This window comes from Parasteatoda tepidariorum, chromosome 7 (genome assembly GCF_982258835.1).
Source record: "Parasteatoda tepidariorum strain Cologne lab strain chromosome 7, Ptep-v5.0, whole genome shotgun sequence".
Lineage (NCBI taxonomy): Eukaryota > Metazoa > Arthropoda > Arachnida > Araneae > Theridiidae > Parasteatoda > Parasteatoda tepidariorum.
Genome location: NC_141761.1, coordinates 16,536,514 through 16,608,602, shown reverse-complemented (window position 1 = coordinate 16,608,602; position 72,089 = coordinate 16,536,514). Strand labels below are relative to the sequence as shown.

At 28.4% G+C, this 72,089-nt stretch overlaps 1 protein-coding gene across 9 annotated transcripts; it reads left to right on the top strand.

Moving 5' to 3' along the window:
- Window positions 1-13,549: 13,549 nt before the first annotated feature.
- On the top strand, window positions 13,550-70,180 carry LOC147806917 (nuclear cap-binding protein subunit 1-like). Of its 9 annotated transcripts, none has more exons than XR_015435374.1 (13): window positions 13,550-13,689; window positions 18,272-18,407; window positions 22,203-22,304; window positions 26,039-26,179; window positions 33,182-33,245; window positions 43,670-43,733; window positions 47,809-47,909; window positions 48,786-48,868; window positions 49,205-49,342; window positions 51,769-51,874; window positions 63,056-63,142; window positions 67,806-67,876; window positions 69,980-70,180. XR_015435374.1 is itself a non-coding variant. In XM_087167397.1 (12 exons), the coding sequence occupies exons 3-5, from the start codon at window positions 26,106-26,108 to the stop codon at window positions 43,715-43,717; spliced, it is 186 nt and encodes a 61-aa protein (XP_087023523.1). In that variant the 5' UTR covers window positions 14,888-18,407; window positions 22,203-22,286; window positions 26,039-26,105; the 3' UTR covers window positions 43,718-43,733; window positions 47,809-47,909; window positions 48,786-48,868; window positions 49,205-49,342; window positions 51,769-51,874; window positions 63,056-63,142; window positions 67,806-67,876; window positions 69,980-70,180. The 9 variants fall into 9 exon arrangements, 7 of the variants coding, with proteins under 7 accessions (XP_087023523.1, XP_087023522.1, XP_087023527.1 ...); XR_015435375.1 differs by lacking the exon at window positions 13,550-13,689 and adding an exon at window positions 13,761-13,775; XM_087167397.1 differs by lacking the exon at window positions 13,550-13,689 and having other exon boundaries at window positions 14,888-18,407; window positions 22,203-22,286.
- Window positions 70,181-72,089: the final 1,909 nt, after the last annotated feature.

The following is a 72,089-nucleotide window of genomic DNA, read 5'->3' as shown; positions in this document are numbered from 1 at the left end:
CCTGAGGCGCAATACTAAGTACTGCAGCACCTATTGCTTTGCTGCATGGTTTCTGTTACCCACAATTTAAAAATCAGAAAATTCATAAAGCAGACAAGTTTTATAAATGCCCATTTTGTGTGTCTGCAAATAGTGATCTTATTGTAGTTTATTATATTGAAAATGAGACTAAAACTGAAATGTAACAAAATAAAAAAAAAGGTTGTAGATGCATAAAACAGCATTAGCAGAACTATATTAATTATATAAATAATAAAGAAGCAACAAAATTAATATCAAATCAATAGATATTTTTATTCCAATAACGGGAAACTTGAAAGGTCAGAAAAAAAAATCTCAAAAGTTATAGTCTATTATATATTTATTATCTACATTTTTGTGACAACAGTAAAACATGAAAATGGACAGATTAAGCAGAAGTATGCCGAGATGTTTCAAACTAGCGCATCTCCAATCAATGAAATCTAAGCTACATTAAAAGAGCTGGAAATACTCTTCCCATTCCGTCCTGTGACTAAGACTTTGACGAAGTCAACCAACTACAGAGAAGAGGTGTCTGGTAAAACTCTCTAAAGTTGCTACTCCTGTGGTAGTTCTATCAAAGAAGAATAAAGCTGTCAGCCAATTTTCTGCGATTTTAGATTTACTGCCAACAAAGTGAAGTAGTAGCCTCAAGATTTACTAATTATTGATACTCATCGAGATTTAATCATAAGTCAATTGTGTGTGGTTAAGTCAATTGCATAATAATCCATAAGTCAAGTAAATTAATTGCAAGTCCTCCGGTATACTTTCTAAAAGAGATTGTCAGACGAAGTCAAGCAACTACAGATAAGAGATGTCCGGTAGAACTCTCTAAATTTGATACCCCACTGGTAGTTCTACCAAGGAAGCATTCAGATGCCAGGGGCAATTGTATTGCACTAAAAATTGCAATCTCAGATAGTTCCAAGTTGGAAACACTTAATCCAGTGCTCAACAATGAGAAAAATTTCCCCAAATCGCCCATGCTAAATAAATGCTAAAATTGATACTCAACTAATCAAGATGGAATTTGATACTGCTGCCAATACCTTAATTGTATGAGAAACTTGGATAAACTCCAAATTACATTAGTCAAACATTTTTCCCACAACAATTAACCAAAAAAATTACAACCAAGATTTAATAGGTTCAATGTCTGCCACTAGAGGCGTCTTTGAAATATATCAACGTACGAACTGATAAATATATGCTAAGTAGTTTAAATAAAGACCAAAGCAGTTACGTTATTCAATAAATTTTGGAAAAACAAAAACATAACAAATTCAACAGAAATTAGAATTATAAAAACGAATGTTGAATCTGTATTATTATATGGATCTACGACATGGCACGGCAAGAAAAATAAATTGAAAAAATAAAGTATTTATTATCAACTGTTTAAGAAGAATAGAGTGCATCAAAGTAAAATTTCTCATGCAGAAATATTTAGATAAGAAAAACAAAATCTAATCTGGAAATTAAAAACTGTAAATGAAAACGGATTAATCATATTTCTGCATAACCCTGAAAATTTTAAAGTAAAAATTTTTTTTGTTTGGAGCTCTCAGGACTTTGAGAAAGAGGTAGAACTAAAATTACTTTGCGCAAGATGATTGCAAGCGGATTGAAAACAATAGGAAAGACATGAGTAAGATAAGCGATCCAGACACAAATAGAATGAGATGGAAAGCTGTGATAGAAGATCTATGCTGAAATTTAGAGTGAGATGGAAAGCTGATAGATGGTAGAAAGCACCAATTTAGAGTGAGATGGAAAGATGTGAAGTGGTAGAAAGCCCCAATTGAGAGTGAGATTGAAAACTGCAAGGTGGCTAAAAGCCCCAATTAAGAGTGAGACGGAATGTTGAACTGGTAGAAAGCCTGAATCTAGACATGGAAGGCTGTGAAGTGGTAGAAAGCCCCAATTGAGAGTGAGATTGAAAACTGCAAGGCGGTTAAAAGCCCCAATTAAGAGTGAGATGGAACGCTGAACTGGTAGAAAGCCCGAATCTAGACATGAAAAGCTGTGAAGTGGTAGAAAGCTACAATTGAGAGTGAGATTGAAAACTGCAAGGTGGTTAAAAGCCCCAATTAAGAGTGAGATGGAATGTTGAACTGGTAGAAAGCCTGAATCTAGACATGGAAAGCTGTGAAGTAGTAGAAAGCTACAATTGAGAGTGAAATTGAAAACCGCAAGGTGGTTAAAAGCCCCAATTAAGAGTGATATGGAATGTTGAACTGGTAGAAAGCCTGAATCTAGACATGGAAAGCTGTGAAGTGGAAGAAAGCCCCAATTGAGAGTGAGATTGAAAACTGCAAGGTGGTTAAAAGCCCCAATTAAGAGTGAGATGGAATGTTGAACTGGTAGAAAGCCTGAATCTAGACATGGAAAGCTGTAAAGTGGTAGAAAGCCCCAATTGAGAGTGAGATTGAAATCTGCAAGGTGGTTAAAAGCCCCAATTAAGAGCGAGATGGAATGTTGAACTGGTAGAAAGCCTGAATCTAGACATGGAAAGCTGTGAAGTGGTAGAAAGCCCCAATTGAGAGTGAGATTGAAAACTGCAAGGCGGTTAAAAGCCCCAATTAAGAGTGAGATGGAACGCTGAACTGGTAGAAAGCCCGAATCTAGACATGGAAAGCTGTGAAGTGGTAGAAAGCCACAATTGAGAGTGAGATTGAAATCTGCAAGGTGGTTAAAAGCCCCAATTAAGAGTGATATGGAATGTTGAACTGATAGAAAGCCTGAATCTAGACATGGAAAGCTGTGAAGTGGAAGAAAGCCCCAATTGAGAGTGAGATTGAAAACTGCAAGGCGGTTAAAAGCCCCAATTAAGAGTGAGATGGAATGTTGAACTGGTAGAAAGCCCGAATCTAGACATGGAAAGCTGTGAAGTGGTAGAAAGCCACAATTGAGAGTGAAATTGAAAACCGCAAGGTGGTTAAAAGCCCCAATTAAGAGTGAGATGGAATGTTGAACTGGTAGAAAGCCTGAATCTAGACATGGAAAGCTGTGAAGTGGAAGAAAGCCCCAATTGAGAGTGAGATTGAAATCTGCAAGGTGGTTAAAAGCCCCAATTAAGAGGGAGATGGAATGTTGCACTGGTAGAAAGCCTGAATCTAGACATGGAAAGCTGTGAAGTGGTAGAAAGCCCCAATTGAGAGTGAGATTGAAAACTGCAAGGGGGTTAAAAGCCCCAATTAAGAGTAATATGGAATGTTGAACTGGTAGAAAGCCTGAATCTAGACATGGAAAGCTGTGAAGTGGAAGAAAGCCCCAATTGAGAGTGAGATTGAAAACTGCAAGGCGGTTAAAAGCCCCAATTAAGAGTGAGATGGAACGCTGAACTGGTAGAAAGCCCGAATCTAGACATGAAAAGCTGTGAAGTGGTAGAAAGCTACAATTGAGAGTGAGATTGAAAACTGCAAGGTGGTTAAAAGCCCCAATTAAGAGTGAGATGGAATGTTGAACTGATAGAAAGCCTGAATCTAGACATGGAAAGCTGTGAAGTGGTAGAAAGCCCCAATTAAGAGTGAGATGGAATGTTGAACTGGTAGAAAGCCTGAATCTAGACATGGAAAGCTGTGAAGTGGTAGAAAGCCCCAATTGAGAGTGAGATTGAAAACTGCAAGGTGGCTAAAAGCCCCAATTAAGAGTGAGACGGAATGTTGAACTGGTAGAAAGCCTGAATCTAGACATGGAAGGCTGTGAAGTGGTAGAAAGCCCCAATTGAGAGTGAGATTGAAAACTGCAAGGCGGTTAAAAGCCCCAATTAAGAGTGAGATGGAACGCTGAACTGGTAGAAAGCCCGAACCTAGACATGGAAAGCTGTGAAGTGATAGAAAGCCACAATTGAGAGTGAGATTGAAAACTGCAAGGTGGTTAAAAGCCCCAATTAAGAGTGAGATGGAATGTTGAACTGGTAGAAAGCCTGAATCTAGACATGGAAAGCTGTGAAGTGGTAGAAAGCCCCAATTGAGAGTGAGATTGAAAACTGCAAGGCGGTTAAAAGCCCCAATTAAGAGTGAGATGGAACGCTGAACTGGTAGAAAGCCCGAATCTAGACATGGAAAGCTGTGAAGTGGTAGAAAGCCACAATTGAGAGTGAAATTGAAAACCGCAAGGTGGTTAAAAGCCCCAATTAAGAGTGAGATGGAATGTTGAACTGGTAGAAAGTCTGAATCTAGACATGGAAAGCTGTGAAGTGGTAGAAAGCCCAAATTGAGAGTGAGATTGAAAACTGCAAGGTGGTTAAAAGCCCCAATTAAGAGTGAGATGGAATGTTGAACTGGTAGAAAGCCTGAATCTAGACATGGAAAGCTGTAAAGTGGTAGAAAGCCCCAATTGAGAGTGAGATTGAAATTTGCAAGGTGGTTAAAAGCCCCAATTAAGAGCGAGATGGAATGTTGAACTGATAGAAAGCCTGAATCTAGACATGGAAAGCTGTGAAGTGGTAGAAAGCCCCAATTAAGAGTGAGATGGAATGTTGAACTGGTAGAAAGCCTGAATCTAGACATGGAAAGCTGTGAAGTGGTAGAAAGCCCAAATTTAGAGTGAGATTGAAAACTGCAAGGTGGTTAAAAGTCCCAATTAAGAGTGAGATGGAATGTTGAACTGGTAGAAAGCCTTAATCTAGACATGGAAAGCTGTGAAGTGGTAGAAAGCCCCAATTGAGAGTGAGATTGAAAACTGCAAGGTGGTTAAAAGCCCCAATTAAGAGTGAGATGGAATGTTGGACTGGTAGAAAGCCTGAATCTAGACATAGAAAGCTGTGAAGTGGTAGAAAGCCCCAATTGAGAGTGAGATTGAAAACTGCAAGGTGGTTAAAAGTCCCAATTAAGAGTGAGATGGAATGTTGAACTGGTAGAAAGCCTTAATCTAGACATGGAAAGCTGTGAAGTGGTAGAAAGCCACAATTGAGAGTGAAATTGAAAACCGCAAGGTGGTTAAAAGCCCCAATTAAGAGTGATATGGAATGTTGAACTGGTAGAAAGCCTGAATCTAGACATGGAAAGCTGTGAAGTGGAAGAAAGCCCCAATTGAGAGTGAGATTGAAAACTGCAAGGCGGTTAAAAGCCCCAATTAAGAGTGAGATGGAACGCTGAACTGGTAGAAAGCCCGAATCTAGACATGGAAAGCTGTGAAGTGGTAGAAAGCCCCAATTGAGAGTGAGATTAAAATCTGCAAGGTGGTTAAAAGCCCCAATTAAGAGCGAGATGGAATGTTGAACTGGTAGAAAGCCTGAATCTAGACATGGAAAGCTGTGAAGTGGTAGAAAGCCCCAATTGAGAGTGAGATTGAAAACTGCAAGGCGGTTAAAAGCCCCAATTAAGAGTGAGATGGAACGCTGAACTGGTAGAAAGCCCGAATCTAGACATGGAAAGCTGTGAAGTGGTAGAAAGCCCCAATTGAGAGTGAGATTGAAAACTGCAAGGTGGTTAAAAGCCCCAATTAAGAGTGAGATGGAATGTTGAACTGGTAGAAAGTCTGAATCTAGACATGGAAAGCTGTGAAGTGGTAGAAAGCCCCAATTAAGAGTGAGATGGAATGTTGAACTGGTAGAAAGCCTGAATCTAGACATGGAAAGCTGTGAAGTGGTAGAAAGCCCCAATTGAGAGTGAGATTGAAAACTACAAGGTGGTTAAAAGCCCCAATTAAGAGTGAGATGGAATGTTGGACTGGTAGAAAGCCTGAATCTAGACATGGAAAGCTGTGAAGTGGTAGAAAGCCCCAATTGAGAGTGAGATTGGAAACTGCAAGGTGGTTAAAAGCCCCAATTAAGCGTGAGATGGAATGTTGAACTGGTAGAAAGCCTGAATCTAGACATGGAAAGCTGTGAAGTGGTAGAAAGCCCCAATTGTGAGTGAGATTAAAAACTGCAAGGTGGTTAAAATCCTCAATTAAGAGTGAGATGGAATGTTGAACTGGTAGAAAGCCTGAATCTAGACATGGAAAGCTGTGAAGTGGTAGAAAGCCCCAATGTCGAGTGAGATGTTAAGATGTGAAGTGTTAGAAAGCCACAAGGTGTGTGCTTAAGTCAAGTATATTAATTGCAAGTCTTCCAAAATACTTTCTAAAAAAGACTGTGTCTGACGAAGTCAAGCAACTACAGAGAAGAGGTGTCTGGTAGAACTCTCCATAGTTGCTACTCCGTTGGTAGTTCTACCAAAGAAGAATAAAGCTGTCTGCCAATTTTCGGCGATTTTAGATTTACTGCCAACAAAGTGAACGAATAGTGGTTGAAAGCTCCAATTTGTAGTGAGATGGAAAGCTGTGATAGAAGCCCCTATGCTAAAATTTAGAGTGAGAATGAAAGCTGAAAAAGAATTTTAAAAGATGAAATGAACACTTTGATATCCTAATAATCTTTGTAAAGAAAAACACGATACATTAAAAAATATAGTTGTATATTGATAACAAAGAAGTGCTTGAAACACCATCATTTGAAGAAATTTAGAAATAGATAAAAGCTTAAGGAAGAATTTAAAAGATGGAATTAGCAGAAAAATGAAACTCTATAACTTAGCAGATCTTAAGTTAGGAAAAAAATGTCCCTCAGAAATGACTGTATGAAGCAACAACAATATTAAGTCTGCATAATAATAAGTTACAAGTCAAGGTGAGACATTCAAAAATTAATTTTAAAAAATTTCTTCAAATTTTTAAAAATTCAATCCTAGTCCTGCCTTATTAACACTTTTCAATAACAATACTTTAAGTTAGGAAAAAGTTTTATGTGTCTACAAACTTGTCAGTAATGCTTTTTAATTTGTTAAAAAATGACTACCAAATGTATGTACAAATCGTGCGTCCTTATTTATGCACGATATAATATGTTTCTTTATTGTTGAAGAAATTTTCAATGTTTGTATATATCTGAAATATTTTTTCTCTTAAGCAAATTTCTGAAATAAGCATTTCTTTTTAATGACTTTAGGTTAGAAATTGCTGAACTATCATTATAATTCATTTACAGTAAGAATTTTCCTTCAAAGGAATTTTAATGTGATAAATCATTACACTTACTATGAGACAAACTTAAGCTTTAATATTTGGTTTTAAAGATGCAGAGAATTTCATTTAATGCTTGAGAATAAGATTACGTTCATAATACTGGCCGACTTCTTTCATTAAATATTCTAAATATCTTCTCAATGTAATGTAAAAGTAATTTCTTAGAATTAAAGGTGACTGTGCATTTTATTAATAATCCTGGCGTTCTTCCTTTTTAATACAAATTCTTTGCAATCTAATATGTAAGTCTTTACTTAGAAATTGTTATCTGATGTGAGGCAATTAAAGATTGCTGTTTTTTAACAGTACTTCTCCATAAGTATTCTAAATATTTTCTCAATGTAATATAAAAGTAATTTTTTAGACTTAAAGGTGACTGTGCATTTTTTTATAATCCTGGCGTTCTTCCTTTTTAATACAAATTCTTTGCAATCTAATATGTAAGTCTTTACTTAGAAATTGTTATCTGAAATGGGGCAATTAAAGATTGCTGTTTTTTTAACAGTACTTCTCCATAAATATTCTAAATATTTTCTCAATGTAATATAAAAGTAATTTTTTAGACTTAAAGGTGACTGTGCATTTTTTTATAATCCTGGAGTTCTTCCTTTTTAATACAAATTTTTTGCAATCTAATATGTAAGTCTTTACTTAGAAATTGTTATCTGAAATGGGGCAATTAAAGATTGCTGTTTTTTTAACAGTACTTCTCCATAAATATTCTAAATATTTTCTCAATGTAATATAAAAGTAATTTTTTAGACTTAAAGGTGACTGTGCATTTTTTTATAATCCTGGCGTTCTTCCTTTTTAATACAAATTCTTTGCAATCTAATATGTAAGTCTTTACTTAGAAATTGTTATCTGAAATGGGGCAATTAAAGATTGCTGTTTTTTTAACAGTACTTCTCCATAAATATTCTAAATATTTTCTCAATGTAATATAAAAGTAATTTTTTAGACTTAAAGGTGACTGTGCATTTTTTTATAATCCTGGAGTTCTTCCTTTTTAATACAAATTTTTTGCAATCTAATATGTAAGTCTTTAGTTAGAAATTGTTATCTGAAATGGGGCAATTAAAGATTGCTGTTTTTTTAACAGTACTTCTCCATAAGTATTCTAAATATTTTCTCAATCTAATATAAAAGTAATTTTTTAGACTTAAAGGTGACTGTGCATTTTTTTATAATCCTGGCGTTCTTCCTTTTTAATACAAATTCTTTGCAATCTAATATGTAAGTCTTTAGTTAGAAATTGTTATCTGAAATGGGGCAATTAAAGATTGCTGTTTTTTTAACAGTACTTCTCCATAAATATTCTAAATATTTTCTCAATCTAATATAAAAGTAATTTTTTAGACTTAAAGGTGACTGTGCATTTTTTTATAATCCTGGCGTTCTTCCTTTTTAATACAAATTCTTTGCAATCTAATATGTAAGTCTTTAGTTAGAAATTGTTATCTGAAATGGGGCAATTAAAGATTGCTGTTTTTTTAACAGTACTTCTCCATAAATATTCTAAATATTTTCTCAATCTAATATAAAAGTAATTTTTTAGACTTAAAGGTGACTGTGCATTTTTTTATAATCCTGGCGTTCTTCCTTTTTAATACAAATTCTTTGCAATCTAATATGTAAGTCTTTAGTTAGAAATTGTTATCTGAAATGGGGCAATTAAAGATTGCTGTTTTTTTAACAGTACTTCTCCATAAATATTCTAAATATTTTTTCAATCTAATATAAAAGTAATTTTTTAGACTTAAAGGTGACTGTGCATTTTTTTATAATCCTGGCGTTCTTCCTTTTTAATACAAATTCTTTGCAATCTAATATGTAAGTCTTTAGTTAGAAATTGTTATCTGAAATGGGGCAATTAAAGATTGCTGTTTTTTTAACAGTACTTCTCCATAAATATTCTAAATATTTTCTCAATCTAATATAAAAGTAATTTTTTAGACTTAAAGGTGACTGTGCATTTTTTTATAATCCTGGCGTTCTTCCTTTTTAATACAAATTCTTTGCAATCTAATATGTAAGTCTTTAGTTAGAAATTGTTATCTGAAATGGGGCAATTAAAGATTGCTGTTTTTTTAACAGTACTTCTCCATAAATATTCTAAATATTTTCTCAATCTAATATAAAAGTAATTTTTTAGACTTAAAGGTGACTGTGCATTTTTTTATAATCCTGGCGTTCTTCCTTTTTAATACAAATTCTTTGCTATCTAATATGTAAGTCTTTATAATTGTTGAGGTAAAAGGTGGCTATAATTTCTTTAGAAATTAGCTATATTTAATATCTAGTAAGCGTTGGTTGATTTCTAATAGTAGTATATCAATTACATTACGAGGGCTTTACTGCAATGGGGCATGTGAAATTTATTCAGGCACTTATATTTTTTAATAACATTTTGTAGTGCCAACTTTTCAGTCTAATGTGACTAATGAATGACTAATGAATAAGGGTTAGGTTTTGAGACATATATTTAATCTTCAAATTTGCGTAGAGGCATCGATTTTTTAAAAGCTGGAGACTGATATTTCTTTTTTATAAGACATAAATCTTATCTTTAAATTTCAAAAGAGACTGTCGATTTTTTAAAAGCTGGAGACTGATATTTCTTTCTTATAAGACATAAATCTATCTTTAAATTTCAAAAGAGACTGTCGATTTTTTAAAAGCTGGTGACTGATATTTCTTTTTTATAAAACATAAATATTATCTTTAAATTTCAAAAGAGACTGTCGATTTTTTGAAAGCTGGAGACTGATATTTCTTTTTTATAAGACATAAATCTTATCTTTAAATTTCAAAAGAGACTGTTGATTTTTTAAAAGCTGGAGACTGATATTTCTTTCTTATAAGACATAAATCTATCTTTAAATTTCAAAAGAGACTGTCGATTTTTTAAAGGCTGTCGACTGATATTTCTTTTTTATAAGACATAAATCTATCTTTAAATTTCAAAAGAGACTGTTGATTTTTTAAATGCTGGAGACTGATATTTCTTTTTTATAAGACATAAATCTATCTTTAAATTTCAAAAGAGACTGTTGATTTTTTAAATGCTGGAGACTGATATTTCTTTTTTATAAGACATAAATCTTATCTTTAAATTTCAAAAGAGACTGTTGATTTTTTAAATGCTGGAGACTGATATTTCTTTCTTATAAGACATAAATCTATCTTTAAATTTCAAAAGAGACTGTCGATTTTTTAAAAGCTGGAGACTGATATTTCTTTTTCATAAAATATAAATCTTATCTTTAAATTTCAAAAGAGACTGTCGATTTTTTTAAAGCTGGAGACTGATATTTCTTTTTTATAAGACATAAATCTTACCTTTAAATTTCAAAAGAGACTGTTGATTTTTTAAAAGCTGGAGACTGATATTTCTTTCTTATAAGACATAAATCTATCTTTAAATTTCAAAAGAGACTGTCGATTTTTTAAAGGCTGGAGACTGATATTTCTTTTTTATAAGACATAAATCTTATCTTTAAATTTCAAAAGAGACTGTTGATTTTTTAAAAGCTGGAGACTGATATTTCTTTTTTATAAGACATAAATCTTATCTTTAAATTTCAAAAGAGACTGTCGATTTTTTAAAAGCTGGAGACTGATATTTCTTTTTTATAAGACATAAATCTTATCTTTAAATTTCAAAAGAGACTGTTGATTTTTTAAAAGCTGGAGACTGATATTTCTTTCTTATAAGACATAAATCTATCTTTAAATTTCAAAAGAGACTGTCGAAGCTCGAGACTGATATTTCTTTTTTATAAGACATAAATCTTATCTTTAAATTTCAAAAGAGACTGTTGATTTTTTAAAAGCTGGAGACTGATATTTCTTTCTTATAAGACATAAATCTATCTTTAAATTTCAAAAGAGACTGTCGATTTTTTAAAAGCTGGAGACTGATATTTCTTTTTTATAAAACATAAATCTTATCTTTAAATTTCAAAAGAGACTGTCGATTTTTTAAAAGCTGGAGACTGATATTTCTTTTTTATAAGACATAAATCTTATCTTTAAATTTCAAGAGACTGTCGATTTTTTAAAAGCTGGAGAATCCTTTTTTATTAAATTTTTCAAACTTCCTTTAGGTAATGGGATAAAATATAAAGACTATGAGACATATAAATTTTTTAATTTTCCGTAATCCTAAAAATTCTTTGCTACAGCGGACGCTGATCCAATTCTAAAAATCCTCAATGGTACGTTTAGTGCAATATTTTTTTTAACTGAGTAAGTTAGTCATTTTTGGATTAAATCATGTTTGGTTGGATGCAATTATGTTACTTGCTTCCATTTTATGGTTGAAAACAAATGTAGGTATTTTTACGTTTAAGTACTTTTAAGTTACTTTAGTTACTTTTGATTATTAGGTAATCAAAATTAACATTATTCTAAATTTACTTCTTGAAAAATTGATACGAAGTAATTTATTATTGTTTAACGAGCATGTTTTTTGTATGCTTTTTGATATTTTTTAAGAAAATGTTTTTATTTGGAAAACGAAAGTTTGTTTATACAAATTATTTATATATTTTGTGAGCACTTCAAAGAAGCACGTTTGTTTTTTAGTTTTAAAAAAGTATTGTTTTTTATTTCTTATTTGTGTTTGGTTTATTTTATGACAACAAAGTGTTGTGTTTGTTTAATTTTGACAATTTTTAATATATTTAAGTATTTATTTTGAAAACAGAATTTTGTTCAAATTGTTTAATTATATTTCGTATGTACTCTAAGGAAGTACGTTTGTTGTGTTTTTCTTTCAGTTTAGAAATGTTTTGTATTACTTATTTGGTATATTTTGTTACGACAATAAATTTTTGTCACGTTTACATTGTTTGTTTAATTTTGACTATCATTGATATTTTTAAGATATTCTTAAGTATAATTTTCAAGTTATTTCATTGAAAAATTTCAACCAGCAACAGTTGAACTAAAGTAAAGTCATGGTATAAAAACATTGATGTGCATTTAATGTTTTTATATATTTGGACTCAAACTTTAAAAATTGCATCGCTACCAGCTTATCTGTTATATCCTGAAGTGTTTTCTGAGTTGTAGTAGAATATAGAAATCTAAACTGTGTAGTTTTCATAAATCAGAATTAAAAACTTTTTGTCCAGTACGACGCAATACTGCTTACAAAACTGACAGGGGAAAAAAGCAAACATTTCGTATTCATTACTTCTTTTATTCTTTCAGAAAACTTTTGATATGTAACGCTAAGTTATGTTAATTGATTAAAATGTAAGTTCATTCTTGAAATTTTTTAAAGTAGTACCTATTATCGTGTTTGTTTAAAAGCATGCTCAATTAACAAAGGACTCTAGTAATTTAGCAAGCATTTTGACGGTAAAATACGTCATTAAAATTGCTGCTATAACTTGGACTCGTTAAAACTATAGTGTCTAGTGTTAGTAATACGATTCAATTCTAAAATAAACAAGAATATATAGCTAAATTAAAATGGGCTCATGGAGTAGTTTCGTTGTTGTCAGAAGAGGATGTTTTCAGTTAAAGAACCTAATACGTTCTTTTTATTACCAAACGGAACTATAAAATCTTATTTACAGGAAATTTCGTTTTTTAGAAAAAAAGCAAGTTTCGCTAATTATCTTTTTATAGGAAACTAGTAATGATAATGGAAAACTATTTTAAGTTAAAGAGGATTAACTCAAAAGTAGCTAGGTTTTACTACACTTGGTTACTAATTCAGTTTTTTTTTTCATCTTGTAATATGGTGTCATTTTTACAATGCATAAAATTTGTTTACTTTAAATAATGTTTGTATAATTTAAGAGGGAAAAAATCCATATAATATTTTTTTATAATCAAAGTATAAAATAAATATTGGTATTCTAATATTAATGGTGATATTCTCAATAATTTTAATGAGAATTCTTTAACGGATTTTCCGTAGTTTCGAAAACTATTTTTCCAGCTGTAGCAAAGATAGTGCACTAATATTTTGATGAATAACAATTAAAATTTTCCCTCCACATTTATAAATATTTTGAACAATAAATTAAAGATCGGATAGAGAAATGGTCGTGTTCCAAAGTCCTTATCGTGTTCTTAAAAGAATTCTGTTGGCTGCCTCTGATAAACGTAATTTCCTCAAAACTCAAATGTTGTCTTCTTTCTGTTTTCTTGGTTAATCTGCTTCGTTCTTGTTTTCTTGGTTAAGGCGGCACAGTACTTAATTTTCGATTTTTATATTTTTTTTTTTTTTTTTTTTTTTTTTTGCATTTTTTGAAAGATTGAACATTTTTAAGTATGTGTACAAAATTTCAGAGCGATACTTTGATTTTAAAAGAAGTTATGACATTTTTTAATAGTTGTTGTCACTTCACAGATGTCAAAGGGGGCGTGGCTCAATGTAAACAAACATTCAATGCATGCGTTTTTAGCAACAAAAATATGCCATAAATTAATTTTGAATTTAGTAGATAAAAGCTGTAAGCTAAAGCAAGTTACTAAGTGATATTTTTCATATGCAGTGTACACATCTAAATGATTATTTTGTTTCTCAGAGTGCTTCTAGCTGGTTATCAACGTTTTTTTACAACAACGCTCTCTTTCAATGCCATATTTGAATACTTTTTTGTTATCGCATCGTTATTTTTTTGTTAAATAGTTAGTTACATTTTTATTTGTTGCTTTTTGTTTTATATTTTTTAAAATGCCACACAGAAAACGAGCATGCACTGCACATCAACAAAGTATAACACACTTTAATTGTTGACAAATCTTAAGATATTTCTTAATAATTAGATTCTATAAAATTTTCCTTGCTAGTTCATATTTTTTTCTGGATAAAGCTAAGAAGATATTTATGTGAATTGTGTGAATATCTGATTTTATTTTAGTATTATTTTTCAGACACATTAAACTTATTTAAAAATTCAAATTTTCAGTTTTATTATATTTGATTTAAAACATTGAATTTTTGTCAACAACTGATATCAAGTATAATCTATAAAAATTTGAGTAAATATGTTAAATAGTTTTCTTGCTTGTTATGAAGTAATATAATTTTTTCGACTCTTAATTTTATGGTACTATATTGTATGCAAAAACTACTTAAACTTTGTTATAAATAGACTCTAAGCTTTCAAATTTGTTTTTTGTACTTATAAATATATGGTAAATAATTATTTGCATACAAGTTGTACATGCAATTTCTCTAAATAAATTTTTTTCTTGTTTCAAAACTTTAAATGCCTTTTTCTCAGCTTTCTATTTTGGGGTATTTCAATGCATTCAAAATGCTAAGGCTTTTTTAAAAAATGATTCAGAGCTCTAAAATTTTTTATGAGTGTTTTGAGATATATGTTCTTTAAAAATTTGCATGGAATAAGCTTTGTGATTAAAAGAATTTTTTTAAATGATTCTTAAAGTAAGTTTTCCAGGTTCTAGTGCTCTTGGTTAATTTTCCTGGTTCTGGTGTTCTGCGATTATTTTTTTCTTGTGCTCTAGCATTTTTTTCTTCTTTTTTTTTTGTTCCAGTGTTGCATTTTCCTGGTTTTTTTCTTTCTTTCGACATTTTCTTGTTGTCTTTTTCTTGTACCGGCATATTCTTCGTTTTCTGACATTTTTATTCTAGGTGCTTTGTTTTCCTTCTTTTCATTGTGTTTGCCTTTTATTTGTAATGTTTTTTTCTCTCCTTTTCATTGTGTTGGTTTTTCGTTTGTTGAGTTAGTTTTGTTTTCCATTTATTCATAAATTTTTTTCGTTTGCTCACCTTGTTTTGTTTTGCGTCTTTTGAAAAGTTTATTTTCGTTTATTCAGAGTGTTTCCTTTTTGTTTATTTTTTTTTGTCGTGGTAAGAATATTTTGTTCTTCGTTTTTTAATTATATTTTTCTCTCGGGGGAGCCTGTAACCCCTAGAGAGCGCGTCCCCAAGGTGGCGGATAGGGGAATGCCTCCACTGTCTTTCCAGTGGGTGGTAGAAGGGAAATAAAATACCTTCCGCGGACCAACAGGTAGAAGTCCAACCCCTCTATGACAAGTGCAATAAGGCTGTGCTCCATGCCTTCGGTCCCATTTGACTCGTACTTTGACTTTTCTGCACTTGTCAAACGACAACAACAATTATATTTTTCTTTTTTTTCAATATATTTGTTTTTCTTTCCCCCCCCCCCCCCGTTTTTTTACAGGAGTTTGTATTTTGTCTTTTTAATGTGTTTTTGCCTTCCGTTTTTTCGCGGTTTGTTTTTTGCCTTTTCACTGTTTTTTATCTCTCGTGTTTTTATTGACATGTTTCTTTTTTTGATTATGTTTCTTTGTTGCTAATTTTCTTTACGGTATGTTTTTAATTTTCGTACGGTTTATTCCATATATTCTTGTTAATTTGTTTTTCGTCTTTACAGTATGTTTATCTTCCACTGTGATGTTTTGTTTTTCGCTTTTTCAACTTGCCGTTTGTTCAGAGTGTTTTATGTTTATTTAATACAGTATATATTTATTTTATTTGTTCTCGGTTCTTTGTTTTATCCTATTCATTCTGGGTTTTTTTCCTGCTCTTTTATTTATTTTTTTCGTTTTTTAATGGGCTTTGCTATTTTACTTATGGTTTTTTTTCGCTCGTTTTGGATTCTTTGTCATTGTGTTTGTCTTCTATTAGTTTCTAGTGTTTAGTTTTTCGTTTGTTCATTGTTTTTCTTTTTTCTTCTCATTGCTTTGTTTTCCGTCTTGTATTATTTATTCAGTTTTTCATTTTTTGCTTTCAGTTTTTTTTTTTCATTCTGGTTTGGTTTTCTTTGAAAGGTGTTCAAGGTTATGTCTGTTTTCCGTTTGCTCATGCTATTTTTTTCGTTCTTTCTTGTTTCTAAAGTTTGCGGTGCTTTGTTTTTTATTTTTTCGTTACCTCCTATTTGTTCCTTGAATTTTTTCAATTTTTTAATATGTTCGTTTCTGTTTTTCTCTACATTTTTCTCGTTTTTTCATTCTTTTTTTCTGATGGTTTTTCTTTTTTATTATAGTTATTTTCAGTATTCTTATTATGTTTGTTTTTTGTTTGTTCCCAATACTTTTTTCCGTCTTTTTATTGTTTTCCATTTATTTATTCACTTTTTTACAGTGATTGTTTAGTTTTCTTTTCTTTTTTTTCGTTATTTCTCTCCTTTTCTCACATTATTACAATGTTTTGTGAATTTTTTTTTCTTTTTTTCGTTTGATCACTGCGCTTTATTTTTCGACTTTTTATCTTATTTTTGGTTATTGTTCGTAGTTTTTTTTTATTTCGCCTGATCAGTGCATTTGTTTTTCATTTGCTTATTGCGCTTTCTTTTAATTTGATCTTTGTGTTTTCTCATGTTTAATTTTATCTTTTTTTTTATCTTTTATTTATTTCCTAAATCTTTTTATTGTGTTTTTTTTAATATCTTTGTTGAGCTTGTTTTGCATTGCTAAATTTATTATTCTAATTTTCTCTGAATTGTTTCTTTTGTTTTCCTTCAATCTCTCTCTCTCTCTCTGTATACACACACACGCACACACATATATATATATATACAGGCAGTCAGTCAGACATATACAGATAGATAGCTCCAACAACTTATTTTGATGTCCTAATCAAGGTCTTCAAAGTAATTCTATTTGTTATTAAAATATCGGCTTTTCTACTAGTGCTAAATATATTTCAAATGAAACTCAAATGCTGAAGGGTTGTGGAATAAGCACTAAATATACTAATATAAAGTATATTTTATATATTTGGTAATTATTAAAACCTCACCAATACTAAAATGTTTTAATACTGCAGAAACCCGTTCCCTTGAAAGGGGAGAAAATTGCGATAAATTATGACTCATAAGTGTGATCCTCACACCAAGTGATGCAGTTTATTCTAATGGAATAAAACACATGTTTTGTTTAATATAATAACGTAGAGTCAACAAGAAGGGCAAATATTTGAGATAAGTGAATGATAAAAGATAATTTATGTTAATTTGTATTAATTGGAGATTTTAGTGGAGAAACCAAGTAAGTGACATTTTCAGAGGGGCTATAATCGTAAATCTATTACTATTAAGCTATTATTATATGCTCACCCTGTTTATAATTATATATTAGTCCTCTAAAATAAGTTTGTGATATTTCTTTTCTTAAATAGAAAGCTTCTAGAAAATTTGATTGTTGGCTTAGGATGCAGATTAGGAGTTCATTATTACTAATAGACAAATAAAATCGGATTAGACTGTTGCCCTAATCGTAAAACCCACCACTCCTCCTGAAACTATCTTCCCCTAAAAACTTACTTCCCCCCCTTGATCACATTAAATCAATCTAAACTGATTCTTGAAAGAATTAATTATAAGAATGATTTAATGGTTTTCAGTTAGTTTGGCGAAAATGCTAAAAAAACATAGTTTTATGTAAGTCACACAGTTTTATGTAGTATAAAAATATGGAAAAGTCAAATGTACATAAAAACAGAAAAGATTGTCAGCTATTTTTCACAATTTAAAGATTTTATTATGCTTTTATAATTTTTTCTGCGTCACTAGCCAATTTATAAAGTTTTTTGATAAATTGAGTTATGACAGAGTTGAATGAACTTCCTGGGTGGCGCGTGAAATTATATAGTTTTTAATTGAGTTATGACAGAGTTGAGACACAACGTCAAGTTTAATTAAGCTAAAATTCTGAAATTTTCTTTGAGAAAAATAAAGAGTTGTGAATAAGGTAAAGAAAATTTTCGCAGACGAAATATAATTTACTCAATCGAAAAACAAATATACAACTTCGAAGAGTTTGTCCTAAGTGTAGTTTTTTTTCTCTAATGAATAATTCATTTACTACTTTATTTACAAGATTCTTAGTAGCTGCCGATTGGCAATCATAGATGAGCAGTCTACGTATGTTATTAGTCTATGAAAGAACTCTTCTGTATGTGTAGCTAACTTTGCTTGTTCCGTTTTGTGCCATACATGAAACAGAAGGTAAAATTTTAAGTGAATATGGATAATGAAATTTTTTTAGCTTATTCTGAGTTCATGGTTCAAAAAAAGAGAGAGTGAGAGAAATAATAGAATGCCCAGTAGCAAAGCTGATTACATCTAAAAGATTCAAATTTACACATAAAATTTACGTCGGTACTCATATGTCTACTTTTTACTTTTTAAAAAATGCTGTGCAATGTTTACTTTTTAACGATTTCATTTTTGATTTTCATAAAAAGATTTTTTTTCAGGGAAACTAATCAATATTTTAGATTTCTTTTAGTTCATAGAAGTCGTTGTTCTCTTGAGTTCTCTGATTTGATTCGTATGGATGAATGACTTTTTTGTATGCTTACACACAGATGAAGAGAGGAGGAAATATTTAAAAAATTCAGCATCGTACTTCAGGTAATCTTAAAAATTAATTCTAAATATTAAAAGTTTTGTGATTCATAATGTTTTGAAACCTATTTCTGTAAATGTTGTTCATAACTAAAGTGATTTTTTTTGTTTCGGTGAGTAAAATCCCGGAATTAAGTACTCTCGGGGTGAACTCTGGATGAAGTGAAATACAATGCGTAAAGATCTCTATGAATAACTTTTGATCTAATGATCAGATTTTTACGTACTATGATTCAATCTTAATGATTCAAGAGCCAAAATTTAAAATGTGCTTATTGCAGACGATAGTTTTAGTTACGAACGTACTTTTAGTTACATTTAGCACCTACTTTTAGTTATAAACGTATGAGAAACTTACTCTCTCTTGAGAAATATGCTTTTGTTCCCCTGCAAATTGGGATTCCTGACTCTCAAAATTTGGAAGAGGGGTTGTTGGAATCTAGGAAATAGTACCCTAAATCATAAGAGAGCGTTCGGAAGTTAGGTTTTAGTCAGAAGAGCGGTTTAAATCATATCGGATCAGAAGAGCGATACTTGGGTTTCTTTAACGTTAAATTTGCTTTTTAAGCTACTTGAAAAATTTTTGCACTCAATTACAAAATGCGATTATCGAAAGATAATTTCATGCGAAAAAAATTTAATAATTAGATATCATTTTTAATTGATTTATTTTATAATAGTCGAAAAATTTTGAACAATGAGGTACACAAATGTTTGCCTCATTTTTAATAAAGTAATTCAAAGGGAAAAAAATACAAAATTTGAAATTTTAAATATACGATTTTTTACGCTCACTGTGTGTACAAATTCGTATTTTGTAAGCGCATCACAATTTTTCGGATTCTCTATCTTCAAATAAAACAAAAGAATTAAAACCGTTGTTTCAACTCAAGCAAAATTGCTGATGATGATGATGATTACATAGCTGCTAACTTGTTACGGTCATCGGAAAATATTTTAAACAGTGATACTATAATAAAACTTAAATTTCACTACTTCGCCAGCACTTTGTGTCACTGAGGGTTTCCCAATTGTTTTTACCTAAATAGTCGATTTTTCTTTCGCTGTGGTTTTTTAAATAAATTGCATAAACTGTGAGCTAAATGTTAAAAAAATGACTAAATGTTAATCCGTTATCAATCATTAATTAATTTATTAATTTTGATATTATAATTAACTATTTTGAAAATAAAGAAAGTTAAGAATAAACTTTCCTTACTTTTTGAATCTTAACCGTTTGAGTCCCGTATTGAAAAAACGCTGTCGAAGAATCCTAAACAGCTCTCTATATGAGTACGAAAAGGTTTATTTTACATCGCTGAATCTCGATAGCGTTTCTTGTATTTGTTAGGTAACTCGGCTTTTTCTCATCTTTCTGTCACATTTATTGCAGTTTGCAAGGCGATCAGACGTATTCTAGCGTTTGTTAATTATTGTGTGTTTCAAAAAGGTAGTTGTAGTCCCAAAAAGGTAGTTGTAATCCATGTGATCATATTATTGACGACTACAAAAGACAACGCAACGTCCTGCAAAAGACAACGCATTCTCAGTACTTCAAAGGATAGTGATAACAATGAAATTAAAAAATTATTTTGCAACGTATTATGCTTCGAATTGGGTCAATAAAATGAGTACCAAGCATGCTTAGGAAAAAAAACACAGGGGGTTTTGCTTTCGGCTGACCACCTAACCGGAACATCTGCACCCCAGAGCCCAAAATCAGGAAAACTGAGATGGGCACAGTATTACCCTCTATGGGCTGTCGCACCACTGAATTTAGTTTAGTATTTACATTAAAAGGAGCTGTGTGATGAACATGCTACAGTAAATCTGAGCGCAAGACTTCAACAATCTGTAACGCACCGTCAGTTGTCCACAATGTTCGAAATGTACTGGGTTTTCTCGACGTGAAATCTCAGCTGCGCTTGGCAAAACGTGCTGCTTGGGACTTAAACTGTAAAATATTTTCACTTCGGGAATTTTTTTCTTAGTTTCTATATATATTTTTTATATGAAGTTGAGTAATGGTTTTCATTGCTATAATCGTTAGCATGATGACAGTATTATTTGACATTGCTCGAATCATCAAAGTATACCATAATTAATAAATTTCCTCCCTCATTTATCACTTTCTAAGGGCCGCAAAAATGTATTAACCCAGTACCTATATTAGGGTACCTTGGTAACTATATTAAACACCTTATACTTGGTTAGTATTAAAACAGAACCTATAACCATAATACCTGTAGTAACTGATACCGAAACATCGACGTCAATAATATGCAGGGTACTCCTGATATTTCTAGTAAATTTTTTAACCTTGCTTGCTCTGATATTTATAATTTTGTCCTGCCATTCCTGATTTTTGCATGTTCAGAAAAATCCTTTATTTCCAAGAATACAAATCCAAAATACTTTAATTTTAGTTAATGAAGCTAGTAAAAATAGCTAGATAAGTAATTTAAACTTAGGGAGTGTCTATTAATTTTATATACAGTATACTTGAGATATCTCGAAAACCTTGTTATGTCAAAAAAATATTTTTCCCATTACATATCCGCCTAATGTTAGTTTGAATTCCTATGTCGAAAGGTTTTTTCTCAAAACCTTGCTTTGTTCAATTTTTTTCGAAATCGAAAATAAATTTTTTTTGCAAAAATCGCATTGTAAGTTCATTGTAAGTCAATTCTTTTCTATTTAATGCTTAAATTGTTCTCGTCTTACTTTTAAAAATAAAAATTATTGTTATATCTAAATTTATAGTCAACTATCATTAGATGCATATTCATACTTGCCAACTCTTCCAGTTATTTAATGTGGTGGCAAAATTTATAGTCACATTTTATTCCTCATTAAATAAATAAAATTTAAAATAATTTTGACTACCGATGTATGCATGTAATTTAAACACCTATGATATAGGCTTGAAAGTTCTCTGATAGATTTTTTAATTGTCAGTTACATTGTTACGAAACACCGACATTCAATTTCATTAACCCTACCACTAGGAAAACACCTTTCCGAAAAGCGTAAAAGTTTCAGGTATGCATTTTTAGTATTCGATATTCTTATGCTTCCTGATTCTACTTTTTAGAGTAATATTTTGGAAATATTTTTTTTTATAGTTTTATAGCATATTTAGTTGTGAACTTGGTATCTCGAAAATTTGCGATATCTAAATTTTTTTTGAGATATTAACTTTGAGATATCGAGAGTATACTGTATATGGGTCGGCCACTGAATGTAGATTTCTACACTCAGTGTCCATACCGTTGTTATGTCCGAAATATTTGTTATATTCGATTTGATATTGATTTATTCGTTGATATTATTATATTTATTCGATATTTCAATATCTGCTGAGGGTAGATTAGGAGAAACGTGAGTGTTTGGAGTACCAGTTAAATGCATACTGGGCAGTGGCACTTTATCTTAGAAAAACAGTGCTATAGGGCATACCGGGCAAATGTATACCTGGCACTGAACCTTAGAAAAACAGTGCTATAGGGCATACCGGGCAAATGTATACCTGGCACTGAACCTTAGAAAAACATCAGTGTAGGGTATACCGGGCACTTAATTAGACATGGTATATGTTTCGGACTTTTACCAAAGCGAGATTGTCTACATTCACCGGTGGAAGTCACCAATTTCGATCATTCACAGTAACATATGCACAAAAAACAAACTATTTTGTTTTAAAAAAGAAAAAAATATGAGTAACTATATTAATACATAGAACCCAATCATTCAATCGCTCATTATGAATCCAGTTTAATTTTCTTCATTTTTCCTTCCTAGATTCTGAAGAAAAAAAAAAACTTCTAAGAAGCTTAAAACTCCAGTAAGTGCTTGCTTGACATTCATGAGTGTAATCAGATTCAAGTAAGTGAATAGTTAGAGGTAAGTTTTGATTAATTTTAAAAAAAATTTTACGTGACCATCACAAAATGGTTGTGCATTTTTCTGCGTTAAAAGGTAAGTTCGTGCTGGTAATGTATTTATTTATCTTAAGTTTTGTATAATTAAATGGTCATTTATTACTTTAATGAAATTAATTCGGGTTCTATTTTATTGCCGGCGTGAGGGGACCGACGCGTCGGTTCTCGCATTTTTATTCAGGTGCACCGCTCTCTGCATGCGCTCGAGAATTGCAAGCTCTTAAATTACGTGCGACGAATTTCGTGTCTTTCGTTTTCCATATTGTATCTACGCATTCTATATTATTCTAACTTTTTCATCCTGTTTTCTCTTACTTCATTTTCCTATTTTATTCTCTTTTTTTTAATTTTTTTTTTATTTCTCCGAATGACTAGCAACGAATTTCATTGGTACCATATCATTGTATTTGCGTTTTCCAATTTTATGTTTTGTTTCAAATGTTAATACATATCGGTGTGTTTTCTTTCCCTCCTTGTTTATAAGTGAATCTTTATGTTTTTCGCATTCAGTATTTTTTTTTTCCAGATTTTTTTTCCGAATTTTTAAAGACTTCTATTTATTTTTTTTTCTTTCAATTTTCGTTTTTAATTTCGCCAGCTCTTAACGTATTATTTTTTTATGTGCTTTCCAATTTTATGCATTGTGTTTCTGCTTTTCGAATGCTTTGCCTATGTATGTGTCTTTATATATGTTTTTTTTTATTTGCAACGTTTGTTCTGTTTTAGTTTTTATCGCTTCTATTTCAATTTCCAATGTACCTTCCTTTTTTTTCAATTGTTCGTTCTGTTTTTATCTCAAATATGTGTTGATTTTTTACTTCAAATGTGTTTCTTTTTGAATGAATGTTTTGTTCCCAATAAGTGTTTTGTTCCTATTCATTTTTTTTTTCATTAAGTGCTTTGTTTTTTCAAGTGGTACTATTTCTGTAACTTTTAAAGATGTTTTACGATTGTTAATATTTTCTTAAAATTCAAATCCGCTCATGTTTTATTTTAAATTTCTTTTAGTTTATATGTGAATCGGTTTTTCCCCGTATTCCGTATTTTTCACTTTTGAGTAATTTCCAAATTTTTGTATTCTGTTTATTTTTATTTTTTATTTTTCCCGCTGCTTGTTTATTTATTTCTACAGTTTCTTTCTCAGTGTTTCTTAATGTTTTTTCCAGTTTTATTCATTATGGTTCAACTTTCCACTTATTTTTCTAATGTTTTGTCCTATTCTCCTGTGTTTGGGCTATTTTAAGTTTGCTCTGTTTTAATTTCCTATGTTTATTCTTCTTAAATTTCCAATGTCCATTCTTCATTGTGCGTTCTGTTTTTATTTTAATTGTTCGACCTCAAATTTTTATTCAAATGTTCTTTTTTTTTAAAAAACTTCAAACGAGTTTTTCTTATTAGTTTTTGTTTCCAGAGAGTATTTCATACTTCCAATTGTTGTGTTAATTTAATAATTTATTTCGTTTTTTTCTAGTAAGTGTTTTTTTTTTCGAGTGATGTACCATTTTTGACATTTTTGAATGTTTTTGTTTATTATAGTGTTTTTTCAATTTGTTATTTTATTTATTTATTTTACAATATTTTTCCAATATTTTTTCTGCTTAAATTTCAAAGTGAGTACTGTCTTTATCTCTATTGTGCATTCTTTTTTTTACTTAATAAATTTTGTTGTTTTTCTTTTTAATTATATTTTTGTTCCCAGTGGGGTTTTTTTGCTTATATGTTTTTTCAAATAGCGCACTATTTCTTTTTTTCATGTTTTCCTGCAGTTTTTTTTTCAGGATGTTTTTTGATAGATTTGATCAAATCCACTAATGCTCTATTTTCCCTATTCCCTTTTTTTTGTAATTTTCCTCTTACTTTATATGTAAATGGTTTTTTTTCCCCAGAATTCCGTATTTTTCGCTTTTTAGTTTTGTGAGTGATTTTAAAATCTTTGTAGTCTTTTCCATTTTTCCCGTTTTTTGTTTTAGATTTCTTCTGTTTTTCATTATTCTTAATGATTTTCAGTTTTATTCATTGTGCTTTAGCTTTCCTCTTTTCTTTTAGTGCCTTGTTTTATTCATATGTATGTGCTTTTTTTTTTTTTTTTTTTTTAAATTTTCGATGTGCTTTCTGTTTTTACGTCAATTGTGCTTTCCTTTTTTGTTTTCATTGTACATTTTGTTTTTATCTTAAATGTGCATGATTTTTTTTAACTTCAAATGTGTATGTGTTTTTTTTTCTCAGTGAGTATTTTGTTTTTCCAATTGCTTTTATTTTTTCCAACATTTTTCTTTTTTCAAGTAGTCAACTATTTCTTACATTTTTTCAAAGTTTTACTGTAGTTTTTCAGAACGTGTTTTGATTGTTTTTCATTCAATTTACGTTGATCAAATCCACTCATGTTTTATTTTCCCTATTTCGTTTTTCCCTCTTAGTTTCCATGTGAATAATTTTTTTCCAGAATTACGCTTTTTTTCTCTTCAATTATTTGAGTATGGTTTAAATTTTTATATTCAGTGTTTTTTAATTTTAGATTTTGATTTCTCCATTTTTTTTCAATGTTTTTCCAGTTTTATTCGTTGTTTTCTAGTTTCTAATGCGTGTTTGTTCCATTTTCCTAATGTTCGTTGCTTCATTATTTATTATTTTTTTGTTGTTGAATTTTTTCCTTTTTTTCTTTAGTTTTTTCAGGAGGTTTTTCAATTGGTAACACTTTGGTACAAATAAAGTTGAGGAAATCCTCTTCGTCTTATTGCCTTATTTCGTTTGTCGTACCTTCCCTCTTTATTTATATATGAATCTTTGTTTTCCATTTGCAGTTTTTAATAGTAATTTCAAGTTTTTGTATTAATTTCCTCTTGTTTCACTTCTTAAGTTTTATTTTGAATTTCTCTAGTTTCTTTCTCTATGTTTAGTAAACATTTTCCAATTTTATTTATCGTGCTTCAGCTTTTCACTTTTTTTCGAATGTTTTTCTTATTGCTATTTTGTTTGTTTCTTATTGTATTTTTTTTGCCGGCCAGGTGACCGAGCGGTTAGCGTGCGTGACTGCGAAGCCATGGGCTGCGGATTCGAATCCCGCTCTGAGCATGGATGTTTCTCTCTCTCTTTGTGCTGTCCTCTGTTGTGTGTGTGAATGGGGCCCACCCTATAAACGGGTTTGTGGCAGTGTGGCGTGGGCAAATGTTGCTCGCCTCCGTGACTTTGGCTCACAGGTGCCCACTGGGTAACGCGAAATGAGCAACAATTCTGGCATAGTATAGGCAAAGATTCAAATTCAGTGCCTGCCATTGGAAAAAAAATTTTTTTTTAATTTTATATTATTAATTTAAATAATTATATTTCGTATCATGATTTAATTCATGTATTTTAATATAGATATTTTAATTTATATAATTATATTTTATGTTATTAATTTAATTTTTTATAATTTTTTTGTTAGATTTCTTTAAATTTTTTTTTTCCTAAGTTTATTTTTTCTGATTTTTATCTGTTTTGTTTTATTGTTTTATAACCTTTTTTTTTAGCTCTTTTCATCAAAAGTTCGGGTAAGTTCAGTGATTTTTTTTCAGTCATTTTTATTATGACGTGTTTCAGTTGTTACCAATGTCTTTAAATATTTCCAATTTTAGTTTTTTTTTCTATGACCTGTACAATTTTTGATACAAACCATGTCTCTAATTTATCATAAACCAATGTAATTTAACTTTATAGGATATATTTTTGCTGAATACTCAGACAGACAGGGAAGAATCTGACAAAACTGCTGGAACCTTCCAGAATGATTTTCTTTAGACTGCCTAATGTAGACCTTACAACGCAAGAAAAGGATTTTCGAATATTGCCATTCTATTTGTAAGTAAAATTTAATTTTTTAATCTATTTTATCGACTATTTAAAATCTTGCTATTAATTAACTAAATAGCCATTGAACGGGCTGTGCCCCCACACACTTTCATACTCTCTCTGTCTAAAATACTTGCTTCATTTGAATACTTTTATGCTGATATTGATGATTACATTTGAAATTTTTTCTAAAATTTCAGAATGTTACGCTATCAATCAACAAAAATTACTTGCCAAACATTCTCTCCTTAAAAGACCCAAGTCAAAAATTTTTATGGTTTTCCAGCAAAATATTGATGGTAGACAACATAAGTAACCATCACCTTAATATAGGAATTCGGACTGATTTATGAGGCCGTCAGACTAACCGTGGAAGGATTTAGTGGTTTTTCTCTCTATGTAACGCAAATATGTGTTACTGCTTCCATCAAAAAAATGCTCCACGAAGGTTAATTTCTTCCAATACTTGATCCAGGAGTTCCCTCGTTTTCAGGATTGGAATCAGAATTACAAGAATACGGAGTTGAACATTAGTAATCGTAAACCCCCCCCCCCCCCCAAAAAAAGCTTCTTTTTTTTTTTGAATCAGTGTTCAACGATGGCTATGAAAAAATAAATACAAGAACTACATTATCTAGATTGCGTTTTTGTTTCCAATAAAGTTATATTTGTGTTAAAAAAATTTTAAAAAAATATATACTTTTTTAACTGAACATGTAATATTTTTTATTCTAATATTATGGGTGATATTCTCACATTTTGTTGGTGGCGAACGGAAAAATTATTTCCTTCTTCACATTTTGTAAATAATCATCGCAATAAAAATACTGAAATCCATAGTGGTAATTGCCATAGAAAAGATCAAAGACGAAATCACACAAATCAGACTACTCAAATGCATGTTTCGTTTCCAGATTAGGTTGTAATAAATAATATTGTATAAAAAGTATCAGGTTTAAAAACTATGGGGAAATCAATAGCAATAACTGCTAAAAATTAGATGGAATCAGTGCTTTGAAAAGTAAATACTCAAATGCATGATTCTAATACTTTTATTGTTTGAAATAATTGGGAAATCTTTCTGCAAGAAGAAAAATCTTTCTGCAAGAACTCTGTAACAATCTGCGACAATGTCGCTGCGATTCTGCCACAGGGGATCAGTTATTGTTATAGATTTATATTTAGTTCTTAAAAATCATTATTGGAAAGAAGTAACTTGTTTTTTCCCAAAGTATGTAGGCCCTCGATATATCAATATGTATCTCTACAACAATATATTAATTTAGTCCCCAAAATATTGTTGTTACGAGGTTTTACTGTGTTAAATAAATGAATAAACTTTGAATTTTTACATTTGTTTGGATTTAGTGAGGATGACCTGAGAAAGAAAAAGATAAAGATTGCTTCAAATAATAAATTTTTCAATGAGTAGTTTTATTTCATATATATTTGTTTTACTTATTGACTTCAACAACTTAGTACTAAAGGTAGCTTGTTTAAAGAATAAATCATGGTTTAAAAGTTTTTAAAATGTAATAATTTGAAATCACAAACCAAAAGAATTGTTCTTATTTATTTCATTTAAGATCAGATTAGAAATAAAATTGGGGAGTTTATATATATGTTTATTTTTTAAAGTTTCAACTTAATTATGTAATCCTTTGGAGTTTAATTTCTAAAAATTTTTTTCTAGATAACTACTAAATATTCTATTTCTATTTAGTTTTTGTCCAAATCAAATCTAATTTGGCTAAATGAATTTGATATTCAGCTAAAAGTAAGCGTGTGCGTCTGCATCTTTTTGTTTCGGTGAAATTCAGAATTTCATTCGGCAAATTTAAATTCCTCTAGGGTCTAAAGTGTATGTTCCTGGTACCCTTATTTAATGACACCCACCTGTTCCAAATTTCAATAGTGTCGACTAAAATCAGAATTATTACTTCATAAATGGGCTTGCTGCTCACCTCCATAGACTCGAGATCTTTCCCGATCCAAACAGTGTAGTGCACGGGGAGGACTCCCCAACCAAATGCTTTGGTGAGATTCTTGCACTCTCTTATGCAACTCTTCTCCCTTTTGTGAGATATTCTCAATTACAGGTTTCATTTTCCACCCTGGGAAATCGAACCTTAAAATCTCTCGATCTATGATGGCTATTATAATCAAAAAAAGAGTTCTTTGTCAGAAACTAGTTATTTTGTCATGATCATGCAAAGTCTTTGAAAATTATTTTGCATTTTGTTAATACATATGGTGCTTGAAATATTTTTAGTGCTTAAAAAGTCTTTAAAAGGTGCTTATTTTTTGTTGAAAGATTTGGCTACTCACCCTGAAAAAAATTATGTCAAATACCAATCTTGTATGGTATATAAATTTTTATAGATTTTTAGCACTCAAAAGTTTTAGGATTTTTCACTTAGTGTCACAGTTACCCCTGCTTAGTACATTAATTACCAAAAATTTTGGTGAATACTTAATATTGAATAATGGATTTTATACTTGTGTTGTTTCAAGTTTATCTACTTATGAAAAAATTACAATGAAAAATAATTTCAGAGGAATTTAAAGAATTTTTAAATTACTAAGCTTTTATTTTCAGCAAAGGATAAGAATTTGAAAACGTTTTGCCTTTCATTTTTGCTTGTGCAAAAATTCTATGCTGTTTTTTATAATTATCAAAACTATTTCATCATTTAAACTTTAGATTTTATATAATGCTAACAATGTCTCGATGAATATTTTTGGATTATTTTTTATCAAGACATGTAAAAACATGACAATGTAAAAACAATGACAATGTAAAAACATAAAAGTTTGTAAATTTTCAAATTCTTGGGCTATTTTTTCTATTATATTATAGCAGTAACATATAAATTGTTAGAGACTGTTTTTCAAATAAATTTTTATTTTATGAGAATAACTATGATTTTAACAACTTTAATTTTCATTGTTATGTGTTAACTTATTTAGTAGGCAATAATAAACAAAACATTTTTAAAAAACATTGCACTTACAAAATGGAACCTCACCATTTGGAAACACACCGTAGACTGGCTAATTTTGACAATTAGATAGAAATGTTGTCTAAATATCACCAATACAGTCATATATCATTAAGAAAATTACATCAAACTCATTTTTAAGCTATTCTGGTTTGAAAATAATTGTTAGTTTAAACTGTTTCAGATTTGAACGAACTTGCTAATGTCTAATTATTTGCTTTTTAATGTATGAATAATTTAGGAGATTAGTATTTAGTTTTAATATTTTTCAAATGTGAGTTTTGAGAAACAAAAGGAAAACTAAAACAAAATATATCTATTAGCTTTTATTATTAATATAATGACTTGCATTTTTTGTGTATGTTATGTTCAAACTTGTATTTGTTCCCCCCTCCCTTTAAGTAATAGAGGAATATCAAATTCTAGCTATATAGTATATTATTTATAGTCTGTGATATCCCTGTGTTATATTAGCATCAGTATCAATTCAATGAAAATATCGATGTTTTCTAAAAAAAAATTTATAGAAAGCAGTAACGTTTTTTTAAATTCACAATTGTACTAAAAATTAAACCGATCTGTAATAAACAGGGTTTGAAAAATCCCAGCCTGTAATCCCGAAAAATCCCGTTTGTAATGGGTTTTTATTCATGAGATTTTTTATATAATTTCAATTTGTATTTATTTTTAACATATCACATTACAATGTTAACCAAATGATACAGAACTGTAAACGAATGCAAACCAGTTTCATCCGAGTGAAAACAATACAGCTGCATAGTATCACCTAATTATTATAATTTTACATAGAATCTTATAGTGCATCTAATAATATAGCCAGGGACTATTTTATATTCTATTATTAAATTAGTTTGTTTGCCATGAAGTAGTGTGAATAAGCCTCTTTTTTCTTTTATACTTTTGAAACATATGATTTATTTTTATAACTAGACAAAGTTTGCTATTGTTCCTCGTGGATTTATTTTGCACATGGAATTTTTTTTTATCTTTAAAAAGTTATCGACAGTAAAATTTTCAATTTCAAAATTTAGATTTTACCATTAAATGCTATGAAAGTATATATCCTTCTGTGTGTGATCTATTAAAATAAATTAAGTTATTCTTTGCATGTTTCTAGAATAGATTAAAAAAAGACTATAGAGAAAAAAACAAAAACATTTTTCTCTTTATTCTTAATTTTTCTTTTTTCTTTCCAATGTAAGTCTAAATTGCCAAGCACTGAAACATAACTGGAAAGAATGGTAACGACATCAACCTAAAATTGTTTTGTTTATTCCACTCATTTTTTTAAGAAATATTAAATTAATACTTCTACAGTTCATATTATAACATAATAAGTGTTATAAGATTAATATCATGTATTTAAATGACAAAATACTTTGATAAAAAGACACCCATCTCTCTTCAAATTTATTCCTTAAAACTTTAAGAGAAATGAAATTACTCTGTAAAATCTATTGGATTATAAGAAAAAAACCTTTCAATTTTTAACTACATTTATTGAAATATTTGATATTATTCAAAATTTTCCTTTAAAGTTTCTTTCATATTATTGTTATGTATGACTTAGAATTATTGTTTTGTGATTAATGTTATTGTTGTAATAATATATTTATCAGTAGTTAATACCTGATACGGTGCACTGTTGTATCACTGTTGATCATTTATTGTTAATCTTAATTATGCATAATTTAAATTTCTTAAAGTATTAATGTTAAAAGTTACAGCTGGGAAAAGTTTTCTTGTATAGTTAATGATTACATTTATTAGAAATGATTATTTTTTTTTTTTTTAATATTATGATAATTTTTACATAATAAAATTAACTTAAATGATAATATGTTTGTTTGATATTAAAGCATGGATCTCTTTAGAGTATTTAAAAAATGTAGGCATTATATTAGTTTATTAAAACTGTAGCATGTAATAAGTTGTTGAATATACTGGTATGTTGTTATTTGTTTTAATTACTTTTTGTAATACTTTTTTTTATAATAAAATTTAATGTTAATTTAATCTAAAGTGAATTTTTTTCTCTCAAATATAAAATTATGCTAAAGCTAATTAAAGTTATTTCATGTATTATATTTAGCTAAAAACAAATAATGAACTGAAATATCCGCAACTTTCATATTTTTTTTCCAGAAATTATGGCTTTTAATGTTACTGAGATTTTTGTAAAGTAAAATGTTTCAGTTGTTTAAGTTAGTAGTAGAAAACAATTACGGTGTAACTTACAGTAAGGCAATTTTTTTATAAAAAGTTTAACTTAGTTTATTTGAAAAGTGGGTCAACTAATTAAACTTCTACTAACTTGCAACTAAGTTTTATTGTGCTTATTTATTAAATATTGAGAACAGATTTAGAAATAGGAGGTAAAAATAGAAAATCACCTCAAAAAAGATAAATAATGTACATTCATATTAGTATAATTTTCAATTTAATTTAAAATTTGCATTATCATTCAATATTTAACATAAAAATAAAGAACATTCTTTATTATAAAAATTAATTTTAACATTTGGATGGTTTAACATAACATTAACATTTGGATGGTTTGTTCAGTGTCTAATGTCAAAACATATCTAAATTATTTTAAAAAGCTTAAATTGTATGAAGCAGTGAGACATAAATGCATAAATTACATGTAAAAAAGATCTAAATCTCTTTTTTTTAATTCAAACTGTGTTCTTGTTTTAGTAATTTCTAATAATCAGGTTTTTTTATACATCATTTACTTTATATGAGTGATGCTTGATAAAAATTTATAAGAAACAATTTTTTTTAAATTTAATTTTAATTGAAATGTAAGAAGCAAGTTAAAACCATTTTTTAAATAAGCTTCATAGCTTGTTATAAAGATTGTATCAATGCTAAGAGCAAGTATATGTATATTATAAATAATTTAGCATACTAATTTCATTATAATATACATGTGCTTTACAGAAATAATATTCTAAAAAAGTAAAAGTTATTTTCTAGCTAAGGCCAGACGGCATTGGAACTGTGACTGCTAAAGAGAAAGATATTTTTGCCAATATTGAGGAGCATTTAAGAATACTTCTGGAAAACCAAATTACTCATTTTGGATAATTATACTATTCTTTTCTTTATAATTTAGACTAAATTAGCTTATTATTCAAAATCCACTTGCTAATTTGTTTTCTTAAGTTTTGGTTATCCTCTTAGAGGTTGTCTCTTTTTTTGCTCTAGACTTAGGTAATAGCAAACTTGTTTGTTGTTTAAAGTATTGTTTAAATCTTTTTATTTCATAATTTAGTGTGTGTAAGAGGGGTGATTGTATTCAGGGGATATCCCGGATTTTCGGTACTATCTTTAAGGATCTTAAAATTAGGAGCAGGGTATGTAATTTTTCTGGGAATATCACATAATTCCGCCTTTCTCAATACAATTGGCTCTCTAACTTTCACTAATCAAAAACTTATAATCAGACAAAATTTTCACAGTCTTTTGGTTTAGAGGATTTTCGCCATTTTGAATATAACTGCCCTGGAAATTTTAGAGGTCCAACATTGAGATTCTTGCAAGAACTAAGATTTTTCGTTAGTTAGCATTAAGATGTGATATTCATCATTGATAGGTAATTATAAATCTTATTTTTAAAGAAAATTATGTTAAATGTGGAACATGCTGGGTATATAAAATGCTATCTCAATAGCGATTTTTTGCACATAAAATTGTCATTGTTTTTCACATTGGATAGAAGATATGCTTGTTGATCTTCTAATAGAGTGCTTTGAGAAAAATATTAGTTTTCATATTTTGCCTTGTTATTTTCTGAAACTGATTAAAAAAAAAAGGAAATTCTTAACATAGTAGAGCATCTTCCAATGGTTTTACCGACTTTGAATTATGATGTAAATATAGTTATGTACCATTCATTTGTCTTTTGAATCAAAATACATTTTGCTATATAACATATGTTTTTCTATCTTTTGGCCAATTAACTTTTTTTCTTCCTGTTTAGGTTTTGCTTCCCTTTTGGTCGACCAGAAGGTGTGATTAAAGCTACACTTTCTTTGTTGGAGAGGGTATGTTAATTTTTTTTAATTCTTATATAGTATTCTTATCTTAATTTGAAATATATATATTACTTATATATACATATTTCTCGGAAAATGCTTATATTGAAAATGAAAGCAAAACCTACTTTTGTTGCTTTAAAAATAGATTTCACTTTTTTTTCTTATCGAAAAATAGAATGTTTTGCTTATAAAAATTGAACATCAAAACTTCAATGGCACTATTTGTAGATTTACTTCTTTTTCTTCACTGGCCCTGGGTGGGCCCTGGTCTTCTCCAAGCATCTCTTTTGATGATTGTTTTCCAGATTTTTGCCTTAAAAGTACTTATGCATCTCATCGGTAATCTGTCTTAAAATAGAGTACTTTTGGAGTTAGCCAGAAATTCTTTTTTAAAGCACCAATCTTTTTTCGTGCTGGTCTGGCAACCTGCTTATTTAAATCTCTAATATTTGGAAAATTTTACTGCATGTTGCTATAGATCTTATAAAGTTATAGATTATATTTATATAGATATATATCTGTTTTAAAGTTATAGATATATAACTTTAGGTGGAGAAACTCTTGTAAGTTTCTCCATCACTATGTATTCGTTACGTAATTTCAGAACATGTAAAAAATGTCAGTTTGGCAAAAATGCCTTGCTTTCAAGTTATTATATTTCATAAAAATTTTATTTTTAAAAAAAACAAATCCTGCTTTAGTTCACTATGATTGGAAAAACATTTTGCAAAGGCTTCAACTTTTATAAGCTATGTATGATGTAATATTAAATTCAATACTTAAACCACAAAGAAAGTCACCTGATAAATAAATTTTATGTTCTGAAAAAGGTTTCCTTAACTGCTTTTCAAGCACAATTTTTTTAATAATCTTATGCCTTCCTTACTCTTACTTTTTATGATTCTAAGTTATATATAGGCAATTTAGTTACGTTGGGCTTAGTATATTTTTTTGAATATTTATATCAGCTACATAATTCATCAAAAAGTAAGCTAAATCTCTAAATGTAAGCGATATAATTGCTTGATTCTCTTTGATCATCCTTTGTTGCATTATGCATTAAATTTAGGACTGCTTAAATTTTTTTGTCCTTCTTACTCCTATCAATCCTAGTTGCGTTTAAAATCATTCAAAATTAACCTCTCCTTGGAAGATATTTCCATAATTGCTAAAAATAATTGTTTAAAATATGTATTTGAGATCGCACTTTAAATTTGTTGGAAAAGTATTTCCTGTTGCGAGAGAGGAAAAGTACTTACTTTCATTCAATTTGTTTTATCACTGAAGTATTATGCAGCATTAAAAAAGCTTAATTTCTGACTTTGTTTCCAGGGCAAAAAAAAGAAACTAGTGTCCTACACGGTCCTTAAAAGTGCTTTTAAACTGCTTACCTTTATTTTGAAAAATAAAGACCCTTAAAAGTACTTAATTTTGGTGCAAGGTTTCAAAAAGTCCTTAATTTTTCACCATCACTATACTTGATAGGAACAATTTTTCAATTCAATTTTTAAAACAAAGAGTCGTTCTTTTATCAACTAGAATTAGACCATGCACGGAGGGTAGAACATTTTAGAAAGACAAGAACAGATGTGTATGAGGGAGCAACTGGCAAGGAGAACTTCTCCTTTCTTTTATATATTGGTCCATTAGTATATGCATTAATATATGTAGATTTATAGATGGCTCTTTTTAATTCAGATCTTACTATTCACGAATAATATAAAAAAAGGAAGAAAAAACTTGTCCTCTTTTTCCCCCCAGTTAGATTGAATTTCAGCACCTTATTTGCAATTTTAATGTTGTATGATTATAACCTCAATTTTCCTCCTTAACTCTTTCATTCCGGTAGGGTCTGAGATTTTGAGTTCCCCTGTTACGGCAGTTTTCAGAAGGAAGGTATTTCACTTGAACTCGACCACGGTTCCCACCCAGTGAGATAAGTAAAAGGGGTGTAAATGATTCTCCTTTCTCTTCATTGAAACTCAGTCAAGTGGGGGGAAAATGCATGCAGCAACAAATTGTTGGATAAGTTTAAAACACCCCATTTACCAAAACGTTAGTTCAGCACTTTTTTGGCGACGAATAACTAGAAATGTAAAAGTTTCCTTCCTTCTTTTTTTGTTTTCTTTTTACATCTTTTCTATTGTTTTTTTTTTACTTGATTTTTCTACAAAATCATGAAATGTAAAAAGTTTAGATAAAAATTGCTCTTCAATAAATTTTTTATTACATTGCATTATTTCAAATAATTCTTGAATAATTAATTTAGCATTAGATAATATGTATACCATACCTCACAAATTTCTCTGTTTTACCACTTCCGACATCGAATCTCGAGACTTCTTTACTCAAATTTTATTTAACTTAAAAATAATTTGAATAATCTATTATTTTTTATTAAATGGAGATTTTTTATTAAATAGTTTTTTAACAGTATACTGCATTAAATTTTTCAGAATCTTAAAGATTAAGATTGAGCAAAATTTTATAATTTAAAGATTAATATTTTGCAGAATCGGAACGATTTAGTTATCTTAGTTTTATAAATGACGATACCCATGGCTCGAAATGATCAGTTGAACAGTCCCTAAAAAATACTAGATTTTATTTTTTAACCGTTTGACAAAGATGAGACACCGGTGTTCCTTTTATATATACTTTTTCTTGCACTCAAATTACCATCTATAACTTATTTCAGTACTTTTTAATTCTAAAAAACAGTATGATAGTTTCTAAAAAACTCTGTTAGATTATCAGAATTATATTTATACTAAAATATGAAATATGAATATAATAATTTGAACAAAAATTTTATTTTCATACATGTAAAAAAGTTATCCGAAATTGATTTTCAAAATTAAAGAAATTGTAAAAATTGAAAATTAAAGAAAATTGTTTCTTTTAGATCAAAATAAGTGTGTGTGAAAATAAAGGCAAACTTTAAAAAAATATATATATAATGTTTGGAAGTGATCTGTGTTTGGAAGATTTTATCTAACTCAGAAAGAGATACGGGTGTTTCATGCTCTATTTCATAACCATAAATTATTAAAATGCTAAATATAATATTTTTCACTTATTTTCAACCAAATTGTCTTAGTGTAAACACATTTTATACTATTTGAGTAATACTTTTTGATCCCCATAATTAGATTCAGAGAGAGTAATAGAAAGGCATAATAGTTAAAGGTATAAGTTTCAATCTTTCTCTTTACTGATCTATGAAGGCCATATATTCCAAATTATCTTTTCCTTTCTGACAACAATATTTTGAAAAATATTTATTTTCATTCTGAGGAATCACCTGTGTATTGAATTTTTCATAGAAATCAATAGTTATATGAAATAATATGCATATTCTAAGTGGACCTCTTAAGACAAAAATATTATTTCTTTTCATTAAATAGAATCATCACTCAAAATTATTAAATTTTGAGTGATAATATTTAGCGCAGCATTTTATTGCAGAGCACATCTTATATTGTTCAATAAATTAGTAATAAAACTGAATGATATCAAGACCTGCGTTTTCATCTTTAAGAACTAAGCCTTTACATAACATGCTCGCTATCTTGTAGGCAAGAACATTCGGATAGTGTCATCGGCTTCATTAACTTTAAATTAAATTATAACAAAAACTATTCCCGCATCTGGTGGCCACAAGTTATCACATTTTATTTGTGTGTATTATTATAGATATATGGTTAGTTTATGATTGAAGAATCAGAAAGATGGATTAGTCTGTTTAGTATCTTTTTCTTTTCAGTGAAAAGAAATCTGTGAAAAAATAGAATACTATCATCTTAGCTAATTTGTATATAATTATCAGACATAATTTACTTTTAACGGTATAAGTGTAATAAGCAATTTGTTGACATTAATATTTGATAATGGAGAATTTCAAAGTTGTTAGAATTCCTTAAATTCATTTTTTAATGAAAATAAAAGAATTTTCTTTTGTAGTTTGAAAGTATATTATTTTGTCTAAGTTTTAAAATACAAGTCTAGTTACAGATTCTTTTTTTTTCTCCCAATAACCACTTTTGACGTCGAATCGGAATTTGTTTGCGTAAACGTTCAACAATAAATTAAAGAATGTGGTTAGTTCTTCATGGTTAAATGAAGCCCAACTGTTATTTTTCTAAGAAAATGTTTCTTGCTGGTTGCAATCCTTTTCAGCAAAAATGGCCAAAGTAAAATAAATTTTAGCTTTTACTATCTTATGTCAAGAAGTGTTTTGTATAGTATATTATTATATTCTCATCACGCAGCAGGTATTCGTCTTACACGCCTCAACACAGTACCCTTTCCAACCGTCATTCACAACACACATCGGGAATTCTCAACATTCGTCAATCATTCACAACACACATCGGGAATTCTTTCCCTTTTGTATAGCGATTGACACCACTATATTCTTCGATCAAGGTGTGCTGGCCTCCTTCTCCGACAAAAAATAAATAAATGAAGCGGAAACTGTATGTGAATCCTTCTTGCTTGTATATTTTTAGAAACATTTCGCCCTAGATAATTTTTAAAAAAAATAATTGCTGTCGTAATTTTACAAATGTTATTAATTTATCTATTTAATTATCTTTTTCTTATTTATTTCTTACGTTAGAATGCTTTAATAAGTCACATAGGTGCTAAGCATTGTTTATTGTTGCAAAAACAAAAGTTTATATAAAAAAGAACTAAAGTAATTCAGTTGTTTTTAAATTTTCTCTATAGAAAAAAAGTATAAACGATGAAGAAATTAATACAATTAAAGATACTATCTGATTAATTTTAATATTTTGGAAGGCTTTTTCTAAATTTTAAAATTATTTTTTATTACACTCAGTTTTTTAAAAAATTAAATAAATGAATAAAGTAAACAGCACATTGGAGCAGGAAGCGGGAAGGTGATAATATCCATTCCGTTATATTAACATTTTAAATAAAACCTGTTGATACTTGAGTTTTTTTAAAAGTAAAATGTTTCATTTATGTTCTTTTTTTCAATATTAACGTGAATAATTTTAATAAATAGAAATAGTAGTATGTTGCATGGTTAATAGCATTAAAATAACTTAAATCTTGAAAGAAAATAATAATAATAAATAAACACACTGAATAATTTTTTTTAAAATTTAATTAATGAGGTAAAAACATTTCTAATTTCTTAAAACAAAATAAGAAGAGATACATGCAATGTCAGAAAAATCAGTGCAAGATTAAATTTGCTACAACCGCAAAGAAACATCAAGTTAAGCCATATTTTCTATTCAACTCTAGCCAAAGTATTGTGCGATTCAAAATTTGATTGACGCAAAATGAAATTCATTTATACGTTGCAAAAAAAAATTACAAATTTTTTATAGAAATATATCACTTTTTAGTCTTAGACTTACTTTGAATAATTATTGCTAAATTATTTGAAACGTGTACCATTGTTTTTTTTCGCAATAAAATTTAAAGCATAATATTTACTTCACTGATAATTTGAATATAAATTATTATATTATACTCGATATGATTGTTTTAATGCAGACATGTTTGTATATAATAATATTTTTTTTTTTTATATTTTGCTATATTGGAGACAATAGTTACAGACAGAAATCATACGTTTTGGGGCGAAAAAAAAATAAGGCACAAATCGTTAGTCTAGAAAACTTCTAGAAGTTTTTATTTTATACTTTGGTTGATTCCAGGCGAAAATCGTTTAATATTTGAACGCGTAGTTAGTGATTCTAATCAATGACATAGCAAGGTTTTTGATTTTCATTCACAGATAAGTAGCGTCTTAGGTACAAATTGTGGATTTTTATTAGATAGCTCAGTTCTTGTAAGTATTGCGGCAAAACTTTTCGTGAACATTGCATACAAATTCAAGAAAATTCAGTTGGGAGCAAAAAATAATACACTGAACTCAGCAACCACCAAAAAATAAAATTATTGGTAGAACAAACTGGAGGATATTTGGGGAAATGATAAAGCGTCTATTGGTGATGAAGGAAAATGCCCAAATATCATTTTAATTACTCACAAAAGGTAGATAAGGACAGAATAAGATAGATAGAGGAAGCTACGAATAAGAAAGGGATGAAAAGGTTTCTTTCCTAGTTTTTCAGGAATACGAACTTATAGAATGCATGGTGTCATAAAATTATCCCCGCTCGTTCTTCCAAGCTAACAGTAAATACTTTTATACGTCGTCTAGAACAATCAAACTTTCAAAATATTTTTGAAATAAAAACGATTTTTTAGAAATTTTATCCATTCCTCATATAAGAAGAAAAATTATTGCACTTTCTCCTAAATTAGAACACATAGAAAAACGGCAGACCACATTCATTCATAACGAAAATTACTAGACTTAGTCCCCCTCGTTTCCTCCCTCGTGAAACAGTTGATTTTTATTTATTTTTTAATTTAAGCATTACAAAGAGGTTATTCAAAAGAAAATAAAAGGATAATTATGACTGACTAGGACTAAAGTCTTTTTCAAATTGTATTCAAATGATTAATTTATTGACAAAATTTGAAATTTATTAAAATTGCTAAAATCAAAACAGAACAAAAAACTTAGGTAACTGTTTCCAATTGCGTTATTAGAAAAAAAAGAAAATTTAAAAAGGAGAAAAAAAAGCTGAAAAGACAGCAAAACAACTATTGTTTTCTTTTTAAGAATTTTCTTTAAGAAAAAAAAAGAAGATTTGATTACATAAAATATGATAGAGTTTTCTTATGTCTGTCTTATGTCATCAGATTTCGAATAAATTGTTTTGAATTAATTTCAATTGAATGGTACCATTGAAATAAATTTATTTTATGAATATTCTTACATTTATTTAATGGTTGATTTTGTGAAATGATTTAAAATTTAAATATCACTATACAATATAATTTCTTATATCATTGAAATCTTTAAAATTTTAAATTATAATTTCTGCGCAATTAGATTTTTTTGAACAAGTATTTTAAATTCCTTAAAAGTTCTGTTTTCAAAATCTTTATTAAATATTCTAAATATTGTTAAATCTGTTTTAAGATTGGCTGCCAGCAAAAAAAAAAAAAAAAAAAAAAAAAAAAAAAAAAAAAAGTGCCCACAATATTTAAAATCTTTTAATTTTTAAGTATTAGTTTTTAGACATTAAATTTCATTATTTCTAATAAAAATCACATTTCTTATTTTGAAAAAAAAAAATTTAAGAAGAGAGAAAAATAACTAAGTAGAGGAAGTTTATTTCTTATAATTTTCTGTTTCTACTTTGCATTAGTAACAATATATGTCTCTGCTTAATTATTTACTTACTTAATTATATTTTTTTTTATGTGTGGATAAAAATTTTTTCTATTTTTTTCCTTAAATCTATGGGAAACACCCTAAACTAGGGTACGTAGTCGATCAGAGAAGGTATATATGAAATTGAAAATGCGTGAAAAATTTGCACTTAATAAATTGAAGTATATATTATTTTCCCCTAATTAAAACAATTAAAATTTAATTAACTCATGTTATTGTTTAAAGAGAGAGAGACTAACAGTTGAATTATTAGACATTATTTACTAAAAGAAACTAATTAAATACAATAGAAAAAGTGTAATAGAAAAAAGACTAGATATCTTTAATTTTATCACCATAGAAAAACCAACAGTACTTAGTTAATATTATATTTATAAATCTGATGAAAATTGCACGACCTTTTGGTGTGACAATGTTTGAATATGAATTTCTCTAACTTTTTTCCCTCCAATATCAGTTTTATCTATATCTTTTTCTTAAGGTGTTCCGTGTTTTTTCCTTATTTTTTACGATGATCGCTAATCTCTCTCTCCCAGAAAAAAAAAATATAGTATAATTTTTTCTTGAATTTAAAAAAAAAACAACAGAAAATGAACTGGTTGAATTTTGTGTATTTTTCTTTGGTGACGTTTACTGTGTGCAATACCTTACAATGCCTTTCCGCAGCTATTGTAATTCCACGAGTAACAATGAAGAAGGAATAGACAAGTATTGAAAGAATTTCTGCCTCTGGTAACTGTGGGTTAGTAGGATAGTTTAGATGCCCTGTGGTGAAGAGGAGTCAAAAAGCTTTGTGAAATTTCTCTATGTAAAGCAAATAGTGGACAACCGTATTGTGTAAATCATTACTCAGAATACTTACAAACATTAGTCTTTCCCTTGCCGCGAAAAAAAAAAAAAGAGAAGAAATATTCCTAAGGGAGTACTACCACAGTAATGTAAATTTGAAATAGAACACTGAATGATTTTTATGAAAAAAAAAATGATTACGCATAATTAAGAAAAAGAAAAAAAAAGAAAATATTTATTATTTAAAGTTAGTAAAATATTAACACTAATCATTAGCATTTTGAATAACATTAAAACGAATTGATATCAATGAGGTTGAGAATCAATGAGAAATTAAAGTAGTATTTTGATCGATAAAAACTTGATTTTTGTATGACAAATGAAAGGCTTTCAAACATTTTCGAAAATTTGTTAGGTCGTCTATTTCTAAACATTTTCTGAACAAAAATAAACGAAAAAGATATTGAAAAAAGTAGAAATACTGAAAATTCTTTAGAATAAATTCGTATCTTGAATACATTCGTACATTGAAATAAATTTGTAGACATTAATGTATTGTATTTTCAATATTTTTATGCACCATAAAATATTAAAAGATAATGTCTAAGTTTCTTTATTCTCGATCAATATCGAGTAACATAACGACGCATATCATAATGAAAAATATAAGTTTTAATGTTGTTATACATTTTTAAATTTAAAAAAGTAACTAAAACAAGAAATCAGTCCTTTTTCAATTTCAATCCTTTTTTTTTTCATTTATCGATTTATGCGGCGTATTATTATTTAACAATAAAGCATTGATCTTTATCATTCGAAGACTATTCGAAAGTTTTATGTAAGTGTTCCTGAGGTTTCCTTGTGTACCTGCTCAAAAGCACATTAATTCGTATATGTACGTATAAAACACTACATTTCCTCTGTGTACTAGATATATTGTTTTGAAAAAAAATTCCGCGAAAAACTATGTAATTAAAATTTGATTCCACTTTTTAATAAGAAAAATTAAGTATAAGGTAATTGCTCAAGCATCATAACCTCCAAAGACTTGAGAATAAGAATTGTATTAGGTAATTAAGTTGAAATATCAAACAAATTTCTGTATGCGCTAATTACAAAACGCTTTTTTTTTCTATTACAAAAGTGTTTTTTTTTCCTTCTTTCTTTTATTTATTCATTTTTATTTATTCATTTTTTTTAACCACGGATGTATTTTAACAAGTGTAAAATAAATGTTGATCAATGTTTGACAGAATTAATTGAACAACTTTCTTATTCCTATGAATAGCGAATATTTAATGTGGTTAGAGTGAAGTACAGTTTCGTCAGTTTAGGCTATTTTGTCAGTAAACTCGACATGGAAATCCAATATGGCAACAGTTTATTTTACGTTTCAGTTAAAAGAAAAAATTTTAAATTCATATATACTTATATTTAGCACGATTTTAACAAGTCAAATTGCCACAAATGAACATAGCCGTTGATTAAATGGTTCTTTTTTTTTTTTTTTGCTTCAAAAATAAAATTTCATAATGTGATATGAAAAAAATTATAATTTCGTTTTGAAATTTATAGTGTTAATGCAAAGAAAAATTATTAAACCAAAGAAATTAATATATGTTCCATAATTATTCGAAGTTTGCTTAACGGTTGCACTATGACAAACTCTTGTGGCTAAGAGAAGAGAATTATTAAAGTATAGCAGCTCTTAGGAATTCCCGCGAAGAATAAAAAAACGCTATGTTTTAGTTATAATTGTAATTTGACACAATTATAAATTCTTATTGATTAAATAATTGTAAATACTTTAACATCAATTCTGAAAAACATTTATTTATTTATTTATTTTTTATAAAAAAGGGCTGTGAAACATTTCGTTATAGCACAGGATACGTCCATTTGTTGATTTAAAACAGTGTCTTTCCGTGAAGTTTGCATTAGAAGATAAAATTTGGTGTTTGGCGCTTTCTCTAAGAGCCATGCCTGCAATTTTTAAAGTTAAGAATAGCAACCTTAGGAGAAAACTTTTCAACAATGCATAGGGAGGGAACTAATTGATGTTAACTGACAATCCTATTTTCTCCCCTCCCCCAATGAACCCCAACAACCGCGAAGCTACCTTCCCCACCTTATATACCTGGAGAGTCACGAAACAACACCTATCCGGAGTTTGCATGTAGATGTTTTTTCGTGACGCTTCGGAAATAAGGGGTTAATGTGTGACAGACTCAGAAAATGAGAAATAGAGGAATGATATTTCACTGGACAATGGACTATATTAATAATTTTTTTAGCCCTAACATATTTAAGACTTTAATTGTGTTTAATTTCTCTTATCTTTATTTTTTAGTGCTGGTATTCTCTTAAGTTATCCTGGAAAACGCAAGATTCCTCTTGAATATGTCATTGTTAAGGTAAAGTTATTTCATACAATAGCTTTAATTAATGTATTTGAGATAAAGAATCCTAAGAAGCGGTTGCGGAAATATTTATTTGATAATGTAAAAATTTTAGTTTTTCTCATTCATGTCTTGTGAGTCTTTAGAATTTGTGCATATATTTCAGTGCTTGATACATGACGACTTTTTCCCTCTTTATAATTTGGAAAGTAAAATAAAGTTTTAACATTTTTAAGTAATATTGCTGTGCTTAAAGGTTTTTTTTTTTAATAAAAAATTTGCTTTGGTTTATACATTTTAAATATCTGTTAGAATAGGGGTGCACAACCTTTTTAAGTGAAGGGCCACTTGCACAGCAGGTTGGCTAACGAAGGGCCGCACATGTATTAATAACAAATGAAGTAATGTTTATTTAAACATTAGCGTTCTATTTTTTTATCAATAAACTTAGTAATATAAATAACTTAGTAGTGTTCCATTATTAGAATTCATTCAAAACTTAAAAAAAACTTGCTATTTTTATCATATGAACAATAGATTTATCAAAATAAATAAACATTGAAGAAAAGAAATATTTTTTTTATCATATCATGCAATACAAAAACTCATTTTAGAATTAAATTCTAATAAATAAAAAAACTCCAATGCCCACAGAATGAAAGTAGGAAAACGTTTAGTCGTAATTAAGTAATATAAATTCAAATTAAATATTTTAATTGAAGAAAATCTATAGGTTTTAAACAAAAGCTTAAAATAAGAACAAAACTGCGATAGTTCAAAATAAAATTCAATGTTTGTTTTGTAATGTACTTTATTATTTTATTTTATTAATTATTATATTTTTTATATCGTAAACATTTTCCTTTTTTTTATCGAAAAAGATCACTTAAGCAACAAAAAATTGAAATCTAAACTACTAACAGTGAGCAGTTTAAAAATTCACGTTTTCTGCCATTTTATGAATTTCTCAAGTTGCAATAACATTGCATTTAATTTAGGAAGGGATGTAACGAGTATTTGGCCCTTCTGGGAAATATTCAGTTGGTTGAATGATCAGTCAAATATTCGGCAGAATATTTTTTAGAAATGTATTTTTCTAAGTTTTTTTATTTTTGAATTTTTAGTGATATTACTTTTTTTTAAAAAAAAAATTATAATCAGGCAATACAATTTTGTCATTTTTTCGATACTTTGAGAATTGAGAACGATTTTTTCCCATTTTTTGCTGTTTTTATTATAACCCAGCATTTTAACAGAACGTCTCATACTATTAATTTATTATCACTCTTTCCATGTACTGTAATATAAATAACCAGTAACATAGAAAAGTGTGATTTTTAGTATTAAAGTTTTGTTTCAGGAACTAAGAAAAATTTATTTTTTCTGTTTTCCTTTTTTCAGGCATTTTTATTATGACTCAGCATTTTTTTTAAAAATAAAGTTACAAATAAAAAAAAATTTTTATCAATTTTTTTTCTTCTAAAATTATGGCAATGAGAAAAATTGAAATTGAGATTTTCGGCATAAGATTTTCATTTAAAAAAATTAAGAACGTTTTTTCTATCTTTTTATTTTCTTTAAATAAAAATAAAACTTTTTTTAGACCTTTTCATTTTAACACAGTAATTTTTAATAGCATTTCTGTTGACTTAATTATTTTTTCTTCGCTTTTTCTGGTAATTGAAAAACTGAGATGTTCTTCTTTAAAAAATTTTTTCAAAAACTAAGATTGATTTTTATGTTCTCTATTTCGCTTTTCGACATTTTCAAAACCGTTCTTGATTGGTCTTTTTTTTAGAGTTAATTTATGAATGCGTTTTTCCAGGAAATATTATTCTGAGCATTGAAATTTTAGTTTCAGTGTTGCTATGCTGCTAAAAGATCTTGCTATTTGGCCCCAAGTGTACGTCAGTACGTTTATTCGATTTTTTTTCTTCTTTTTTTTGCCGAATATTTGGTTTTTGATCAACTCACAATTCATTACCACATTCAAACAAATCATATTCGTTGCGGAAATAAAAACGAAGGAAAAATAACTAGGACTTACGATAAAACTGTACCGAAATATCGTATCAAAAAGTGATTATTTAATTGCGCGATTAACAATCACGTGTCGTAATAACATCATAGTTAAATAACGGGATCGTCAAAATCATGTGGAAAAGTATAGGAATAATTGGGAAAAAATATATTTATGCTGAACTCAGCATGAATAAAGCGTGTCAAATGCATGATTTAAAATTTGCATGTCATAATAGAATAATTGGAATTTTTTATAATACGTGGGAACGCATAGGGAAAACTGCCGAGAAAAATTGTTGAAAAAAAAGAAAATTGCAAAAAAAAGATAAAAAATCACTTAGATTTAAGATGAAATCGTCACAAATAAAGTGCGCAATAAGTGATTACTTAAATTTGCGATCTGAAATTCGCGTCGTAATAAAAATTCGGGATTTTCGAAATCACATAGAAAAGCGGAAATAACTGTTTAAAGAAATCATTTATATTTACGATGAAATCGACTTAAAGAAAGCATGTTAAACTTACATTTACTAAGGAATCTGTTAAAATTGATTGTGTCAAAACGTGATGACTTAAAAGTGCGATTAAAAATTGCCATTTTTTAAATTTTTTTATTGTGTTTAGAAGCTTTTGGGGGCCACACTTCAGTAATCGAAGGGCCACGTTTTGCCCACGGGCCGCAGGTTGTGCACCCCTATGTTAGAAGAAAAATAACTTTTTACCTCAGATTATTTTCCCCTTTAAAATAATTTTATTTATTCTTTTATTTTTCTACTAGAGTAGAAATATTCCTAAAAGTTTTATAATAAAATTTAAATAAAGTGTATTTTTATGCCGCGATGCTAACTGGACATATTTTAGAGAAAAATTCTCAGATCTATCTTCCACCCTTTGTGGGAAGGAGAACAATATTCAACTTTATAGGCAACAAGTAACACAAGTTATGGCCCCAGATATCTGACCCTGGGGGGTGGGAAAGTGGAATATAGGAACTAGCTGTTTTTGAAAATCATTGTGAAGAAGGAAAAAAATTAAGATTGCTGTCCATACACTTTTACTCTTCCTAATCATAAGTTTTCACATTTGTGTTATTCATCCATAAACATTGAATATTATTACACTAATAATTTAACTTAAAATGTGTGATGGGTATTATAACCATTCTGCATATAAGTATTTCAACCTGCAGTTTTCTCCTCAAATCAGTTGTTCCATGTTAGGGTAATTAGAGAGAAACATTCCTATTTAACTGAACTGGGATTTTGTTTTATCCAGCCGACATTTCCCTCTTAACAGACTGGATAGTTGGGAGTAATTGCTAAGATTACTGGACTTGGTTTTAAAAAGCTTGGAAGTTAACCTCACTGAGATCTTGGATTTAGAAATTCTTAGATCTTTTTAGCTGATGGATCTTGAGCAAAAGGAAGATCACTGACCTTGAGGTTGGGTGACAAGGAAAAAAAAAACTTAACTTTGAAAAGTTAAAATTGGAGTTGTCACTGCTGAGGAAAGATGTTAAAGGAAGTGTGAGGTTAAGCAAATGTGTTAGATTTTCTGTGTTTTTAGAAATAATTAAATTTCACTTTTTTTCGAAATAAATGATTGAATTTTACTTTTTTTAGAAATAAATCGTTGGATTTCGCTTCAACATTATTAAAATGTGTCACATTTTTCTTCTTCTCTTAAATATCCATCAAAGGAGAACAAAATTTCTCTCTGATGTCGTTTTAAAGAAAAAATACCTTTTTTTTTTTTAATCTCCCTACGTTAATTTAAATCTTGATTGATAATTAGTTCGTAAACACTATGAAAATAATAACTTCTGATTTTTTAATAAAATATGCGTTTTAATAAAGAGGTTTCCTCTCTTAATGTTAAAATTTCATAACATTTCTATGCATTTTTGGTTGTTTTCTATGCGAAAACCAGAGTTTTTCCATTTAATAGTTTAGGCAACCATTTAATATCTATTTATAGTTATTAAGTTTGCAATATAATTTCCTAAAATATTTAATATAATAAATCAATTTATTATTTATTTATTTTTTATTCTTTGTTTTAATTTCAGGTTCTATATGGGGAAATTCTCAAATTACCTGTTTTAAACTATCGTTAGGTTCGCTTTTTCTTGAACTATGAAAACTGCAACCCAGTACAATGCCTCGAGTTGTATCCTTTTCAAGTTGCTTTCTTTCAATTTTTAGTGTTTTATTTTAATTGGCAAGCATGCAATTACGTAGTGTTATAAGCTAAAATAATTAAAACACATCATCTTCCCTCTCTGTTATTCAGTTTATTATGTTTTACATTAACCGAAATTTAAATATTTATTGATAAGAATTTACAGAGCAACCGAAATTATTATCAACAATAAAATATATATTTGATTTACTTTCTGATGACGTTTGATTTACTTTCTGATGATATTTAATTTATTTTTGAATTTCATTTTAAGTTACATGAGGGTAGTTTTGTTGGAATTAAAGTGTAATTTTTGGAGAAGTTACCAAGTCGATATAAGATATTATTTCTTTTTTAACTCACTGGACTGCAATATCAGGTTTATGATTCATAAATGAATTGCAGGAATTATATGTCACTTTTATGTGTTAAAGATTGACACATGAATTATTAACTTTCCAAATGAATTAAAATTAATTTCTGAATTTACTAAAATTGTTTGTGAAAGCACATGTCTGACTCCAAATTGTATATATTAATAATTTAATAATAAATTACTTTTGTCAGAAGTATTTATTTATTCAGTTTAATATTTATATTTTTTTATGAAACTGATTACTGTTTTTTTCCACTTTTCTTTTTTTAAGCATAACTGTTCCTGACTTTGTAATAGCTATTACCAAGCAGTATTTTAATAATGTAGATAATAAAAAGGAAGCAATATTTAATATTTGTTTGTAACTAAAAAAATTATAGAAGTTTTTTTTTAATATATCTGTGTACCTTAATATTATTTTGACTTTGTACTGTAGGTCTATTATTTTAGACCCTTGTATGAATCAAATTTTCTTAGCTTTTACATAGCTAGCAGTGGAATTAATTTATTTAGGAGCAGTGGAATTAATTTATGAAAGATTAGATACAATGATCATTGATTGTATAAATAGGTCAGTTTATTATTTTTTAAGAGCATTCAGAATTTTTTAAATAATTTTTAGCCAAAATTTTTTTATTCAAGTGTATTTTAATTAATTACAACTAAAATTTTGACTATGATAGTTTATAATATTTTTAGCTAGATAAATGTAAGCACCTAGTCTACAACATTAACAGTTCTTGGAGCTTTATCTTTTAACAGCTATGATAAGAATGCCCACATAATTTAGTATCCAGTTGGATAATGGGAAAATTTAGATTTTGTTTTGTTAGAATAAGGTTTTGTTTGGTTATAATAAATTAATGAATAAATAATATTTATTGCAATTAAATGTCTACTATTTCAGATTTTCTAGTTGGTTTGCTTATCATTTAAGCAATTTTCAGTTTTGTTGGAATTGGGGTGACTGGAATGACTGTATTAGTATGAACCTTTTGCATCCAAAACCTGTGATTGTTTGAGAAACCCTGCATAAAGCTTTAAGGTAAATGAATTCAAATATTCAATTTAAATACATATTCAAGATAATGTTAACTGATTCTATTTGCTTCAAAATCATTCCTGCAAAAAAATTTTAAATTAATTGCTTAGTTATCTGTATGGAAACAAGATAATTATCTTTTAAATTATCTGAAAATAGCAAAATTCATAACAAACTGCAAAAAATATTTAAAAGTAATTTTTTTGTATTTTTGTTTTTTTAAATTCAATAAACTATTTCCTATTCTATTAAATAAATGTTTGTAACATTCAATACAATTGTACAAAATCCTTTTGTAAAATGTACTAAAATTCTTTACAATTAGTGGATTAGTTATCAAATCATTAGTGAATTATGAACCAAATTATAACAAATTACACAGACTTTGGTTCTAGATTAATAAAAAAATATTTTATGAAATTAAGAAAAAAAATTAATTTATTCATAACTGATTAATTCTAGCAATATAGTTCCAAACACCTTTTATTTATTTTTTTCAAAACAATAGTTTGTGCAATGTTTAAATTTTTTTTTAATATGATGCCACACATTCTTCATATTTAGTTAGCAATATTCAAGCAGTTTAAATCATGTTAATTATATAGCTCCTTTCTTTCTTCGTGTATGCTTCTCCCCTAGACTTTCTTATTATCAAAGAGTGGCTGACTTAGTGAAAGAAGATTTTTCTAATCTTGTTCCTTTGATTATATGTTCCTATTATTTATGACTTGTTCCTATTATTTATTTAATCATGTTTTATGTGAGTTATAAAAAAAAGGTCTTTTATTTATATGGCATTTTTTTTTCAAAATTGTTGGTTTAACTGTCAAACTATTGTTTATGTGTTTAAATTGTTAATTTTATTTATGGTAAGCTGCAAGATATTAACATAAGTCTGTTCAACCAGTGAACATTTTAAAGGTTACTTTGGAAGTGCAGTTTGCTCCAGTGTACTTCATTGTGTCCACCCACCATTATTAAACTCAATATTTGTATTTGATCAATCAATAAAACATTTTGACCTTTATTATGCTGTGTATTGTAATTTTTAATTACATCAGACAGAAGATATCAAATTATGAATTTCTGAATTTAATAGGCTGACTGTAAGTCATATTTGACAACTTTTCCAGATTTTGTGTATAATTTTATTTTTACATAGTGGTTACTTAATTTATGCGTTATTTTATTTAATTTATAGATTTATTAATTTGTATATGCTAAATATTGTTAGACATGAAAAATATAAACAATTAACATAATTAAATTCCTCATACATGTAAGTGTTTAATAGTTATTAAATTGTTAAACATCCGGTAAAAAAATATTTCTATCTGACATTGTAATTCAAATGTCATTTCTTTACCATTTTGAAAAACTCTCAGAAAAAGTAAAAGTTGCCAAGTGTGCCATAAGTTGGACAAGCTTGTATTAAAAAAGAATTAATCTTCGGTGGCTCATAATGTTTGTTTCTTTATAATTTTTAATAATATTTTAATATGCATAAATAAGGAATAACTAAAACACTATTTTTTATTTCTGATTAATTTTATTGGGGAAAAAAAGTAGGAAAAAAACATTTGTCAAGTTTCACCAATTCTAATATATATATATATATTTGCATATAAAATTAGTGAGTCAGAATCAGGAGGGAAAAAATTTTAAAAAAATAGTAATTATAAAAATATTTGTAATGGGAAATTTGACTGAGTAATTTTTCATGATGCACATTGTGTTACTATAAGCAACGGCTATACAAAGAAAAAAAAATAAAGAATACTAGAAGGATTTTTTTATATCGAACTGTGTGTACAGCTTAAGAAATTAGGTATATTTCTAAAAGTATTAAGTCCATAATTTTGTTTTAAAAATTTATGAATAAAAAGAATCCTAAATCCAGAAGAAACTCATAATAATTAGGTTTTGTGTCATTTACATCACATATCTATAAAAGAGTATACTAATCTCTATATATAACAATGATATAATTTAGATTGTGAAGTAAACTGAAATGATTTGTTATATTTTTATCTTTTATGAAATCATCCAAAGTCTATAGTATATCAGTTAATATTTTGCATTTTTGACTCGTTTTCATGAAAAAATTTCCATTTTATTTGTTTAATTACTAAAAAACTTAGGACAAGACTTTTGTAACTTCATAACTTCCATTTTAGTTTAAAAAGGATACTCTGAGTAATTTAAGTAGTAACTTTAAATTATTTTTAATAATTTTTTACTGCATTTCTTTTAAAATAAATTTTTCTTCCTAAAGCTGGTATATTTGCAATTAGACATAATGAATTTTGCTTTTTAAAAATTACATATTTATTAGTTTTAGCGTTTGGTTTTCAAATATTTCCTTTGCTATATTGTATATTTGCTGAACAAAATGTGTAAATAAAACTGAATTTTTATTTTATTTGTAGAGCTTATATATGGGAGATACTTCATTTAACAACATGTAAAATGATTTGTTATGATGAGACTAATTAAGAAAAACAAGTAAATGATGCTAAAAAGAAACTGCAGAAGGTAATTAGCCGTTTAAAAGATTTGATCCATTTGCATCTAGGTTAAATCTTTTTTGTATATGTTATTATTTTGTTTCTATGTTTTATTATCACCCATCAAAGGCAAGTCTTTAATTTTCAATGTATGTGTTTGTTTAGTCAATGATGTGGAATAAGTTGGAGAATTGCTAAAAAAATTCTGTGAATTCTCTGAAATTTTATTTAATTGTATAAAAATCCAAAAAATTCCCAAACTTTAGTGACACTATTCTAAATATCCTTTTATCTCTATAAATAAAAATGTTCTAAATCTAAAAATATATGAGATTAAAAAGAAGTTTTGTTACAGATGTGTTAAATGTGTTTGTCAATTAAAAATAAGTTGTTAAATAAATAGACAATGTAAACTTTTTCTTGACTTCACATGTGATCTATGTTTAAATCTGTCTCTAAAATTAAAAATCAATATATTACCACTTCTTTGATAGCATATTTCAAATCATTAATTAGAATTAAAATTGGTGAGTTTTCTTCCTTCATTTAAAGGGAATTCATGTTCATTGTGTGATAGCGACAAAAGAAATAAGAGTTTTAAAAAAAATAGGAATTTTTTTGCATTAAAAAAATTATTAAGTACAAGTCTTTTTATTTTATTTTTTTGGAAAGTACAAAAATGTTTAACGCATGTTTTTGAAGTGCTTAACACATGTTTTGATGTTTTAATGGACATTGAATTCTTTTTGTTGAATTGAATGTTTTTTTCGGGAGGAAAAACATTCTGTTGTACAAATGTTTTTTTCGTAGAAACATTTGAATTGAATGTTTCTACGTTGGTTGAATCCAATGTAGCTGATTTTATTGTTTTACCGATCTAGTTAAACAAAAAAATGTCAACTAATTGCTGATGTAATGTATTATTTATCTGCTGTTGTTACAGAAGGGCTCCTATGTGTTTGCAGGCAGTGTGTCCCCTGATGAAGTACTGTTTTGCAAGCACACATTTTTATTTTATTTGCAAGAATTTTATATATGTCTTATTTCTAAGCACACCGGACAAAAAATTAGTCACCTTAAGAGAAATCCTGAAAAACATCATTTAATAATGTGTAACACCACCTCTGGATTTGATAACCGCCAGGATTCGGTTAGGAAGTGAGTTCACTAGATTTTGCAGGTACAGTAGAGAACCGATTATCCGGAACGATTGGGACTATCGCTATTCCGGATAACTGATTTTTCCGTTTTTCTGAATCGCTACGAAAAGCCGTTTTTTTAGTGTTAAACCCAACTAAAAAAAAAAATATTTGGAAATAATCTTAAAAATAAGAAAAAACGATGAGGTAATACACTAATGATTATTTCTGAAATGATGGTAAGGTAAACATCTTTCAAAAAAGAAAGAAAAATCCTAAATCTTCGGAGGTAAAAAAATTTTTTTTAAAAAAAATTGCGGGAAAATTTATCGAATTCCGTTCCGGTTTTTTGGTTTTCCGGTTTTCTGATTTCCGGATAACGGGTTCTGTACTGTATGTCGAATCCAGTTTAAGCCATTCGCTGAGGATTTGATCTCGAGCAAATCCACCAAATTGCAAGGATGTTGATTTCGGCGTTTTACCCATTGTTCCAACATGTCCCTCAAATTTTCAATCGGGTTCAAGTCAGGTGATTTTACAAGCCAGTCGAGATGTAATTGAGTGCCTGAGTGTTCATAAGACCAGTGACATATTCATCCAGCCCGATGAACTTTGCTGTTGTCATCTTGAAAAACAGCTCATTTTTCAAAAACTTATTCAATTGTAGGAAATTTTCTAAAATGTACAAAAACTAGGAGAATTTTTATTATACCAGGAGAAAATGGCAAAATCCAGTAGTGGCTACTGGTAAATACAGGAGAATTGGCAACTACGTGTATCATATCTTACTGAAACTTAAAATTTTAGTGATGTTGAATACTAAAATGGTAGCAGCTACTTTAACAACCAAGTACTTTAAAAGGCCATTTTTGGTGTTTCACTATTTCAGGAATTATTTCGGATTCTTTGGGTAGCAAAACGCTTAAGTAGAATATCGTATTACTTTACTAAACAACAGAGAAGAGAGGAAGGAAGGAGGGTCAAGATATGAAACAGGTCTTCTCCCCAGATGGCGTACTCGAGCGTTGCGATCGCAAATCAGCACGTACTGTGTTGTCAGGTACCGATAACCGTTCACCCCCAAATGACGTTGTAAAATCCCCTAAAATGTTTTTAAAAAAAACCAAAATTTTTAACTTAAAGTATAAGTATTAAAGAATAGTACAAAAGTTAAATAATGTATAGAAAACGTTGCTTTAATACTTTTTAATATTTCATTATCGACAAATTAATCTTTTTTACATTTCAATCGTCACATTATTTTTAATTTCTATTAAAATATTTAAGATATTTTTTTCAATACTTTTTGACTCGCACATTTTTTCATAAATATTTTATTATCAACGATATAGTCTTTTTAATATTTTAATTCTAACATTATACTTAAATTTCTGATAAAATATCCAACATATTTTCGTCAATACTTTCTGATTTGTACATGTTTTGGTTGTTAAACATTTTTAACATAGAAGAAGTAGGTACAAAATTTTGACAACTATTAGAAAGTTCATATCGAAAGCGCAAAGTAGCATCAGCTGTAGTTATAGACATTTTATTTCTCAATTTGTCTTTAATAATATTTAATAAGGAGAAACATCTCTCCACAGCTGCATTTGAAAACGAAATACATAATAAAGCTAAAACAAGAGTCAAAATATGTTTTAAATTTCCACAAGAATTTTTAATTTCTCTGATTTTTACCCATAAAGATTCTGTACAATCACAATTCAAATCATCTACATTCGAGAGTAAATTCCATCGACATCAATACAAATTGATGAAAATTAAGCAACAATATTTGCCTTAACAAATTTACGTGTTGAATCCGGTGAAAACTTTTTTATAGACTCTAATGTTTCGAAATTATTCTGTTCTGCATTTTTCTTCGCTCAATTTAACAACAAAATTTATGCATCTTTCTTTAACATTTCGGAATCAATATTTACTGTAAGAGAATTTAAGTCGTAGCCAAAATTCAATAATTATCAGCACATCATTTCAAAATTGTTTTGAAATGAAGTGCTGATAATTAGAAAAAATTATGAACAATTGTACTATTAATTAACCTTTAAACTGCTTTTCGTGTTCATAATCATTCTTGTACTTTTGTAGGCACTTCTTTTCTTTAACCAACATCATTTTTAAACCATGTGCACATTAAAAATTTTAAATAATTTGAATTCAAATTCACCAAACATACAGGTTGATCGAGCTAAGTAATAACTTACTACAGTCAACAAAGGAGTTTTTAAATTAAATCTTTTTGTTTTGGTTTAACATATTGATTTTCATATTACCATCTCACACATTCAGTTATAAAAATTGATATTCGAACGTAACCAAAATGAAGCTAGTAAAATTCACAAATAACCCTGAAAAAAACCCTAAAAACAAATTCCCCTAAAATACCCACTGAAGATTAAAAAAAAAATCCCCCTAAATATAGGAGGAAAACCCCTAATCTGGCAATACTGTGTGTAGTCGTCGTAAGTATGTACGTATCCCACAAATGAATATTTTGTTTCAAAAATATTTTTTAGTTAAAGCTTTGTGATAGAAACGTATAGGATCTAAAAATATTGCAATTCGGAGTATTCATGGGTCTCACTCCTCAGTCTTGGGAAAATAATCAGTGATCTAAATTCGGTCCGCCAATTGAAATCTATATTTAAATTAATTGGTCGAAAACTTTCTTTTTCCTTATTTTTCTTTAAAAAATGTAACTCTTATTTTCTGCTAAAAATAAATAAAATTACTCTTTTTCATAATTATTGCTGTATTATCCTTCTGATGTTTGGAAATGCTCGGAAAAGTTACATTAAGATTGTTTTTTTAATGAAATTTATTCACTCTAAGAAAAGAAATTAATTAATAGTTAGCTAAGATAAGAAATTAATGTGAAATAGAAGTAGAGATGGCGGTGATTAATGTAAAAAGATATAGTAAGCTAATTGTTAGATTTGTTTTGTTTGCTGTAAAAATAGACTAACATAATGAAGAAAAATAAATATTTTTTGTAAGAAAAAATAAACAAGTCATTGATATAATGTAAGGATCATTTTCTGAAAAGGAACATTTTGCTGTCAGTGAGCTATTAATTTCTGAAAATCCTGCTAAACAAAACTAGACCGAGAGAGTTAGTCAAGAAAGTTCAGTGTGAAATTATTTTTTTTTGGAGTGAGTGGTACCCCTTAAGTACTATAATTAAAAAAATTTGCTTATGTAAGAATGTTGAGTTTCAAACATTTATTAAATAGCTCTTAAAAAGGTCTTTTACTCATAGAAGAGCTTTATAAGAACTCAAAAGTGCTAGAAGATATTACAATGTAATTTGCCAATATTTTGAAGATAATCCATGTGCAGGTTACTACAGGCATTTATTGTAAGTGTCTAATTAATATTTAAGAAATATGTTTAAGTTTATTAGTAAAGTTTATTTAATATTAAAGTTTGTATTTAAGAAATTAATTCATACTTTTTCATGGTTTAGGAAAACTTTTTAATCACAATATGAAATAAATGTAAAAAAAATTCGATATGCAACAAAAAATGATCACTTTTTAATCTATGTTTTGCAACATTTATATTCTTTGCTAATTTAAGCATAGTTCAAATATAGCTTTTAATCTGTTTACATGCAAAATTAGTAAGGGAAGTTAGTGTGGAAATTGTGCTAGATTAGACATCTTGAATAACTTTTTTTTATTTATAGGTCAAATTTTTTCTGTGAGGTATCATAGTTGGTAACATTACTGTACAGTGCATAACAAAATAAAAAATAAATAAAAACGGAGCACCCTGAGTAATTTCTGATCTTCACATTCTATGACCCAGTCTTAATGGTTAGAGAGGGTGACCTTAAATAAATTAATTAATTAGTGCACTCGATATTTTAAGTTACAGTTATAAAACTCATTTATCCAAAAATAATTCCATTCAGAAAATAGCTTCTTGTAAATGTTTATTTTTATTATTTTTAATAAAAGTCAGATAGATTTTGAATTGTAAACTATGCAATTTTTACATTACTTTAACGGATGTAATTTTACATGGCAAATTACAAAATTTGAGCGAAATTGGTCGAATAGTTAGGTTAAAAAAGCGACCTTTGTAAAAGTCAATTTCTCAGAAACTATAAGATGATTTTTAGCATTCCCGTCAAAAATATTTATGATCAAATTAAGTTTCAACTAAATTATGATCTTAACATCTAAAACACTATAAGCCATTCAACCAACAACATTGTCTGCCGTCAAATTGGTAAGTCTGTTGTAGGAACTCATTAAACGTAAAAAGCAATGCGTGTTCAACCAATGTTTAAGTTAATGTTCTGCCTAACTAAAACATTGTACTGTTATTTTTAAAATTCCTGCTTGTACTTCAAAAGAATGTACATTTTTTCGATCACATATCTATCATGCACCCTAAAAGAATCTAGAGAATTTTTCCCTACATCGACTTTCAGTAGGTAAAAAAATGCGGGCCGTAACTTGTTTTATGCTCAGCATTTAAATACCAAATATAAGATATTATTTATTCCTTTTTTATTCTGTTTTTTCTCAATTCAAATATTTCGACTTTTAATAAACCCATTAATTTAAAACTTGGTAATTGGTTGAAGCATGGCATGCTACTTAAATTCATTCTAGCACTTGGTAAATATTTTATTAACTTTTTTATAACAAAGTATATTTTCTTTCAGAAAAATCCAAAAACTTATATTTTTAATATAAAAAATACTTAGTTTTTCAATTTTTATGCGCTTGTATGGTTGTAAAAAAACACTTTTGATTGTCTGTAAAGAGTTATTTCAAATAATTTTCATGATTTTATTTTCAATATTCCGAAGCATTGTGTTTTTTAACATAAACCTTAAATCTAAAGAAAATTAAATTACAAAAGTTCTTTGTGATACATCACGAAAAATATTTGCATTTAAACTATGTCTTTGCTTTTGTTAAACTATGGTGGAAAATACAGAATCCAAAGTTCAATTTTAAATACGTTATAGAAATTTTTTTTTGAAAAGTTGCAAATTGATGCTTTTTTCATGAAATCAAAAACCTTACAACTTAATATTAAAATTAGCATTCACTGTTATCTATGACGTAAAAAGTTATTGCACATTAGTTTATTTTCATCTTGTAAAAATTTATTACGACTTGCAAACTTGTTAGTCAAACATTTCGGTAAATCAAATTTCCTTCCTGCTAACAACAGAGCTCTTTAATTCAGTCTACAATCTATAAATGTATGTGTTTTATATCGAAATATAATAAAAGAAAATTTGTTCCAAATAGTTTAAATAGGAAAACCTTCAAGTTTTTTACGGTTAATTTTACTTTTTTGCTTCCAAATCTCCAGAACTATTTAAACAAATCTGAAAGCATTAGTACAGAAAGAAAAGATATCATTTCTTTGAAAGTAATTTAGAATAATAACTGGAACATTTTTAACTTATAAGAAAAGCAAATTCTTGCATTGTAATTTGTACAAGATTATTCGTTCCTTAGTCAAATCCTTTTTTTAAAAATTCCGAACAGAAACTTAATAAATTATCAATAACGCTTGAAATTTTAACCACATTCAAATTCGACATCCACATTAATTTGTGGGGAAAACTTTATTTCTGCACCTGCGCTATTTAAATCTACTATTTCAAATAGTAATAGCTAGTTAAGTTTTTAACATTTGTTTTTTATTTTCAAAATTTCACACTTTATTATCATTTATAAACTTAGTTTTTTTAATTATCTAAACACAGATACCCCAGAGTTGTATAGTGTTTGAGAATTACGAAAGTTTTCGCAAATTTTTATTTGAAATGATAAATTTTAACTATCACGGAATGTTAAGTTTTATTCTTATATTTAAGAGAAATTTAAAAGAGGGCCGTTCACATGTTACGTAAACATGTTTCCCGCTATTTTGATGTACCCTCTCAGCAAAGAACGATAATTAAGGACAATTTTTCGTGCTTACATAAGAAATCTCATCTTTTTTTCTGCTTTGACTTTGACTGTAATAGTGTAATTTTAGAAATAAATTCAAATAAATTATAAAATAGCTTGAAATAAAGCTAAAAATACATTTTAGTTTATTTTGTAAATTTTTAAGTTAAATATTCTTTAAGGGCTTTTTTGTGATTTTTTTACTTTAGTCAAATGTCTTGATCTCTAAGATTTAATAAAGATATTTTTTTTCTACTTCTTTCCCTAAATTTAACTTTAATTACAAATATGAAATTTTCTAATTTTTTCTGCCTTTTCTGTTACATTTTTTGCAATAAAAAAATTTGAGAATAGAGAATTATGGTGTCTTGCGCATGTATTTCTGCCCCCTTGTAAGTAACAATAAGCAAATCAGATAATTTGGTATTATTTTAACGGCTACAAATCAAATATTTAGTTAGCTTTTTATAAACAATGCAATGTCTTCGTAAATGGATCGTGTATAATCGAATCCGCAAGAAATTGTGCTCATGACAAATTTTGAAAAATACAAATTGTAGCCGGGATGAATTGTGCTCGCGACGACCTGTTCCCCCTCTGAATTGTACCGCGAAAAATTGAGCATGACAAGTTAGCGTAGAATTAAAAAAAGAATAAAATAAAAAAAAGCAGGAGCTAAAACAAGTTATAATTATTGACTAAAATATCACAAATTTGAACTTTCAAATCGTCCTTTGAAATTAACTTCCTAGTTTAAAAGCTTTCTTTTGTTCCTCCGGTAAAACATGTGTGGTCTAAACAACCTTTGGCTAATTTTTGGCCTAGAATTCAAAAATTCAACTTTACATTCAAGCGTTTGCCCATTGAAGGAAATTATTTGAGAACTTTAGCACAACAAACATTTTCGTAGTCTGCTTATCCACCAAAAATAAGTAATAGCATAAGCATGTTTAACAAATTTCTAACTAAAAAACCATAAGTGTAAATTTTGTATATAACATAAAGCTTATTATAGAAATCCTTATCTCCTTTAAAAACTGTTGGAAAAAGAAAACGTCAACAATGAATTATGGCAAAATTATTAAGATGACAACCAGGAAAGTTAATTTTGTTAACAAACCAATAGTAGTAAATGGCTATCCGACCCTCAAAAATCGGTTTTTGCTATAAACTTGCTTTACCTGAGTTTCGATTATAAAAAAAAGTTTACATTTTGCTAGCTTGTAATAACGTAGGACAACAAATTGTTATCTCACATTTGAGTGCCAAACGCCTTTATTAATCCATTCTTAAAAGATAGTTGTAGCTAGAGTGTGATTTTCTTAGAACTCTGAAAATATATTATCCTAGGAATTTAATCTCAAACTTTAAGCTAAGCGAAGGAAATCGTTAGCCTACCAAACAGTCTTAAGTAACACGTCAATGAAGAAATAAAGCAAAAATTAGCTTTACCTTTTGACGCAGATGGTATAGCAGTGTCCCTTTTTATGTTTTTTTTAGATGTTCTAATTATAATAAAAAACATATTCTGGTATTTTTTAATTATGATAACAGCTCAATAGCTTCTAAAAGACTGTCAAATTATAGGACGGTTTTCATATATTTATACTAAAATATAAAATTTTAAAAAAAGTAGTATACATTTTTATTCCCACTTATATTCAAAAATTCATCCAATGATTTTGTAAATTACCGAAATATCAATGCTGAATTACTGTTTCTCTAAATAACTGCAAAGAAGTGCAAGTTGAAAACATTATTATATGAAAGTGAGTCCATATTTGTCAAGGGACATGCCCCATTCCATAACCATAAATTATTAAATTTCTGAATATAATATTTTTTTACTTATTTTGACCTAAATTAATACAAAATAATGAAAAAATATGAAAATATGTTTAATATAAATCCTGCCTCCTAAATTTATGCTAATTTATGTGTTTGGAACTACAAAGTTTGAATTTTGAACTCAGACCTTTCCAATTAGAAGTTAAACTATAATCATTCCAAGAACTTTGGAAAGCAAACGATAAGATGCCTTAGGTAAAAACAATATTTGATTCACGAAAGCTTGAACAAATCGGGAGGAAAACAAATTTTTTTTTTTTTTAGTGAAATTCGAAAGAATAGCGTTAAAAATAAATAATTTGCAATAGAAAGAAACTTCACAGCGCACTCGAAATTTTGTCCAAGCAAATAAAAATAGTTACGACCACAAGCGTTTCATTCTATTTTTGACCAAATATCAACCCATAGTAGGTCATAAGTAGTCTCCAAATTTTAACTCAAGTTTTAATAGCAAAACTGAAAGAAGAAAAGTAAAAGGTTTAGATAAAACACCACCAAATTTTTTTCTATTTAATCGGCTTTTACTTTTCGATACACAAATACATTAAATCATATTTAGAAAATTGTTTCTAAATAATTAGTATTGTATGCCTCAATTTCAGTAAGAAGTTGTTTTCGCGCATTTGTATGACTGATAAGTCTTTTAAAAGTCAAATAAAAGATTCAATTTTAACTTTAAACACGCCAATTCCCATGCCCGCGTTGCTGATATATGTTTTAGATAAATATTAAGCTTAAAAAAATTAAATATGGACAATATTAAATATTTTCAGTAACAGGGAAGGTGGGTAAAGATTCATATTTCTCGCCACTAATATGTTAGGGAACTGGATTCGAATCACAGAGATGGCAGGTCGATACGAATTCAGCACCCAGCTTGCACCGACTAAAGTGCTGATGTAAAATATCCTCAGTAGTAGACGGATCATAGGTTAGAGTCCCCTTGCCGTCAGGCTAACTATGGGAGGTTTTCGTGGTTTTCCTCTCCATGTAACGCAAATGCGGATTAGCACCATCAAAAAGTCCTCCACGAAGGTACATTTCTCCCAATACTTCAACCAGGGGCTCACTCGCTTTCTAGATTGAGTTCAAACTTACAAGGTTAAGGTCAGTCATATTGGTCTTTAAATAATTACAGATATATATTACGGTTTATATTACAATAAGTTCATATTACAGTTACGGTTTAGATTAATACAGTTTATATTACAGTATTATTTTAGTAAAGTCTGGATTTTAATGACATCTGCATTTTAGACACTTTTGCTGCTTTAGGGGCATTTTTTTTAAGTAGAACTACTTACTCATTTTTACAACTTTCACTCCTTTTAGCTCCTGTAGTTCTAGCTGAAAATAACTTAGCTCTTTAGTTTATTTACAGCTGGTACAGGAGTGCATTTTCTTTTTTTAAAAAAAGTTAGTTTCTGAATTCGATTTGACAGTGTATCAAAGTAGTTTACCTTTCTTATTTTGAATTAGAGAAAATTGCATATATTCTCTTAATATAAATGTTTTAATACAATTGCATCCTATATGGAATTTCAGGAAAGATATGTTTCAGATTTAAATCTTGTATAATTTACAAGGGACATTTTTTTTTCAAATCAGTTGCATTCTTTGCTATTTTCAAAGGTATCTTTTGCCATTTTTTTGAGATTTCTTGGATCTTCAAAATCTGGGCTCTAACACATATTCCTATATATATAGGAAACTAACACATATTCCTAGACTGATAAAAAAAACGAAAACAATTTTCAATCCACAATCTCCTTATTGCAAAGACTCCCAATATTCTGAAGATTTAGAATCCAAATATGCAAAAACACACACCCAAACATATATATAAAACTTCAAAATGTAGAGAAAGCATGGAAAAATTAAAAAAGAAGGAAAAAGGAAAAAATAATAAAAATCCAAAAAAAAGGAAAATATTTTCCTCTTTTTGTCCTTTTTGTGTGTATGTATATATATATATATATATAATTATGTGTGTATTAAAAGAAAATACGTTTTTGTGTCCTATTTCATAACTTATTTAATAATTAGCTCTACAAATAAGCATATTTGAAGTCCCCCCCCCCAGGAACCATTAAGATTGAGACTTTATTATGTGAAAATCTGGTGAAAATTACGTGAAATTTTTCAATGGGATATTTTTTTGCGCACATTTATATTGTAAAGCATGAAAGGCGGGAATTTCTTATTCAATTTTTTATTTTTATTTTGTGATTTGTTTATTATTTCTTATTTTTCTCCTATTTTTAATTTCAGGTGGTCACCTTTAATTTTCTGATAAAAAGAAGAGTTGCAGGTCCTCCATTAGAAAGTGAAATATGACTATTTGATGCTAAAATAGAGGTAAAGCAACTAAAGATACTATTTTTTACAAAAAATAGCTTTAAAAAAGCATTGTCAGGATCATTAAAACTTGTTTTTAAAAAATGTGACTGTTTAAAATTGTTGTTTATTAATGTTGCTGACAAACTATCGAGTAGTGTCAAATCTAATTATCAAATTCAAATAAAAATCCAAAAAACCATGTGAAAATGGCCGAAAAACAATAAATACGAAGTTCAGGAAACCAATAGGAATATGTAATGCAATCGTCACAAGCTGCATGAAAAAGTGATGATTAAATTTCCTACTCGCGTACCGTTATTCGTAAATTCAACGACCTATAGAGTACGTTGTTATTATGTGCAGTTGCTCTGGAGATTTCTGCAGTGTAACATGGTTTCGTCCTGTGCACTGTGGGCCAGAAGACTATGATCTTTAGCCAAAAACAAAAAATTCATTTTTCAACTAAAATATGCGTAGGCAGTTTTAATATGTCCCAAATTAAGTATTCATAATCATTCCAAACTTTATAGTTTACTTTTTGAACCGACAAGAGTACAATGCAATGAAAAATATGCTAATTTTTTTTTTTTAAATGTAACTTTAAATTTTTATTTCCGAAATATATGTTGGAATTCCACCTTACTGTTACATTTTTATCAGAGTAATCAGTGTTAAATTATAGTGCAATTTTTCAATTTGTTGGATTAGTTAATGCTCTTGACAAACTTATAGTTTATATCTTATCATTTGACATTTTACAATTCCAAAAAACTCCATGACGTAATTAGCTAAACTTTTTTGTTGTTGTCTCCTTTGATGTTTCTTCTTTCGAAAAAACCTGCCCCATTTTCCCAGTATTGCAAAAGTGAACTTAATATTCAGGAAAACAAAAATTATGTTTTTTTTTTCTTCATGTTTTCGCGTTATTTTGTAATATTACTTCGGAAATATAATTTGCTTTTCATTTTTAATATGAAATTACGAAAATTATTATATTTTCATTGCTATATTTAATTATTTAAACGTACTATATTATGTTTTTATTTTTGTTCAGCATATTTCAGATGCCATTTTGTTTTTTGGCTATTTTAGTGCATTTCAAAATTTCAACTATGAATTCAATTTACCTGCACATAAAAACCCCTAAATATTTTGAAACAAATTTTATCGAAATTCTAATTTTGGCCACGAAACCTTGGATGCTGGCCCACTGAGCTGTGGTCGGAAAAACTACATTTTCTTTGTAGTTAACTACAATAACTTTCTTACAATCGAATTTAACAGCAGCTACTTTATTTTTAAATGTGGCGACTACAAAGTACTTTCGAAATGTAGTCACCACTTTGCAACTTATAGAAGACATATCTTAATTTTCACCAATATTCAAAATTATTTTGAATGCAAAAATTTGACTCTTTAAAATATGAGGAGATATTAAGAAGTTTTATCTTATGTTTACATGAAATAGTTTTTTTTATTTTATTTTAAAGCACTTTTTACGAATTTGTTCTTTTAATTTTCAAACTCTATGCTTTTCGTGACAGTGATATAAGAAATGCTACGAAATTATCAAATATTTGTGATTTAAGGGATCCATGCTTTTTTATAGACAATGCTTTTTCTCCAAGACATGATACAGAGCAAAAAACAAAACAAAAAACGGCCCAACCTGAATAACTTTTGATATAATTATCAGATCCTCCCATTCTATGACTCATTCTTAATGGTTTGAGAGGGGGATTGCAAATATGCTAATTAAATAACGCATGCGATGTTTTAACTTACGAAATCAGACACAAAAACGTTCTTTATAGTACATGTGAAATCGAATTTTAAAAAAGACAAATATTTAAAATTTTACTTCTCAAGATCTACTCGATCGATTTTTCAAAGCATCAGATGCCTATCTTAGTAGAGCAACGCTCGGCTACAGAGGCATTCTTATTGCAAACGTTGACGAACATGACAGTGATTAGCACCAATGAGATCCGAAACATTTTTTGCGTTTGAACGTTGTTTCTTTATTTAACTAACGTTAAAAGAAGTTGAGGAATCGCTGGAAAGTACTTTTTTTTCTTGTATCAATAAACTTTGTTTAAAAAATATCGCACAACACTAGAAAATAGAGACCACGGTAGTTTCACTACTTTGTAGCGCGCTAATGCCGAACACTGGTTACGTTCCTGTTTTTATTGTAGCTTTTTAACTGTGAAGTTTGTATCCCTTCTTATGCAGGTGACAAAGTAGAATTTCATAATAGAATGTTTCTCAGACACTTAAAGCACAATGGAGAAATATTGGTAAATAAATAAAATAAAAAAATATGTATTAATATTCTTGTAAGAAAGAAATTAAAATTCTCCAGAAATTGCTCTATTCAATTTGAGGAATAGTCTATTTAAACATTACATCCTATAATTTTCGGAATCAAGTTACTTCAAATATGCAAAGTATATAGAAACATACAATCTTGAGTAATTTTATTTTGAAAAACAAGATTTTTTGACAGTTTTTATAGATAAGTTTTAAGTTTTCAATCGAAGAAAAATTATTACTTATAAACAAAAAAGCGTAAAATAAAGAATGCTTATAGCTAAAAAAAAATTTCTAAAAATTCCTCATATTGAAATGAAAGATTTTAATATTGAGTTGATTTTTTTCTCTTAATCTTGAAATTCTTAATCAGACCTAGAAAAACATGTTGCATAGAACTATTATCAAATTAAATAAGAAAAGTATTTACATGTAAACTTTTTATTAAAATATCATAACATTTACCTGCTTTATAAGTTAGAAAATATCCCCAAATAAAATGTTCTTTGATTTAAAAATTTTATTCTCAAATATATACTTAAATAATCATTTCATAACTTTAAAAAGACTATAAAATTTTATAATTGTAAAGTCTTGATATGAATTTCAAATAGTAACTTAAAAACAGAACACCTGAATTCTAGTTGAAATTGATCATTCAAAATTAAAAAATACTTACTAAAAAAACATTAAAAATTGTTTAATAATCAGCACAAATGCACTATTTCAAGTAAATCTGATGATCAATAAAACTGTTCTACACGTTCTAAATTATTTTAAATCACGCACTTAAATATCTTCATTTAAATTTACACTGAATTGAAAATTAAAAAACTTATTTTACCGTAATAAGTATCCGTAATAATATGCGATTACGAAATTGAAAGTTCTCAGTTCAACGAAATGATGTTAGAAATTCGTTGATAAAGAAAGCCTTGATGAAAAAAATTTTTTTTAAATGTTGTTTGCATTCTTTTAAAAGAAAGATTTACATATGTTCTAGATTGTTTTGTCATGTTCTTTAGCTTTTTTCTTAGAGAAATTTTATTTCCCATCCGCTGGTAAAATAAAAAGGACTACCAATGCAGTTATTCTGATGGAACTGAATGAAAACTTGATAAATAGTAGCCTGAAAATTTCTACTCCGCTAGAGGTGTATTCATGCGTTGTAATCGCAAATTTTTAAAATATATATATATATTAACAATTTTGTTATTTTATTTTGTAAGAGTCGTTGAAGAGCTGACCCAATTTTGGGCCATTGGTAATTCGTAGCCTTATAATTTTGAACCCAATGACGTAGAAGGGAACTCAAGCATTGGGAGAAATTTTCATTTGTGGACGACTTTTTTGATGGAACGAACCCCCATTTGGGTTGCACGGACGTTAGAAGATGAACTTGAAAACCTCCCGCAGTTAGCCTAACAGAAAGGGAACTCTAACCCACCATCTGTCTACAGAAATATGAATGTACTTTTACGCTACAGGTGCGTGAGTCAAGTTCGTCTCGTGAACTAACCACTTTTAAATATTAATCTCCCCATCTAAATATTTTTTGTTGACATCAAACTATTTTTTTAAAAATAATTCATTTTAATTTTTCCCCGATTCTACTAAACAAAAACAATTGAAACTTTAGATTTCATTCCAGAAATATACGTACATAAATATGGTATAAAAAATTTATACCTTATTAAATTCTTTTCATCCACAATTAAATAATAAAAATTAATAATTAATTATTAAAAATTACTGTTTTTTGCATGAAATAATCTTTAGGTAAATGAGTTTTATGTGTGGGTGCAATCTAATTAGAAATTATTAAATTAGTCTTTAAAGTCTGACTAAAAACGCTAAAAGTGAAAATAACTTTAAGGGGACCAGACTTGCATCAGCTCTCCTAACTAAACTATGAGAGCCACATTATCTATATTGCTGTATATTTCAAATTTTAAGTTTTCTAGTATGCAAACAAACAAAAAAGTTATATTAAAGAAATTATTAAATTAGTCTTTAAAGTCTGACTAAAAACGCTAAAAGTGAAAATAACTTTAAGGGGACCAGACTTGCATCAGCTCTCCTAACTAAACTATGAGAGCCACATTATCTATATTGCTGTATATTTCAAATTTTAAGTTTTCAAGTATGCAAACAAACAAAAAAGTTATATGCCAATTCAGAGAAAATACGATTTTGTGTCCGATTTCGAGAAAATTCGATTATTTAAAACAAAGTTTATTCGTGTGATTTTTTTTTTTTGCGCACTGTACACATTTATATTGTAAAACAAAAAAAATTATGAATTTATTAATTTTATTTTGTGATTTGATTGCTATTTCTTATTTTCCCCCCCTATTTTTAATTTCAGGTGGTCGCATTTAATTTCCTTTTAAAGAAGAGTTACAGGTCCTCCTTTAACAATAGACTGCTAAGATTGAGGTAAAACAACTTATTTTTTAGGGCTAAAGAGAGAATAGAAGGGCTCTCCTATATAAAGATTCGTGCCGCTCCGAGCTTCAGTCGGCGGCGAAAGTTTCAACTTCTCACTTTAAAACTAAATTAATTCGCATCTAATTAGCGGCTTTTTTAATTATAACGCCTTAATTTTAAATATTTATGAGCAAGTGATTTATAACCATTATTATATACTCAAAAATTACTTTTTTAGTAATTAGCATTTAATATTTTTACTTCCTAGTGATAATATATACGAATAAAGTGTTATTACAATTTAAGAAAGTTATTACATAATAAGAAAATATATTAAAATAAGGCATAAAAATTAATAAAATATGATGATACTTTTATAGTTACATATTATTCTAGAACAATATGTTACTATAAAATTGTTCTTACATGCTTTTATTTATTTAACAGTAAAAGATAAAAATTAAAGTTAGAAAATTATAAGAAAACGATGTCAACCATTAAGATATTTTTCCAACTTTAAATTTTATTTTATTATACTTATAAGGAATACGAAGAAAATTTATGAATACTATATTTTTGAACAGAAATAATTTGTTAGCGGAGCAAAATTTAACAGCTAGTATCAGAAAAGTGTCGAACGTTCAAGTCATTTCTTACTGACACCAGCAAATTTTTCATTTCCTCTAGTTCTGATTTTTGAGATCTGTGTGCGGCGTGACGTCATGATGTGGGGAATCATAGCTGCAGCTTTGAGTATGGAATAAACCAGCACTTCTGTATCTTCTCTTTAGCCCAGACTGTTTTTTTTCAAAAAGTAGCTAATAAGTGACATTTTTCAGGAAAAGAAAAACTTGTTTTAGAAAAATGAGACTACTTAAAATTATATATTGTTGCCAAACTATCCAGTAGCATCAAATCTTAATAAATTCAAATAAAAATATCAAAACCCAAAAATCCATGTGAAAATGGCCAAAAAACAATAAATAAAAGCTCAGGAAACCTATATGAATTTGGAATGCAGCAGCCGCGAGCTGCATCAAAAAGTAATAATTTTTCTAATCACCTGGTGTTATTCGTGAACTTAACAACCTATAGGGGGCGTTACTATTTGAAACGAATGGATGCTCTAGAGACTTTTTTAGTGTGGCATGTTTATGTTTCCTCTTTATAGTGGTTTATTAAATTTTGAAAATAAAATTATATTCCCTCTTATGCAGGTAACAATATAGATCTCGAAATAGTCTACTGCTTTTTTTAAAGAAGGAATAAATATATTTGTCAATAAATAAAAAAATATGTATATATTATATTAAGAGAGAAATCCTAACTCTCGAAAAATTGGTCAATTAAATTTAATGATATGAATAGTTTATTTAAACTTTACATCCCATAATTTTCTGAATTGAATTACTTCAAACATTAAAGCATGTAAATTATACAGAAGCTTATAATCTTATGACATTAACTTTTTTTTAAAAAAAACAAGTTTTTTTTAAAATATTTATAGAAATATCAATGAAAAAAAACATTACTCATAAACTAAGAAACGTTTAGTAAAGAAAGCTTAGATGAAAATAATTGAAGTATATTGAATTGAAAGATTTTCACATTGAGTTAATTTTTTTCTCATAATCTTAAAGTTTTTAGTCAGAACTAGAAAACTGTTCTGCATAGAATTATCATCAAATTCAAGGAAGAAAAAAATATTTACATGTAAATTTTTCATTAAAAAATCATAACATTTGCCTGCTTTATAAGTCCGGAAAATCCCAAAATAAAATGTTCCTTGATTTAAAACGTTCAGTCTCGAATATATACGTTGATTAAGACTTCCTAACTTTAAGATGACAATAAAATTTTACAAAAGTAAGGTCTCGATATGAATTTCAATTCATAACTTAAAAGCAGATTAGCTGAATTCTATAAGAAATTAATCATTCAAAATTAAAAAAAAATACTTACGAAGTAAACTTTAAAAGTTTATTAATAATCAACACAAATATACTATTTCAAGTACATCTGATGATCTTTTACTGTTTCCTGTTTTATGTGTATTCAGAAATATATATCTATATATATAAAAATGAATGACTGTGTGTATGTCCTTTATAGACTCCTAAACCACCCGACAGAAAGCTATGAAACTTGGCATACAGATAGTTTCAAGCACGAGGATGGTCACTGTCGACATTAGAACATTCTGCGACAAGTTGTTCTTGCATGATGCACGAAAAACGAAATGGAATTTTCTGATTGGAGCGTTAGCCATTGTTTTAAATTTAACGATTAAAGTTTCACATATTTTAAAGATAACATCAGTGATAATTGCTAGCTTATAGCTCTGTTTGGTCAAAAAATAGTTTATTGCATGTATTTAATTATATTATATTCGCTATGTCAGATGAATTCGATGGACGTGGTAGCACTCGTGGTTTACGTCATCAGATTTATACTTTGTCTGATCCTACGCGATTTTATTTTATTTATATTAATTATTTTAAAAGTGTTTTTTAAAAAAATAAATATTTGAAATCAACGGTAATGAAATAGAAAAAAAAATATTTATCTATTCAAAGGCGAAAATTAATGGGAAAGTGGTACTAATTCGTTTAGGGGAAACATAAAAACTCGACGCCAATGAGTCTGAATTATGCCAATGATGCTTAATTAATTAAGGTAATATATGTACATTGAACTAAAGGAAATAAGCTATGTACTAGAAAGAAAAAGAAATGGAGTAAAGGTATTTATTTTCTATAAGAACCGTACGAAATCGTCTAACTATCATTTACGACAATGATGCTTAATTAATGCTGGTAATATGTATTAATTGAAATAAAAAAAGTAACTTTTGTTCTAAAAAGCAAAAATGAAGAGAAAAGTGCTTTGGGTAACAGTAAAAATCTGTATATTATTATTGACACTAATGCTCAATTAATATTGATTATATTGAATTTACCCCGGATCACATTCTCGAGTGCCCAGCCCTTACCGCTTATGTTTTACAACTGGGTATGGTGCCACTGGCTTCAGAACTTTGTGAGATCCTCTACAGTAATGATGTATTGGAGCTTGCAGATGCAGTTTTGAAGGCACACGAAGCCATTTAATTGTCCATGAGCACGATAAAAAAATAAATAAAAAATAATTTTAAAAAATGTGTATTAATTAAAATAATATAAAATAAGCTACATGCTAAAATGCCAAGCCCATGGAAGAAAGGTTAATGGGAAATTCGCTTAAGAAAACATTAAAATATCACCTTTCACAAATGAGGCTTAATTCATATGTATCCCGGACGGTAATATGTACTACTGGTACTATGGTAATTGGCGATTTAGTTTTGATAAGAATTCTACTACAAGTTTTCTGTACTTTCAGAATATATTTTTTTTCCAGTGGTAGCTAAGATAGTGTATTAATATTTTAATGAATTAGAATTAAAATAACTTTTTTCCATCACTACTTTTAATTATTTTAACAGTAAATTAAATGTCAGACAAATGGTCATGCTCCAAACTCCTTATGAAGTTCTGTTTTTTTCTTCTTTCATTTTTCAATTAATGCGGCTTTAGTTGGAGGGCCACTGACAAATACGTATAAACTGAAATGTTGAAGGGTTATGTGCCAAGTACCAAATATACTTATATAGGTATAAAATATATTGATATATGTGGTGATTATTAAAACTGAAACAATCTGTTTTAATACCTTTACTTAGGAATTAAGTGTTTTAAGCCCTTCGAAAGGACCATAAAACAGGACCATTGAGCTGAGACTTAATAGTGATAAATTTGAACTATCATGAATCGGTCGCGAACAATATCATCATGCCAAGAGATGCTAAATACATTTTATATTTATTCCATTGGTATGAATTATAAACAAAGAGTTCTGCTTATTTCAATAACGTAAGGACACCGAAGATTACAACAAGTAGAATGGAAAAATTATTTTAGCTCTACTTAGTGGAAGAACCAGGTAAGTGCCATTTTCAGAAAGAAAAAGGAATACACGCATCTGAATTATTTTATTACCAATTTATAAGAAGGTAGGACGAATAATTCTTTGCTTTATTTTATTTACCACTGTCTAATCTTTGCGAATCTGTCTTATCTATAAAATATAAGTGTCTCTGTGTGTGTGTGTGCGCTTTATAGACTCCTAAATCATTCAAATGAAATCGACGGAACTTAGCATACAGATAGTTTGAAGCACGAGG

Bases quoted from the DNA above. Each gene is read 5' to 3' on its own strand.
- LOC147806917 (XM_087167397.1), top strand. From the start codon at position 26,106: ATGATTTTCTTTAGACTGCCTAATGTAGACCTTACAACGCAAGAAAAG. The intron at 26,180-33,181 runs GTAAGTAAAATT...CTTCCTGTTTAG, and splicing joins CGAATATTGCCATTCTATTT to GTTTTGCTTCCCTTTTGGTC. The intron at 33,246-43,669 runs GTATGTTAATTT...TTTATTTTTTAG, and splicing joins CACTTTCTTTGTTGGAGAGG to TGCTGGTATTCTCTTAAGTT.